Here is a 70,529-nt window from a genome sequence, read left to right as displayed (position 1 = left end):
GAGGGCGTTACACAGCAGTGGTTTTGATTGGTCTCAGCTTTGACAGCCCTGTTACAGATTAATATCAGTCTGTACGTGCTGCAGATTGCTTTCCTTCTAATTCTTTAATCCTCACTGGCTTTTGCGCATGTGCAGGACTGCAACGTAAGTGTTTTGGACGCACAACTCTTTGAAAACGCTACTGTGGACGCGGAGCGTTTTCAGATGAAAACAGCGTTTTCAAATCTATTTGGGCTGGTGTGGACGTAGCCTGAGGCACAGAGGTTTTGACGTGACGTATAGGGACAGAACGGGACGTTTGTCTCTCTGTCACCGACTGCGTTTCCATAAGTTCGACCTGAATGGCTGAGCTCCTCAGCCTCTCTCTTTGCCCCACTGCGGGGTGACCCAGGGACTTGTTTGGGCTGAGCACGCCCCCTTTCACCGGGCTCGGTCTCCTGAGCACCACACACAGGTCTGACTGGAGGGTGGAGTCCAAACCACCCAGGGTGTGAAATAACCGCTGTTCATCAGTACCTGCATCACACCTCACTCACACGGTGTCCTTGGAAGTGCTGATGATAAAGCATCCAGACGCTGCAGAGACATGGCTCATGTCTCATGCATGCTGTAACACAGGTCTATCTGTCATACACACCACAGCGCTCGTCACTGATAGACTCTGACACTAGAGCAGGCGACATGACCAAAAATATTTATCACGATATACGTTTGAAAATTTGCGATAACGATATAACTGATGATATAATTGACATGAGACAAAACACAACTCCACAACTTTATTAGTGCAAAAACCCATCAATGTATTTTCACTTAACCCTCCTGTTATGTTGGCTTGAAGGAGCACTGATTACGTTCCTGGTCAATTTAGATTTTTTTCGCTTTCTGTAGTGATGCAGATGACATGTGACATCTCTTCTGTTCTGGGTCAATCTGACCCGCAACATAACAGGAGGGTTAAACAAGCAGCTGTTTTTTTATGTGCATTAAAGTTATACAAAAATGTAACAGTGCAAATTCCTCGCTGACAGTTTAACCAAAAAGCATTTCCACTGGAAACTGGCCGACACATCCTCAGCATATCCATGTATAACATCCACAACACTTAAAAAGAGGTTAAACACACACAACACGGTAACATTATGTTGAAGCACAGCACGTATCACTCCGCGAGGCTCCGCCTACGATAGCTGTAAAGCTCCGACAATCCATCAAGCGGTGCGGCTTCGTAGCTCAGCAAAGTCGTACTGAAACATGTGACAGATTTTCCAGCGCCGTGCACATAAAATCGTTTCCAGGTCAGTAAACACAACCAGAGTTCATACATAAGGCACACGGGATTATAAGGGGCTCTGTCGACTTTCAGAAAATCAAAGGATTGATTTTAAGTGCGCCGTATTTTCCAAACAACACGGTAATAACGACGGCCCGCTAGCATGCGCTACCAAAAATAGTGCTTTGTTGTGTGTCTGACGGACGAAAGCTAAACCAGTTCCACACCAGTGAAGCTGCAGAATTTTTAGAAACCAGTTCTGGTTCATCTGTTTCATTCAGCGATCCACTCTCGCTCTTCTCATTCTGCGTCGCCGCCATGTGCGTATGTAAACAAAGGCACTGCGCATGCGCGTTTTACCCAAATTCTATCGCCATATTTCATTTTCCTATCGTTGCCCAACATTACACCGGTATTACCATGAACAGTATGATAGAGCCCAGCCCTACCTGACACAGATGTTAGCAACCTCACTGTGACAGGAAACAGCCTGAAAACCACAAGTGAGAGTTAACAGGAGACACAGATCAGGTGACAAGTGTGGAGGAGAGGAGGAGAGGAAAGAAGGAAAGGAGAGGACAGAAGGAGATGAGAGGAGAGCGTGTGGTCGAGCAGAACTTTAAAAGCCTGAGTATGATGACTCTGAGAAAACTCCACTCCCACAGGCCATAAATAACTCATCCAACAACACACACACACACACACACACACACACACACACACACACACACACACACACACACACACAAAGATGGCCGACAGTAGAGAGTGCAGGCATGCTGCTTTATTTTAAAGCACAGGAAACAGTTGCCTGTGTGAGTGTTTGTGCGCGCGTGTGTGTGTGTCTCTGTGTGCGTGTGTGTGTTTGCGTGTTTGTGTGTGTTTGTGTGTTTGTTTGTCACCACTGCGCTGAACCAAACTCGTCCCTCCAACCCAACCTGGAAACAAAGCTGACATCGTTCAAACCTGCACTTCCTCCAGCGACCAGCAGAGGCTGCAGCAGCGACTCAGCCCCCCTCCACTCCCACTAACATGAGTTTGTTACACAAACAGCTGATTTCCTGCTTCAGTGAACAAACATGATTCAGCAGATTTCTCACTTTTATTGAGTTTTGCACTTTAAAATCGTCACGTTTAGAGTTCTTTGTTTGAAAATAAAATAATTACAAACTCCTCGAACAATAAAATGTCTTTGATGTCGCTTCAGTCTGACCATCACACTGCTCATCTGGGCTGTGACCTTTGACCTATCCGCTCTCAGACACTGAGTATGGAAACAGCGCTAACAGAGCGACCTAGAAGTCTGAACTAACACGTTAAACCAACATGGCGTCCTCACATAAAGGATAAAACATGTCGGCGTCTCGGGGTGAAGCTCCAGCAGCTGCTGCAGCCACAGGTTTGAGTCCTGTGACTGTTTGTGATGACAGCGACAGTCGAGCCATCAAAGAGAGAACGAGGGTGGAGCAGGATGGGCGGAGCATCCCGGGGTTTGATATAAACGCTCCTGCAGCCGCCCGAGGCCGGTCCTGCATTATTTAATAGTGCAACTCTATTAGTCGTCATGGTCTAAATGCTGGAGGACAGAGGAACGACGAGGAGGCATGAGGTAATCTGTGAGGGCGTACCATCTGTTATTTTATTATGATGAGACAGAGGGGAAGGAAAGGAGGAGGTGGGGAAGGACAGGAGCTTTTCTTTTTATGTAAGGAAATCATGAGCTATAAAAGGATGAAGAAACAGAGATGGAGGAATCAAGAGTGCATGGAAGGAAACCACAAGGACAGATGGAAAGGAGGAGGTAAACAAAGAAGTAAACAAGGAAAGAAGGAAGCAAAAATGATGCATGAATGAAAGGAATGTGACATACATGAAGGAGGTATAGAAGGACACTGCAGGGAAAAGAAGGTTTGGAAGGATATAAGGACAAACGCAAGGAAAGGACAAAAGGAAGGAGGTATAGAACAAAATGAGGAGAAAGTGTTGAAGGAATTCAACTATTAAAAAAACTAGGAAAGGTATCGCCGAAGGAAACAAGGAAGCAATGAAAGAAGGTGGAAAAGAAGGGGGAAAAGGACACATGTCTGAAAGGACCCAAGGGAGCATAGGAGGAAATAACAACAGAATCAGGAAAGTGTGCAAGGGAAGGGAATATGGAAGCAATATGAAGGAAATGAGCACACAGGAATGTATTTAAGGGCATAAGGAAGTATGAATAATCCCAAAAAGATATTTAATGAAGTAAAGAAAACATAGAGGGAAGGAAAGAAGGACACATGAATGAAACTAGAACAAGGTCTAAAAGAAAACAAGGACAAACACAAGGAAAGGACAGGAAAGAAACATAGAAGGAAGCAACTAATTTGACCTGGAAGGAAGGGATAGAAGGACACAAGGCAATGAAGCAAGAAGACTCCAGGGAAGGAAGGAAGAAGGACAGGAAACACAGAAGTGGACAAGGAAGTATGAAAAGGAAGAAGTATATAGGGAGTGAAAGAAGGAAACATAAAAGGAAATAAGGACAAAAAGTTTTTAAGGACAGAAGGAGGTGTGAAAGGAAATAAAGGCACATGAATGAAAACAGAATCAGAGCAAGGAAACAAGGAAAGAAGGACGAAGAGAAGGAAACTAGAAAAACAAAACAAGGATGTATAAAAGTAAAGAAGGGGATGTGGAAGGAAACAAGGAGACACAAAAGAAAACAGCAACAGAAAAGAAGGAGGAGAGAGACCGAGGTCTGAGGAGAAGGAAGGATGAAACACCGAGGGGTAAAATGAGAGGAGGTCTGAAGAGGAGGTCTGAGGTGGGGAGGTCGGAGACGAGAAGGAGGTGTGAGGGGAGGAGGTGAATGATTGAAGAGCTTGTGTCCGAGTTTCCACTCGCTGTGAATTCTGGTCACAGACTCAGGCTGAGGTTCACTGAGGCGAGGACGAGAGGATGCAGAGCTGCTGCTGGTTTCCCCTCTGACCTTCACTCCTCCTCCTCCTCCTCCGACCTGCAGCGTTCATTAACCCCACAGACACAAATGATTCTCTCCTGTAAATATTTCACATTTTAGTGTCAAACACAGGCAGCTGTATGGAGGACCAACAGTGACCAATGAAACATGAGTTCTTATGTGAATGTTAATTAATGTTTAAGGAGCTTGCAAAGAAAAGCGTCTGGACTTCTTTAAGTTGCTTGAAGACGTTTCACCTTCATCCGAGAAGCTTCTTCAGTTCTAAGGTCAAATGGTGGAGAGTCCCAGATATAAACCTAGTGGGAGTTTCCCCCCACAGAGGGACAAAGGACCCCCTGATGATCCTCTACCTAATCACATGAGCCAAGGTGTGAAACTGGGTGTGGGTCACAATCAGACAGGGTTTCGGGTGAGCTCATTGTGAAACCTGGCCCCACCCTATCATGTGATGTCCTGAGGTCAGATGGCCCAGGATGTGAGTGGGCGTTAAGGCGTCTGGGGAGGATCTCAAAACTGGATTATAGATGTCAGACAGTTGGTGTCGTAAACCAGCGCCTCTGTTACGACACCAACTTGGTACCCACACCCAGTTTCACACCTTGGTTTCCATAATTCCATGATGTATTTAATAATAACAATAAACCAATAAAAATAATAATAATATAACATTTTACATTTTGGATTTTTTTTTTATTTAAACAGATATTCAAGAATTTATAAATTAATAATGTTTTTAATACATAATTATTTTAATAATACCGATTAATAGTTGAAGTTTTTATATTATTGTGGTCTAATAATTAAAAAAAATGCCTTTGCCAAGATTTGACTTTTTCAGGCATTTATTACATACATTTAATATTTTATCATGACATACATTTATAAACATTACATATAAATAAATAAAACATTTCTTAAATAATTAATTTATAAAGTATATTACATAAATAATTTGAGTAAATAATAAACTTTTTACTTACATAATAAACTTTCTAACTCATTATTAATATTTAAGTATTTCGTACATATTTAGTTGTTTTGTATGTAATTAATAATATATAAATATTATTTATAATATAATGTAATATAATGTGTTTTGGGTCACATTTGTCGTAACCAAGGTTACGCTCTTCTCTGGTCCCAGCATGTGATTTAAGGTCTGTTCAGGGTTTTGGATCCAGATCTGTGTCATTAGCTTTAACCCTTTAAGACCTACCATAGAACCAAGTCCGCCAGAGCTTATATTATATTTTTACATGCCGTGGAGCCATTTTTGGGAGCATTTCAAGTTGCTATACATCAATACAACCATTATAGCCCAGATTTTAATAATATGTCTGCATTAAGTGCATAGTAATTACATAAATTGCAAAAAAGTGCAATAACATATATTTTAACATATATTTCTAGTTAGAGAAATTTAACAGGCTTATCCCTCAAAACTATAAATACAAAAAAGTTGCACAAAATAGTTTCCCACCACAGGAAATTTATTTTGAGTGTCTTCATAGTTTTATTTTTGAACTACACCAATTTTTATACACTGCAGGAAAAACGAAAATAAATATTATACTGCAAATTTGCAAAAAAGCAGCATGTGCATCAAAATTAACTATTTCCAGCAGTGCAATATGAGTCCTCAGCATCCCAGAAAAGACACAGAAAGTCATAAAGTCAAAGATAACTTTTAAAAACACCAGTATAGGCTCATGAGGCCCTGATGGTAAAAAAAAACTACATTTCTGCGAAAAATGACGTCACTTCCGGTTTCGGGCAGGTAATGGCGGACATGCAAAACTTCGCGCTGACGTCTATTCCAACGTAGGAAGTGTTACGAACAGCTGACCGGATCGGCAAAGCGTGTTTCTGGAATATTATGTTTTTGTTCCTGCAAGTGCTTTTATGCAGTTTTTGCAAAGCTATATGTGGAAGGAAACTGTGACCGAGGACAAGCTGATGGCATAAGATGTAAGTACAACTCCTCCGGTTTCATATGCAAAAAAAATTATTGCGCTAGCTCACGTGGTTGCAGAGCTACCGGGATTTAAAAATAGTTACGCAAAACAGAGCGTGCCCGCTCCGACCGGCTCTAAAGGGTTAATGCTCCATGTGAAACTTTTACATTTCCAGTCACTGTTTCTTTAAATCTAAAATAAGTAACGAGGTGCTGTGAATATATTTGTGTATAAACTGTGAAATAGAAAATAAATAAGCAGCTTTTAAAATACTTTATTGTTATTTTTGGACTCTGGCAGAGGAGCTTTGAATGTTGTAGCCCATCAGTTTAGCCGCTCTGAAACAAGCTGCTCTGATTGGCCGATTCCAGGAAGCGTGCAGAGGGGCAGACGAGGCATGCATGCACTCACTTCAGGACCTCTGATGATGAAATGACCCATTTTTTGAACTGGATCCTATAAAGCCTGATTCCTTCAGAGTGACCACTTTTTGTTTCAGGTGATGATCGCACGCAGAGGTCAAAGACATGGAACGCGTCAGCTGAGAGTTTAACTACAAAACCACCAACAAGAAGAAGCAGAAAGAAGCAGCTGGGACATCGAATATCAGATTTTCTCATTAAAGAAGGAAAATGTTGCATCTTCATGCACTGTGTGGATGAAGGTGCATAGCTGATAACAGACATGTATTATGTGTTTGCTGTGCTGGGTGTGAGCACGCTGTCCTCTTTGGTGCCGCAGAACAAATGAAGCTGACGAGAAGACAGAAAACGCCTGCAGAGCTAAACTGTCCTTTGGATTCGTCCGAACGCAGAAAGTTGCTGATTAACTCGCCGTCGGTCGACTGGAAACACAGACGACACAGAAAAGCGTCTCACGCTCACAAAGAACGAACTCGCAGAGCCCCGACAACTTTCCCACCAACGTCCATTCAAAAAAGGTCCCATTTTAACTTCGTTAACGTTCAGCTTCCCTCGCCTGATCTAAACAACATTCACAATCCCTCCACGTGAATGTAACAATTTGACTTCACAGCTGATGATGTCAGTGTGATGTCATTCCTTGCAGCTCGAGCTGGAGATGAACTCAAAAACCCGGAGAAAGTGTGCCGGACAGAGCTGCTGAGACCATTCAGCCATTCATCAAAGGGCGAGCACTCTTACCATCCGAAGCCTCCGAACGACACGCTCCTCTTCCTCCTCAGCATGGTGCCTCGCTCGCCCTCCTCCTCTTTGTCTCTCTTTTCTTCTTATTGTGTCTGGGTTTTCCTCCCTCCCTCTCTCTCCCTCTTTGTACCTCTGCCTCCCTCTCCCTCCGCTGTCGCTCTAACTCCTCATCTCTCCTCCTATAAATACTCTCCTCTCTGTCAGACACTCCCGCCGCCTCCCTCTCCTTTTTCCTCCTCCTGTCGGTAACGCTGCTCTCTCGTCTTCCTCTCCCACTTCACTTCACAGCACAGAGCCAGCAGAGAGAGAGAGCGAGGGTAGAGAGACATAGAGGGATAGCAGGAGGAGGTTTACAGGGAGTACCCGCTCTCTGCCAGCCTGATGGAGAGGAGCTGAAAACTTATCATCCATAATAAATGGACATAAATGGATGGAAGCACGTGTCGGTTTACGGGACCTGCTATTATGCAACACGGCTGCAGCTGACGGCAGTTTTTACTCTCATCTGTGAATCCATCAGTTTTAGGAAAACATCACAAAGGAAAAAGAACGAGGAAGGATTTTTAATCAGGAGGGCTTCAGGCGTACCAAGGTTACCAAACACACACACAGCAGCGCGGAAACCTCGCACACGTTCCTAAATGACCACCTTTGAAACTTTCTCTTCCCATTGTTGATTCACTCAGTGTAGGAAAGTCTGCACTCACTGTCTACTGCACACAAATCCACACCTTCACGTCAGTCTGAAGGCGTAACACTTATGTCTTATTGGAGGTTACGACCCTCCCACTAAAGAAAGCCACGCCCCGCTGTTATTGATTGGCTGGCATGGGAGGATCATCAGCCAATGCTGCTCAGCTGTGCCGTCCACTCGACCTGATGTCACTGTGATGTTTGTGTACTGCTCAGGTCAAACCCGAAGGAGCCGGTTGGGGTGTTCTGGGCGTGTCCGCCTGGGACGAGGCCTCGGGGCAGTTCCTGTCAGTACCACATGTTTGTCTCAGAGGTTCAGCCGCACAGGTCCACGCGCACGCAGTGAAACGGACACTGGCTCATTAAAGCTACGGTTCCTCTGATGGCCCATCCTACACTGTGGCAGTTCTAGAGCTCATACGTGCAAATGAGCACTGACCCTCCAGGTGTGCGAGCATTTGTCCCATCCAACGCCCTTTGAGGGCTCTCGATAACCTCGACCTGAATGTCTGGCCTGTCAGCTGTCAGTGGGACATGCCTGCCGTGGTGACCAGGCTAACGGGGAAACAAGGCTCGATTCTTCGGGTCTGTGGGTCAGGAGGCAGAGCAGCTCATCTAATAACTGGAAGGTTGGGGGTTTGATCCCTGAACGCCCAACGCTGAACCCCAGTTTGCTCTCCGACGCAGCCATCAGAGTGAATGTTCAAAAGCACTTTGGCATTGACAGCAGGGCGTCTGTTGTATAAAGGGAATCAGTCCACGTGCCGATGTTCATATGAAGTTTGGACTCCGCCGCCGCGGACAGCCAAGTTAAAAATCTGTGAACCTTTAACTGCTCCGATCATCGCACTGGTCTAAGATGAAGGATTAAGCTTTGTGTATCTTCCTGCTCGTTTGGCCGGATTCTCCATTAACAGCTTTACTTTGTCCTCTGAGTTCGTCTGTCCAACCAAGCCTGTCTGTTTAAGGTGTCTTATTTCATTAGGGTTTTTAAAAAAAATAAGAATCTGTTATTTATTTATTTTCACAGTAAATGACTTGTTGTTCCCCCATGGTACTCCCACAGCTCTCATTGGACCAGGAAACCAGTCCCCAGGAGTGTCTTATACTCGTTTCATTACTAAAAACTCTGAACTGGACTCTTCTCAGAGTGTGTCCTGATTTAAAGCAGACTTTGACTCATCACTGAAAGGACAGACAGGTTTTAACCCTTTAAAGCCGGTCAGCGGAAAATGTAGTTTTTTACCTTCAAGGCCCTTATAAGCCTATACTGGTGTCCTTAAAAGTCATGTTTGACTTTATAACTTTCTGTGTCGTTTCAGAATCAGAATCAGAATCAGAATACTTTATTGATCCCTGGGGGAAATTATTTCAGGGATGCTTTGAACTTAAATCACACTGCTGGAAATAGTTTATTTTGATGCACATGCTGTTTGTTTGTTTTTTTTGCAAATTTGCATTATAATACTTATTTTAGTTTTTCCTGCAGTATATAATTGGTGTATCTCAACAATAAAACTATGAAGACACTCAAAATAAATTTCTCGTGGTTGGAAACTATTTTGTGCAACTTTTTTGTATTTACAGTTTTGAGGGATAAACCGCTGAAAAACCTCTAACTAGCAATATATGGAAAAAACAAAACAAAAACGATTTTCAATTTTTTTGTAGTTTATTGCACTTTTTTTTTTTGCAATTTATGTAGTTACTATGCACTTAATGCATACATATTATTATAATTTGGGCTATAACAGTTATATTGATGTATAGTAACTTGAAATGCTCCCACAAATGGCACTACAGCATGTAAAAATATAAAGATAAGCTCTAGCGGACTTGGTTCTACGGTAGGTGTTACAGGGTTAAACTGCACTTTCTGCAAACGTTACCAGCTGAGCTGCTGAAAATGTTCCAGCAGTGATGCAAAGGCACATTTTACACATTTAACTGTTTCTTTAGCTCATAACCAGCTGAGAGCCTGTCAGGCTGACATCTTTGTCAATCTTCTCCCGATTCACCTGTCGTGTCTCATCTGAACATGCTTTGACGTCAGACTCTGGCCATCTGACCTCGGTGATCCTGATGCATGCGTGCAGCCCGGCTAAACTGCATGTAAACACATGCAGAGGCTGCGAGTGTAAAGGCGGTTAATGTATTACCGTGCTGACAGTAGAGCGAACGTTTGTGTGGCAACAAGAGAAAAAGCTCAGTCACTGCTACGATGATTCAGAGGTCGCAGATCAAAATGTAAATGAAGACGCAGCAGCGCAGCGTTCAGAGGGGTTCCTCTAATTTTGGAGTCCTCAGGTTTAATTCTCCATGAAAACCCTCCAGCAGCTGAATACATTTACATCACATTACCACCAATGAAAAGCACCGTTTACACTGCAGAGCTGGAACCAGTTTGTGCACACAAAGCTATTTATAAAACCATATTTTTCATTTTGCACGATGAAGGAGGAATATGATGGAGTCATGCATGTAGCTTAGGTAATTCAATTCATTTCATGAATCTACCCAGTATAATATGACCCTTGAGAGACACAATCTCACACACAGCACAACAAATGTATTAAGAAGAAATATACAAGTACAACCAACATTTATGAGCCGCAAAAGTCATCGTGGAAGAGCCGTGCCGGTAACACGCTGAGCGTTTGGAGCCTGCAGGACATTTAACATCAGTCTGAAGTCAGTCGCCGGAGCAGGCCACACTGAGGAAACTCTGCACTCAAGTTTCAACTTACAAGTACAAATTTTGACCCAATTTTTCTTCCTTTCAGCTGATTGGTCAATGTCATGTCAATCACAAATTTAAATATCCAATCAGAGAACAGATGGGTTTGGCTGTCGAAGGGGCGCTCTTTTGAGCTGTAGGTCATGGAAGAATAAATGCCCTTTCACGTCTCTTATCGCTTAACCGTGAGAGGAGATAAAATCAGAGAGATACATGTTTTGAAACGACAAGGATCAGGTGGATCTAGTACACGTAGAGCAGCCGCTACTAAACGATATACAAGCAGAGCTCAGCAGCCAGCGCAACAAATTCTGGATCCTTTGCTCTTAGTTAGCGGCGAGCACAGCGTAGTGTGGCCTGCATAGTGTGACTCATAGCAGCTGTCCCGGGTCAACCCTGATTTTGTGTTAAAGTAACACTAAAGTAATAATGGTGTTTCTGAACACTGGTATACCACAACTGCAGAGGCGGAGCCAGACATCTGAAACACCCGGGGCTTAGCCCAAAAGGGTAGTATGCATGTGGGATTTTTTTTTTCCCCTTGGGGGGGGGGGGTTAGAAATGACTGAAAGATTAATTGGCTCTGTTTTGAGTTTTGTTCAAAAAAGAATGACTTCATAGAGGGAAAAATATATATCACATGTGCAGGACACCTTAAACTAGTTTTTTAATTAAGCAGCGAGGCAGAACAAAGTCGGGCTGTATCAAGACACGAGGACTAAACCCCGATTCAACCAGACCCAGAACTGATCCGGAATTAAAACAGGACTACAAGAGTTCAAAATCAGGACTACTCAGGACTTAACCAAGACAGAACCAGAATCAGAACTAGATGATAGCAGCACTAAAAATCATCATAGACCTGCACTACACTTATTTTTTAATTCTACCAAAGTACAATATTTAGATTGAGAAAAGTTTATATAATTATTTAACCTTGTTGTGCAAACAAGCTGCAGAACTTAATAAATATAGAATTTGAAAAATAACAAACCTAAAAAGAAACACGAGGTACGAGATACATGAGGACCTGTGATACGGTGATACTTTTGGCAAACAACCATGTGACTAACAGGTGTGTCTCACCTGCTCTTGTTCCCTCTCTGTGCTGACAATCATCAAATCTACAGTTGAAACCAGATATTTACTCTTCAGATCAAAACACTTTTTTAATTGTAACATCAAATCAGACTAAATGTTTATTTTTTAGATAAATATAAAAACATATTTGTTAACTTTAAGAGTAAAGAGAGAAACTGTCTGTATTTCTTAATTGTAAATGGCACCAAATTGTATTCAAACTGAGCCACACTTATGCAGCTCCACAGTTCTGTTCCTGCTGTTTTGGTTGACATCTCTTGATGTTCCCATGTCACAGAAACAGCCTCTGTGTTTTGGGGGTGTCTTATATGCATCCACAGCTGTGCCACCAATTTACTCACATGGACTCTACGAACCAATCAGAAGCTTCTTCAGCTCAGAATGGAATCGTCTGCAGTTTTCTTATTAATTAACAAACTTAGTGTACATGTACTCCTACATTTGATCAAAGTGATTAAAATAGAAGCTCTGTCTCTCTTTATTCTGACATTTAACTGATTCAAAATATATTTCAATATTTATCTAAAACAAAAGTTTACTCTAAATTGATGTTGTGCAGTAAAAATGTTTTATGTTTTCTCCCTAAAGTGTAAATATCTGGTTATAAATGTGAATATCCTGCTGTGTACTGAAACCCCTCTTGTTTTGCATAGAAATATACTGAACAACATACAAAGCATAATATATAAAATAACATTTACCTGAGTTTTTTCTTTGAAAGAAGCCTCTAATGTCCATTCTTATATTTCAGTACATAACTGAAACCGATTTAGTCGGAGAGGGTAAGAACTGAAAATATGAAATAAACACACGTAAGCTGAGACTCTCTAAAGAAACAGCTTTGTTGTTGTTCGGCTTTTCATTTCGCCATTTGTTGATTCACTTGAAGAGCGAGTAACGTAACATGGGTCAAGTGATCAGTTTGATATCAATCTTTCGTGATGCACCGTCATATTTACATTATTTGTACGGTACAAATGATTTGCTTTGGTACCTGGTCAAACTTAAGCTCTCCTTAGTATGGCTGGCTCAGTTTCTCCAACAGCGCACTCACGGGCAGCAGCTGCCCCGCCCCCTCGCTCAGTCTTAGTGCCTGAGCTCGGATCATACCAATATCAGGGGGGATTCACGCACAGTCATAAATTCCCACAGTGTGCACTATGTCCTTCGAATATTGTGTGTACTTTTTGTTTTATACAGTTGTCAGCCAGGCATCTAACTATGAAAAAATTACACTCCAAAAGACCCCGGGCTTCTGACAAAACAACCCGGGCTTAAGCCCAGTAAGCCACCCCCACGCTCCGCCTCTGCACAACTGTATCCTTTCAACGGCTACCAAAAGTTAAAGGACCTAGCTTGTATGAGCCTTATGAGATATTTACCTAAAGATCCTCCAGCGTCAAACTCTATTACCCTTCCATGACCTGCAGCTCAGTAAAGCATCCCTCTGACAGCCAAACCCATCTGTCCTCTGATTGGAAACCTCGAAGCACAGGCCGAGGGGGCGGTGTGGCAGCAATTTTTCACACCAGCCTATTAATCAACCAAAGACCCAGACAGACTTTTAATTCATTTGAAAGCCTTATGCTCAGCCTCGTCCACCCCAGCTGTGAAACACTTACTTGTTATCATCTATCGTCCACCTGGGCCTTACACAGAGTTTCTGTCTGATTTCTCAGACTTTATATCTAATTTAGTTCTGAGCTCAGATAAAATAATTATTGTGGGTGATTTTAACATCCATGTAGATGCTAAAAATGACAGCCTCAACATGGCATTTAATCTGTTATTAGACTCAATTGGCTTCTCTCAAACTGTAAAAGAACCCACCCACCACTTTAATCACACTCTAGATCTTGTTTTAACATATGGCATAGAAACTGAACATTTAACAGTGTTTCCTGAAAACCCTCTCCTGTCTGATCATTTCCTGATAACATTTACATTTACAATAATTGATTACACAGCAGAGGAGAGTAGACTTTATCACAGTAGATGTCTTTCTGAAAGCGCTGTAACTAAGTTTAAGAATATAATCCACCCACTGTTATCATCTTCAATGCCCTGTACCAACACAGAGCAGAGCAGCTATCTGAACGCTACCTCAACAGAGGTCGATTATCTTGTTAATAATTTCACCTCCTCACTACGTACGACTCTGGATACTGTAGCTCCAGTGAAAACTAAGGTCTCTAATCAGAAGTACCTGACTCCGTGGTATAATTCTCAAACACGTAGCCTAAAGCAGATGACTCGTAATCTGGAGAGGAAATGGCGTGTCACAAATTTAGAGGATCATCATTTAGCCTGGAGAAATAGTTTGCTGCTTTATAAGAAAGCCCTCCGCAAAGCCAGAACATCTTACTATTCATCACTGATTGAAGAAAATAAGAACAACCCCAGGTTTCTCTTCAGCTCTGTAGCCAGGCTGACAAACAGTCAGAGCTCTGTTGAGCCAACCATCCCTTTAACGTTAACTAGTAATGACTTCATGAACTTCTTCACAAATAAAATTTTTATCATTAGAGAAGAAATTACCAGTAATCATCCCACAGATGTAATATTATCTACAGCTACTCTTAGTACCATTGATGTTAAGTTAGACTCTTTTTCTCTAATTGATCTTTCTGAGTTAACTTCAATAATTACTTCCTCCAAACCATCAACGTGTCTTTTAGACCCCATTCCTACAAAACTGCTCAAAGAAGTCCTGCCATTAATTAATGCTTCGATCTTAAATATGATCAACCTATCTCTAATAATCGGCTATGTACCACAGGCCTTCAAGCTGGCTGTAGTTAAACCTTTACTCAAAAAGCATCTCTAGACCCAGCAGTCTTAGCTAATTATAGGCCAATCTCCAACCTTCCTTTATATCAAACATCCTTGAAAGAGTAGTTGTCAAACAGCTAACAGATCATCTGCAGAGGTTTATTTGAAGAGTTTCAGTCAGGTTTCAGAGCTCAGCACAGCACAGAAACAGCTTTAGTGAAGGTTACAAATGATCTTCTTATGGCCTCTGACAGTGGACTCATCTCTGTGCTTGTCCTGCTAGACCTCAGTGCAGCGTTCGATACTGTCGACCATAATATCCTATTAGAGCGATTAGAACATGCTGTAGGTATTACAGGTACTGTGCTGCAGTGGTTTGTATCATATCAATCTAATAGACTCCAGTTCGTGCATGTAAATGGAGAGTCCTCTGTAATGTATGTTTGCACTGATTGCCGATCACGCTTCAACTGAGTCATCCTCGGTCAGAAGGAATGGTACTCCACAGTGATGTAGTTCAAATAACTTTAATAAGGAGGTGGCAGATGACATCAACAGGATGTACAGCGTTGGTAGGGAGGCATTACAGTATTCACATGCAGGTAAAGGGGGTGTGAGTGTGTATATGGGTGTGTGTGGTCATCTGTAAACAGGAAGAACAAACATTTGTATTAACCACTATAGATAGCAGTGTACCCCTTCTACAGTACTGTGGGTTTCCAGCGTAATGTTATACAATCTGCCATAACCTCATGGCCACTAGATGGCACCCTAAGACCATAAATGAATTTCTGGCTCGTATACATTGGCAAACCAGACCTCTGCAGATTACAACGCTTCAGAGAATAAACATAGTAAATAGTTACATCCACCTACAACCACAATGCTTGCCAGTAAGTCGTATATGGAATGAAATATGGGCTGAACACAAGGCTGCCTGTAGTAGGCCAAAAAACGCATCTTAGCAATAGCAACGAGACTAGCTTCTTACATACCAAATTACACAGATGAAGTCAAACAAGCATCACTCTCATCTTACAATACTCACATGGTAAGCACGCACACAGTATTAACTCACACAGGAATGCAAATAAATACATTACTCCTCCGACACACCTCTCAACTGTGCAGAACTGCGCTGAACACGTTCCCAACCGGAAGTACAGATACCGAGGTGCATCATGGGTAACGTAGTATAAAACAGTTACAATGAACAAGCGGACTTTTAACATCCTCTTCACACACTGAGGTTAATTTTGGAGTTCCACAGGGTTCAGTGCTAGGACCAATTCTGTTTACATTATACATGCTTCCCTTAGGCAGCATCATTAGAAGACATAGCATACATTTACACTGCTATGCAGATGACACCCAGCTCTATCTGTCCATGAAGCCAGATAACACACACCAATGAGTTAAACTGCAGGAATGTCTTAAAGACATAAAGACCTGGATGGCCGCTAACTTTCTGCTTCTTAATTCAGATCAAACTGAGGTTATTGTACTCGGCCCTGAAAAGCTTAGAAATATGGTATCTAAGCAGATTCTTACTCTGGATGGCATTACCTTGGCCTCCAGTAACACTGTGAGGAACCTTGGAGTCATGTTTGACCAGGACATGTCCTTCAATGCACATATTAAACAAATATGTAAGACTGCTTTCTTCCATTTGTGCAACATCTCTAAAGTTAGAAATATCCTGTCTCAGAGTGACGCTGAAAAACTAGTTCATGCATTTATTACTTCCAGGCTGGACGACTGTAATTCATTATTATCAGGAAGTCCAAAAAACTCCCTGAAAGCCTTCAGCTGATCCAAAATGCTGCAGCAAGAGTCCTGACAGGGACTAGAAAGAGAGAGCAGATTTCTCCTGTTTTGGCTTCCTGTTAAATCCAGAATTTAAAATCCTGCTCCTCACATACAAGGTCTTAAATAATCAGGCCCCATCTTATCTTAATGACCTTGTAGTACCATATCACCCTATTAGAGCACTTCGCTCTCGCTCTGCAGGCCTACTTGTTGTTCCTAGAGTATTTAAAAGTAGAATGGGAGGCAGAGCCTTCAGTTTTCAGGCCCCTCTTCTGTGGAACCAGCTTCCAGTTTGGATTCAGGAGACAGACACTATCTCTACTTTCAAGATTAGGCTTCAAACTTTCCTTTTTGCTAAAGCATATACAGTGGGGCAAAAAAGTATTTAGTCAGCCACCGATTGTGCAAGTTCCCCCACCTAAAATGATGACAGAGGTCAGTAATTTGCACCAGAGGTACACTTCAACTGTGAGAGACAGAATGTGAAAAAAAAAAATCCATGAATCCACATGGTAGGATTTGTAAAGAATTTATTCGTAAATCAGGGTGGAAAATAAGTATTTGGTCAATAACAAAAATACAACTCAATACTTTGTAACATAACCTTTGTTGGCAATAACAGAGGTCAAACGTTTACTATAGGTCTTTACCAGGTTTGCACACACAGTAGCTGGTATTTTGGCCCATTCCTCCATGCAGATCTTCTCGAGAGCAGTGATGTTTTGGGGCTGTCGCCGAGCAACACGGACTTTCAACTCCCGCCACAGATTTTCTATGGGGTTGAGGTCTGGAGACTGGCTAGGCCACTCCAGGACTTTCAAATGCTTCTTACGGAGCCACTCCTTTGTTGCCCGGGCGGTGTGTTTTGGATCATTGTCATGTTGGAAGACCCAGCCTCGTTTCATCTTCAAAGTTCTCACTGATGGAAGGAGGTTTTGGCTCAAAATCTCACGATACATGGCCCCATTCATTCTGTCCTTAACACGGATCAGTCGTCCTGTCCCCTTGGCAGAAAAACAGCCCCATAGCATGATGTTTCCACCCCCATGCTTCACAGTAGGTATGGTGTTCTTGGGATGCAACTCAGTATTCTTCTTCCTCCAAACACGACGAGTTGAGTTTATACCAAAAAGTTCTACTTTGGTTTCATCTGACCACATGACATTCTCCCAATCCTCTGCTGTATCATCCATGTGCTCTCTGGCAAACTTCAGACGGGCCTGGACATGCACTGGCTTCAGCAGCGGAACACGTCTGGCACTGTGGGATTTGATTCCCTGCCGTTGTAGTGTGTTACTGATGGTGACCTTTGTTACTTTGGTCCCAGCTCTCTGCAGGTCATTCACCAGGTCCCCCCGTGTGGTTCTGGGATCTTTGCTCACCGTTCTCATGATCATTTTGACCCCACGGGATGAGATCTTGCGTGGAGCCCCAGATGGAGGGAGATTATCAGTGGTCTTGTATGTCTTCCATTTTCTGATGATTGCTCCCACAGTTGATTTTTTCACACCAAGCTGCTTGCCTATTGTAGATTCACTCTTCCCAGTCTGGTGCAGGTCTACAATACTTTTCCTGGTGTCCTTCGAAAGCTCTTTGGTCTTGGCCATGGCGGAGTTTGGAGTCTGACTGTTTGAGGCTGTGGACAGGTGTCTTTTATACAGATGATGAGTTCAAACAGGTGCCATTCATACAGGTAACGAGTGGGGGACAGAAAAGCTTCTTACAGAAGACGTTACAGGTCTGTGAGAGCCAGAGATTTTCCTTGTTTGAGGTGACCAAATACTTATTTTCCACCCTGATTTACCAATAAATTCTTTACAAATCCTACCATGTGGATTCATGGATTTTTTTTTCACATTCTGTCTCTCACAGTTGAAGTGTACCTCTGGTGCAAATTACTGACCTCTGTCATCATTTTAAGTGGGGGAACTTGCACAATCGGTGGCTGACTAAATACTTTTTTGCCCCACTGTAGTTAGGGCTGGACCAGGTGACCCTGAATCCTCCCTTAGTTATGCTGCAATAGACGTAGGCTGCCGGGGATTCCCATGATGCACTGGGTGCTTCTTCTTCACTCACTATGTATTAACAGACCTCTCTGCACTGAATCATATCTGTTATTAACCTCTGTCTCTCTTCCACAGCATGTCTTTATCCTGTCTTCCTTCTCTCACCCCAATTGGTCGCAGCAGATGGCCCCGCCCCTCCCTGAGCCTGGTTCTGCCGGAGGTTTCTTCCTGTTAAAAGGGAGTTTTTCCTTCCCACTGTCGCCAAAGTGCTGCTCATAGGGGGTCATATGATTGTTGGGTTTTTATCTCTATGCATTATTGTGGGGTCGACCTTACAATATAAAGCGCCTTGAGGAGACTGCCGTTATGATTTGCTGCTGTATAAATAAAATTGATTTGATGCAGTGAGAGTCAGTTTCAGATGATTCCAGGAGGATGGAGCTGCTACCGTGAGCTCCGTTTCTAAATGTAGTGCAAACTTCCAGGACAGGCAGAACAAAGACCGTAACTTCCCAGGCCCCGACAGCAAAGCAAGAGCAGACAAGCACACAGCTGAAAATGGTTTGTCATAAATATCAATCAAAGGGCTCTGAGAACAAGTCCTCAAAAATCTGGAGCCCTGACTGAGACACCAGAGAGTCTGTTAGTCACGTCCAGCATAAAGACAAAGGTCAGAGCAGTCCGAGAGTCACAGCCCTCCCGTACAGAGATGGATGGATTTGATGCGGTGGACAGACACGAGCTCAGAGAAGCAAAAAAGGTTTAAGTAAAAACAACTTCCTTTCTTTGCTGTTAGTGTCTAATTAAGTGTGACAGGGCTCATGTGAGCTAACAGCAGCCTCAGGTTTGCAAACACTGTGTGAGGTCCCAGGACTGGAGTGTTTCCCAGCTCAGACACACCATCCACCATCACAGCCACACATTCAGCCAGTTTAGGAGCAGTAATTAACCAGTCAGCTCACAGAAAGGCTCAGCTGACCGCTGCACCGACCTCGTCTCGGCCCTCGTCTGCATTTTCTCCTTACTGAGGAGGCAGCCACACTGACGCTTTTTAGGAAACCCTGCCCCCTGGTGGTGAAAGCGTTTGTTACAGTTACACCTGTCCGTTACTTTCAGTTTAAAATAAAGGATTTTACAGAAAAGCTGCTAATAAACATAAAAAAAACACATGTCATATCCTAACAACAATGCTTATGTCTTCATGTCGCAGCAGGGCTGGATGTATTCTCATATTTAGACTCCAGTCTAAGAGTTCAAACCCCGAAGATCCAGCACGGCGTCTTTCATTAGAGCCTCTGCCTCAAGTCTGTGACACAGGCTGCATGAAGGTTAACGCTGGAGGCGTGGACAAATCACGTGATGGGGATGCAGCAGCTTCCTGGCAGCCTGGCAGGGTCGAACTCTGAGCATACGTGTGGAGCTGTGAGATACCTGACCTCTGCCAGCAGGCCTCGTGATGCTGAGAGCAGGCTGAACATTATCTCCCAAACCTGACCTCACCTGAACCGAGGCTTCACCTTACAATTTCATGAATTTCATCACAGCTGCCTGCCATAAGGGAGGAGTTCTGTCCTTACAGCAGGAGTAGACAACATGTTCACAACACCATGAAGGCTCCTTATCCCAGAGGAAACACAGCTTCACCTCGGTTTGGTGGTATTAGGTGAAAATCATCCTGTCTGTGGTTGTCACACTTACATAAACGCACACTCAGCTTCTCTGTTGCTGTCTGGACCTCAGTTACACGTTCATGCTGTTCTTCTCCATCAGACAAGCAGCAGGAAACATAAAGAAGATCAGACTGAAGGAAAGTGACATCTGACCAATACCCAAAGGTCGAAGCTGTGAGCTGTGATGCTCGTCCTCTAAAAGTCCCCATGGAGGTTTAGGTTCTGCTTACAAGAAGTTCTTCTGTTCAATAAGTCGCTTTCCTGGCAAACCATTCATCAGAACACTCAAAGAGTCAACAGCTTAATATTAATCAAACTGAGGAACGTAGCAGATGAGAGCAGACAGGGTTGGGTTATTGCTCCACCTGGCCAAGGCTGCATCCATCCAAATAACTCAAAGAGAGAAATACCCAGTTCTAGTCACAGAGATCTGCAGCTGAAGTGTTCCTCTCCCACAATCTAACAGTTGGTAGATTGAAACCATCCTGTGCTTATAGTTCCAGTACAGAGAGATGGAAAAATACAAGGACGATGGAAGACCTGCCCCAACTGCTCTGACTGCTGGGAGAAGAAAATAAAGAAGAAAAGGTCCTTCAAAGAAAAGCTGTTGGTGTAACAGGTGTGAAATAACTCCAAACTGACGAGCCTTTGCTCTTTGCTGCTTCTGTGCTACACTAGCTCTCTTGCTAGCATGTGCTCTCTGTGGAACGTGTTCTTGCTGTAGCAGCCTCCTTCAGCTGAAGAATAAGTGGCCCTCATGTGTGGCTACAGCAAATAAGGAGTTTAAAAGAAGAAGCATCATCATCACACAGATGAGTCTGGTGTACTTTGAAATGACTTTGATGACTTTGAAACATTTAATTAATTATTAAATGGTGCATGTAATTAATTCGTTTTGTCACTCCTGGCCCTCCATATATACATAGGTGTTTATATATAAAGCACTTATGTAGCAGGTTTTGTATAGATGCTCTTCCAGTGACTGACCAAACAGGTTCACAGGTATGTATGTACGAAAACTAGAACTTCACTGGAGAAATAGTGAGTTAACCTTAACGTATCAGTTAGAGTTAACTTTAACGCGTGAGGTGATGTGCCTCTTAAGGAAAAAAAGAGAGCATACCGCTGCGAGCAGGGTTCGAACCTGCGCGGGGAGACCCCATTGGATTTCAAGTCCAACGCCTTAACCACTCGGCCATCGCAGCTCACGTCACTTGTGTCCTTCCCAATCATACTTATCCGGTATCAGCGAAAACATCACACGTGAACTGCTGGAGAATGGGTCTTCTTAATATCAGCCAGGTGACATGAACCTTTCACGCGCCTTACCGAGGATATCAGGAGGGTTTAAAGTGAATTATTAGGCCTGTTTTTCGTCATCATGTTATCAGGTTTTCCGCAACGTTTCATATTTCACTGTCGTCACATGCGTGTATTTAGAGCTCTTTGAGTGTGTTTTCACCGTTTAAACATTTAGAATAGTCATTGTAAGGAAAGCTTCAGATGTTTAACATAACCGAGGAAAATTTAAGTACACCGACCTCCGTTACCAGTAAATACTCCTGTCTGTCCTATGTAATCACACGTGTGGGGATGTAGCTCAGTGGTAGAGCGCATGCTTCGCATGTATGAGGTCCCGGGTTCAATCCCCGGCATCTCCATGTTCGTTTTAGGTTTTAATCGTTTCTTTCTCATCTCACTGTTAAAACACTTGCCACAGCGTGCGACAGATTACAGGTGAACTGGCTCTTCTGGTTTTCATGTCTTTATTCATGTCAACCTTATATTTGTTTTACGAATATTAAACAATAAATAAATAAACTATAAACAATAAAAAACATTGGTTTCGATTTTTACAAATCTGAATCCTTTCCTTTGTGCTACGTTAGAAAAATACGATTTATAGTCTTCGCTTTTATTTTGAAGGTTATCTGTCCAAACCGGATGTTATGCTTCATATCCTTTCGTTTTGTGTGATGACGTTAACCGGCATGTAGTCCGGCAGGTATTAGAATATGTAGCATTTAATCTTCTTGTCGTACAGTTGTTTTGATCAACAGTCACATTGATAACCTAAAAGCAAAAACAATAATGAAAAGTGAGTGGTTCCACTGGGGCTCGAACCCAGGACCTTCTGCGTGTAAAGCAGACGTGATAACCGCTACACTATAGAACCCCACATGCAGCCGTTGTTCATATTTATATTAATATTTGAAATGATACATGAACAAACGATAGTAAGACATATATTTAGACACTTCATTTTAAATTTAGTATATAATGTTATTTACACGTTTATGTAAATCTTGTTTATTTAAATGCGTCACTTGATTTAGGGTATTTGCTTCTTTTGTAAAGTATCAATTTTAGATAGAATAGAAGAAATGAATGCAATCGTAAAAAATGTTGTAATTATTGTTGTTAATATGTGGTAACACTTTTGTTTTTCTCAGTATTCATCCATAAGTTGATATGTTATATGCTTGTTAAAATGTTTAAATTAATCAGTTTACAAAGGAAACAACGCGGGAAAGCAGTACCTGTTATTCAGGTGTTGTTTTAACCCAATAGGATGTGCCGTTGACTTGATGGGCGGAGCACTAAACAGAGAGCTCGGGTGAGAGAGAGACCCTGGGAGAGAAGCAACTCCTGGGCAGCTCAGCCGGAGCAGAGGAGGCTCACTCTGCAGGTATGTTTACCTGTGTGTTTCTCTCAGCCAGTCAGCTTTTTATTCACATACTTTAGTTTTTCTTAACACACCTGCCTCCGGTGTTTGTCTCCATCCCTTTAACGGCCTTCAGGTGTATACTCTGTTTTGCTTGTTCCCTAATAGTTTCTTTTATGTTCCTGTTTTTCATGCAGAAATCTTCCAGAACATTACCAGAAACCAGAATCTTCTGACAGGTAAACAAACACTTTTGTTTTGTTCATTTTGTGGGAGCAAAATTCCCACTGCAGCAGAGAGACCCTCCCCAAACCACCACCACCACCACCTCTTGGGTCAAGAGGGCAAATTTTTCCTTTAATCTGGCCCACCAGCTGAAGCTGACCTGACCGTCTTTCTGTACCAAAATTTGATTCATGTGCTTCACTCATTCATACAAATCTGACATTAAAAAACAGTCGCTCCAACTTTAATTTGAATCTAAATCTGATATTTTATAAGTTTTATTTTCATTTATTTTATTTAAAAATATACATTTTATTTGATTTTGTCTAATTGTTTTACTCAATGTCAGTTGAGTTTTTGTTATTTATAATTCAGGACAGTAATATATTTCTTCCTCTCATGTAGCAGTTAAATGGCATTCAATATAATATGATCACATTTCCTTTTTAATTAAATTTGTCATTTCACGTTTTTATTTTTTGTTTTATGTTCAATTAAAATCAAAAGTCCAACGAATACGAGGATTGAGTGAAGACTAAATAAGTGCAGAGTTTATATTGAGTGGATTTTTGCGCTGACTTCTTCATTACGGATTATTTATAGGAAACGAGGCCTGCTACCCAATAAACAAATGATTTGGTTTTTTAAACGTACCCTCAGGTCAGAGCCGCTGTAGATAATGTAACTCGTAGGTTCATCTCTAACATTATAAAATAGGAGGAAACAGGAAAATCAGCAGCCGGTGTTTTTATGGCTGATTTCTGTTTGTAAGCACGGAGCAGGAAGCTTCCTCGTCAGGCTGACAACGTGACCTTTAACAAGAAAGAGAGCAGTGTTTACTGCTTGTGGATCTGTCAGGAGAAGCCAGTGTGTTAGCTGGAAGCCCACGCTAACTGCCCTTCATTTCCAAGGCAAATGTGAGCAAGGTAAACAAATAAGCTGATGTCAGCATCAGCGGGAGTCCTGCACAGCACAAAGACAGAAATGTGTTTGTAAGAGTCGTTTTTGTTTCTGAGATAAATGAAAGCTGAAAGCAACGCAGTTTCACTATGAGTTTCACAGAGACGTAGCGAAGTTTTCTCTGTGTCATGGTGCAAAACAAAGACAGCAAACATGGAGAGAAAATAAGAAACTTTCCAACAAAATAATCAAAGTGTAACGTCTTTAAGGGCCTCGCTGTAGCCTTTCTCAACCTTAACGCAGCTCTGATGGTCCTGAGATGATAGTGACACTGACAGTTATGGTGGCGATTCTCATCTTCACAAATAAAACAGGAAGCGTGAGCTTCAGGTGAAACCTCAGTAAAGACTCTTGAAGCGGCCGTTTCACCACGTGAGGCTCTGATCATCCCTCCAGCCAGAGGTGAAGTGTCTTTGTGTCTGTCAGGTGATTCGGCTTAAACAGCTTAACCTCCTCCATCAGTTTCTCCTGAACATGTCTTAAATATTAATTCGCGGGTGAAAGGCTCACAAACCTGCACTCGGGCCAACAGGTGGCGCCGTCCAACTTTGTGCCCATCGTGCCCAACATAATGGCTTCCTGTCAGGAGTTTGAAGTGACCGTTCACACCTCACCTGGCCCCACCTGTGGAACCTTTAGCCACCTGTGGCTTAGCCTGATTGGCTCTGAGGGTGAGACTCCGCCCATCCGTGTGACCGACGGCAACAGTCATCTCCTGCCAGGATCGGTGAGTTTTGAGATTCATTCATTTGTAGCGTTCGCTGGGTGTACTGAAGGGCATGGTTTATGGTCAGTACTTGGAGTTTTATTTTGACGGTGTCTTCCTGTCATGCTCACAGGTGTGTCCAGTCCGGGTTCAGGCCAGCAGTCCTCTGGGTCGCCTGATTCTGGTTCGGCTCCGGCTCGAGGTTCAGACCAGATTTCCAAACCTGGACTGGCACTGCAGCAGAGTGGAGGTCTGCAGGCTGTCTAAAAGTCAGGGGTCAGACTCAGAAACACAGGTGTTCCTGTGCGACAGATGGCTGCGGCCAGCAGATGGCGACGTGGAGCTCCGGAGTGGAAAGTGTGAGTGACGTTTAATGACCGTTAGGAGGAAACAGAGGCATGTGGACCCAAGCACAAAAACCTCTTTATTTCCTCACATCATCCTGCAGGTGTGCCCATGCAAATCATTTCCTTTGAATCTAAAAGCAGTTCTTCCTGTTGTTGGTCCACAGTGTGTTTGCTGGAGGAGGAGACAGAAGAGAAGCTGAAGCAGCAGAGGCTCAGACAGCTGCAACATCAGCAGCAGCTCATCAGGTACCTGATGTCACAGTGTTAGCATGCTGGTTTACCTTTGGTCCTCTTACAGCGCTCTGACTGGCCACATCCTGGAGTCCTGCATAGGGGCAGCACGCAGTGTTTGTGAGCTGTACTCTGTGGGCGGCCAGTGTCATCCAAACACGATAACATGTTTACAGCACACTGATATCTGACCTTTGATCTATGACCTTGAATGCTAAAATGGGGTATTATATTATCTTTACCCATATGGCTGGAGCAGAACTGGCTGAAATATCTAGAAGATCCTGCCGTTAATTAATGCTTCGATCTTAAATATGATCAACTATCTCTAATAATCTATGTACCACAGGCCTTCAAGCTGGCTGTAGTTAAACCTTTATTCAAAAAGCATCTCTAGACCCAGCAGTCTTAGCTAATTATAGGCCAATCTCCAACCTTCCTTTATATCACACATCCTTGAAAGAGTAGTTGTCAAACAGCTAACAGATCATCTGCAGAGGTTTATTTGAAGAGTTTCAGTCAGGTTTCAGAGCTCATCACAGCACAGAAACAGCTTTAGTGAAGGTTACAAATGATCTTCTTATGGCCTCTGACAGTGGACTCAGATGGCCCCGCCCCTCCCTGAGTCTGGTTCTGCCAGAGGTTTCTTCCTGTTAAAAGGAAGTTTTTCCTTCCCCCTGTCACCAAAGTCCTTGCTCACAGGGGGTCATATGATTGTCAGGGCCTTCTCTTACAATATAAAGCACTTTGAGGTGACTGTTGTTGTGATTTGCTGCTGTATAATTAAAACTAAATTGAATATGCTATTTCTGACATCATAGAGTATCATACTGAAAAAAAGAATGTTGCGCAGCGTCTCCATGCCTGTTCGTGTCATATATATATACATATATACAAGAGGCTAAGCATATGTATATATTAGGGGTGCAACGATACTCGTATCGATATTGAACCGTTCGATACAGTGCTTTCGGTTCATACGCATATGTATGAACAATACAAAATTTTTAATTTATTTCATCAACTTTCCTTCTGACGATGCTGTCTGTGTTGAACACTCAGTGGATCTGCGTTTGACTACTCCGCCTAGGCTGCACTGTCGAGCGCAGATCCACTGAGCGCAGCGCAAGCTAGCAAGACAGAAGCTAAGCTCGTTGCAACATGGCAAATTGAACCTCCCCCACCCTCATTCAGATCTGACCTTTGGAACTATTTTGGTTTTCATGTGACGTATGACCCTGAAGGTAAGCGCGTCATGGACAAAAGTAAAACAGTATGTTGGATGTGCCACGCAATGCTCAATTACATGGGTGGGAACTAGTGCGTTAACGCAGTTAGCTAATAGTATAGAAGCGTATAGTATAGCTTTTATTTTGGAAAGAGCCATTTCTCTGTAATACACTCTCTTTTCCAAAGATGAGTGATTTCTCGATCAGATAGATTAATTTTTTTTATTACTTTGTTGTTTCAGCAACATTAAATTTAAAACCTGTACTTTTGAGTTAAATACATATTTATACTTTTAATAAATGACAAATTAAAAAAGCATGAACATTTTTTTTGTATCGAAAAAATATCAAACCGAACCGTGATTTTTTGTGTATCGTTGCACCCCTAATAAATATATATATATATATATATATGTGTATGTGTGTGTGTGTGTGTTTTCTAGAATGATTCAAAAACACAGAGATGAATGACATGTGCCATTTTTGGTGTCTACCATCCTACAAAATTTGAAACTGACAGCTTGAAAACTGGTTGTCTCTCGTTCAGGTGGCGAATCTTCGTTGATGGCGCTCCGCAGTGCGTTGACGTGAACAGTCTGTTTGAACTCGGGCCAAACCTTCTTTACACGCAGAAGAGGTGAATGCTAACAGTTGGTGCACATTGTGAATGAAATGTGGTCTGAACCAGCTGGCTTGAGCTGTGTTTGTCCCTCTGTCCTCAGTCCGGCTACTAACCTGTACTATCTGAACGGCTTCACCACCCGAGTCGAGTCCTGGAAGAGTTTTTCAGAGCTGGAGATGATTTTCACCTACAGCGCACAACAGAATGGCATCGCCAGTAAGAAACAATGCAGCACATCTCATTCATCTTTGTGTTTTTGAACCTTTCTAGCTACAGGACATCGCTGCAAAGTTTTTATTTCCCCTTGTGGTTATTCTGGGTCTTTATTCTTGTATTTACTGTATCGTTCTTTCATCATTTGTATTTATGTTTTAGTAGTTTTGTGTCTTTTTGATTATTTTGTGCTTTGTTGTAGGTTTCTGTGTTTTGTGAGCATCTGTAATTGTTTTTTTTTAGCGTTGTATCTCTTGTAGTGTGTTTGTGGGTAGTTCTTTGAGCCCGATCGCCTCTTTGGCTCTTGGCGAAGGCGGTCGTACTTTTCTCCTCTCCTCCTCTCCCTTATCTTCCCTGCTTAGCCTCTATGTCCTTGTCTTGTCTCGTTTGTATTACTTTCCCTGAACACTCTCTCACAGTCTGTTTCTAAAACCTAAAGAGAATTATGGATTTGATCAACTGGTCTCTGAATGCTATTGACACCCTTTTCTCAACGAGAAGTCTGGGCTCGGGTGAGCCTGAGTGCCCTGGAGGGACTTTCCCTGCCGGATACACGATGGACGGGTGGCAGAGGATCGTGTGCCTGGCGGGACTGTGGATTGAGGACGCTGAAGATATCTACCTATGAACCATGATAACAGGGTTCTGGCTGATCGGAGCTGGCTTGGCCCTGACTTATCGGAGAATTAAGAAAGAGGAACCGGCTGTTCAAACCCCCACAAGGCTGCCCGCTGGGATTGAAATGATGGGACGAGGTGCAGCTTCTCAACATGGGCTCACTGAGTGCAGCATGGTTAAGAGCTTGGAGACGCTTACGGCTGCTGTGAACACTCAGAATAAGACCTCTGAGAGTACATTGAATCACATCTTGGAGCAGCTCACTGTGATCGTGAGTTCTCAGAATCGGCTCTTTGAGCACAAGACTGACAACATCACGGAGCGTAAGTTTGATAACATCATGGCGAAGCTCGCGGCTCTCCAACGGGAGATTGAGAGACCAGTGTTGGACTGTTAGAACAGCTTTGAAATTCTCATGAGCTGTTCGCACTAAAGTAAAAACCACCATGATCATGCGGCTATCCCTTCGGCGCCAGCTGTGGGCTCAAGGCTGGAGCCGAACAACAACACCCTGATAACGACTGTGTTGAGTCTGTTCTTCCCATTCCATGCAAGGCCACCTGGGTTGGCTGGAAGACTGTTTACTTAGCCTGGCAGGGTGAAGGACACTGTCTCAGCTGAACTCTGGACACGCACACACTGATAAGCACTCATCCCTCCTCCCTTTTCAAACGCCTTCGATGCTTGTTCCCTCCTGGAGGACACGGCGGGTCTGGGCAGGATGGCTGTGTGCGCCCCGGCTTACACCCCCTACCCGACCCTGTTGCTGGTCACGTGCTCTATATTGCTGTGCTGTGGACATTTCTGTGCAGAGGAGTTTTTTTGTTTCCTGTTCTCATGCTTTCCTCCCAGGAGCCCAGCATGAGTAGAGGTCTCTTTTTTCCCCTCCTGGACTTTCCCATTGTAGTCTATATTTCAGTGTTTTTCCGTAATACTACCGGTGTCCGACCTGTCTCCCCATGTGATGTCTGTGTTGTGTATATAATGTCGGGGGGGGGCAACTTGCATGTGACAAATAAAGTCTTCTTGCTTCCTGACTCGGCGATCGGGCTCCGTGACAAAGAATAATGAGATGGTTGATTCTGTCTCTCAGGGTTCGTTAAGGCTCATTGGATGGAGGATTGGTATTTTGGCTACCAGTGTCTGAACGGCAGCAACCCTCTCATGCTGCGTGAGACCCGCCACCTCCCTCCAAACCTGTCTGTCACCTCTGACATGCTCCGCCCCTTCCTGCCTGAAGGCTCCTCCCTCAAAAAAGAGCTACAGGTGTGTGCTGTTGTGACTTTCAGCTGTGCGTTATTTGCAGCTGCCCTTTTTAATCAGTGTGTTTGTTCGCTGTGACAGAAAGGCAACATTTACCTGTTGGACTACGAGGTTCTAGACGGTGTTCCAGCCAACGTGATCAATGAAAAGCAGACGTATCTGTCCGCCCCGCTGTGCCTTCTCCACCTGAACCAGCAGGGGCAGCTGCTCCCCATCGCCATCCAGGTTTGCTTGTTATGTAGAAACCTGACTGTGACGATTGTCTTCAGTTGGAATCCTGTTGTCTAAGTTCAGCCCATTCACCCTGGGAATGTGGTCCGGTCCTTCAGCTGCAGCAGAAACCTGGCCCTCAGAACCCGGTCTTCCTGCCCTCTGACTCTGGCTACGATTGGCTGTTGGCTAAGATGTGGGTTCACAGTGCAGACTTCCAGTGCCACCAGCTGATCTCACATTACCTGCGGACTCACATGATGGCAGAGCTGTGCTGCGTGGCCACGCTGCGGCAGCTCCCAGATGCACACCCACTGCACCAGGTAAACCCCGCTCCCCTGCAGCTCGCTCGACTTCACCCACAGGAGATCAGAGAACAGAATTGTTGTATCCAATCATTTCTGCTTTTAAATGGCTTGAGCTGTCTTTTCTCTCATTTCTTTTATGGACAGCTGCTACTGCCACACGTCAAGACATCTTTAAAGATAAACTTCGGGGCCAGAGCGTCGCTGCTGGCCTCCAAAGGACTGTTTGATCAGGTAAAATGCAGGAAGTAACAGGAACCACAAAGAGGAGAACAAACAAGCAAAGTAAGATCTGTTGTGTTCCCTGGTCTCGTCCTTCCAGGCTGTCGGTTCTGGTCTGGCGACATTACCCCTTCTCCTCTCCAGGGGATCGGCCAGGATTTCCTATCGAACCCTGTGCGTCCCCGAAGACTTGAGCGACCGCGGTTTGGACAAACTGCCGCAGAGCTTCTACGCCCAGGACGCTCTGAGGATCTGGGACACAGTGCACAGGTAAACGAGCACACCTGAGAAACACGAACACTCGTGCAAATGTTTTATCCGATGGCAACAGGAGATCCTCTGTGATCTGTGTGTGTTGCAGGTTTGTAACCAGCTGGGTGGAACTGTATTACCATGGAGACAACGCGGTGCAGCGTGACCCCGAGCTCCATGGTTGGCTCACAGACATCAACGCTCACGGCTTCAGTAATGGTGCGTTTTAGCAGTTTCTCCAAATCGCTTTGCACCGTTTCAAACGATTCTGTCAGCAAACTGTGTTTACACGTTAAGTTAGTTCACGATAATATAATAATGATAATGACTGCTAGTTGTTCTTAGAGAGAGCTGAGTCTCCTTTCATGCTGCAGTGGAACTGCAAGCGTAAAGTGGAGATGGCTGTAGGTATAGAGGTGTAGGTGGGGGGTGGAGCTCCTGATGGAGAGCTGCACGCACTGGCAGCGCTTCAGTCGGTGGATGTAAGAGTAACAGGTCAGCTCACAGCATCACGGGGCTCTGCAGGGACGAGCAGAGGGACCCGACATCAAACTGTGTCGACCTTTGGATCTGTGCGGAGGAGGATCTGAAAAGTTGCACCAATATAAAATGATACTGAGCAGATGTGTGTTTGACACTGTATGGTATTAAATATTGATAGTTTGATGTAATGATATAATATTAAAAGCAAAACTTTTGGATTTTAGTGGTTAAATAATTAGAGATAAATATGTATGTTATTATATAAAGCTGACCACAGGATAGTTTTCCATGTTCGTGTGTTTTTATGTTCATTAACATGTGTTATTTATGTGCTTGGAACACTGAGCAGCTCTTTTTGACTCCGCCCTCGCCCACAGCACACACATGTGCACGCATGCATTCACCTGAACATTGTGACTATGATGCCTCTGCACAGGTTTCCCTCAGCGCTTTCACACCAGAGCAGAAGTGGCCAAGTTTGTCACCGCGCTCATCTACTCCTGCTCTGCTCTGCACGCTGCCGTCAACTTCTCCCAGGTGAGTGGGCCACTGCGAGAGATGGGAAAAGCTCGTGGCTTCCTGCTGAGGATGTCCCGCCGCCTCATGTTTGTCTCCTCTCTCTTGCTGTCCTCCAGCTGGACTTTGCCTTCTGGGTGCCAAACTGTCCGGTCGCCATGTTGCGCCCTCCTCCGCAGGTCAAAGGCGCCGTCACAGAAGATGACATCATGTCCTTCCTGCCAGATGTGAACACGACGTGCCGCGTCCTGATGGCGCTGAATGGGCTGTCGCAGCCAGCCATCGACTTTGTGAGGCTCCGCCCACTCCTCATAAAACATTTACACTCACTTCTTCCTCAACTCCTCCTCTTCAAAATCTTTGTCATCTTCTTCTTTTTCATCATTTACATTTTTTCTTCTTCATAAGCTTTTTCTTTTGTCTTCCTCCTCCTCCTCGGACACCACAGCCAATCACTGCCTCCATCTCCTCCTATCCCACCATCCTCCTGTCACTCCGACCCTCTGCACCTCCTCTGAGGTTCTCTTTCTGATCATTTTCATTTCAAATCATTGTAATGCGTCTCGTTATTTGTCACGTTTTTGAAGATTAAATCTGTGTGTGTCCCCCTGTAGGTTCCTCTCTGTCACTACAAGGAGGCTATTTTCAGGGAGGACGCTCACCGCAGGCTGTTGGAGGAGGTGCAGGCACAGCTCCGGGACATCTCTGACGCCATCGCAGAGCGTAACAGCCAGCTGGAGCTGCCGTATCCGTACCTGAGCCCCGAGCGCATCGAGAACAGCGTGGCCATTTAGTAACTGTCATCGTCCTCACCTGCGATCATCATTTCCAACAGGAAAAAAACCTCTCCATGCACCTAATTATCGATAATCGTTCCTGTTTTTTAAATCTGATCATGTGACGGACTAATCGTTTCTGCTGGGATACTTCTCTTCAAACCGCAACATTTTTCACGTACTAACTTTTTTCTTTTCTTCGAGGTGACTGTAACGCGCCTTAAACTCAGATGTTCTCCGACTCTGGTGAAGGACTCACGATGAAATTAATGTCTTGCTTTGTGAGCTCACCAAATTACTTTGTTTGGCGTCAATGAAGTGACTTGGTGTGAGCTCACACTGTGTTACATGAGTACACGAGTTTAAATATTAGAGTAAGTCTCTATTCTAATGTCTAAGGAGCTTGGAAAGAAATCATCTTGACCTTAAGAAGACGTTTCACCTCTCATCCGAGAAGCTTCTTCAGTTCTAAGGTCAAATGGTGGAGAGTCCCAGATTTAAGCTCAGTGGGAGTTTCCCCCCACAGAGGGACAAAAGGACCCCTGATGATCCTCTAATCGCCTGAGCCAAGGTGTGAAACTGGGTGTGGGTCCCAATCAGCCAGAGTTTCAGGTGAGCTCATTGTGAAACCTGGCCCCACCTTATCACGTGATTTCCTGAGGTCAGATGGCCCAGGATGTGAGTGGGCGTTAAGGCGTCTGGGAAGGATCTCAAAACTGGATTATAGATGGCAGAGAGTTGATGTCGTAAACCCCGCCTCTGTTCAAAGATGGTCGCTCACAGTGGACATAAATGGCCTCTTTTACTCCTCTTTCAAACCATCTGTCCTCTCTGTCCACAATGTTAACATTGGTGTCCTCAAAGAGTGACCTTTGACCTTTAGATGCAGATGGACAACCAATCACTGCAGATTGCCCCGCCCCTCCCTGAGCCTGGTTCTGCTGGAGGTTTCTTCCTGTTAAAAGGGAGTTTTTCCTTCCCACTGTCGCCAAAGTGCTTGTTCATAGGGGGTCATATGATTGTTGGGTTTTTATCTCTATGCATTACTGTACGATCTACTGTACAATATAAAGCTCCTTGAGGCGACTGTTGTTGTGATTTGGCGCTGTGTAAATAAAATTGAATTGAATGGGCCCCTGAGTCTTGTCTCGTGGAGGTGGCTCTTCCATGTTGTGCCATTTGTTTATGAAGTCTCTCCAATGTAAAGGTCGGAGCATTCCTTGGTGCTCTCTGCTGCATGCACTACGTTGTTAAGTTTGTGTTTAGGACAATCTTGTCGGAGGAAACATCCAGACGCTTTTCTTTCCAAGCTCCTGAGACTACGATGACCTTCACAGGCATCTTTGTCAGCTGGAAATGAAGCTAGTCAGAAACGGAGGAGGCGCTGTCAGCTGTACTCCTTCTCATGCGCGTGGCTGAATATTCGACCAATAACGTCAGGCTTTGTGCATTGACTGCCTCGGTGCCTGTTTTTGTCACAGTTAGATTTGTGGATACTCTGAGTTTATTTCTCCTTCAAGTACCAACAGAAACTCAAAGAAAGCTTTGAGTAAAAGTCCTGCTCTCAGAATTATGTCCAGAACTACGAGCATAAGAAAGAACTGAAGGTAACAATCTTTATGTAAAATGAGCCCTTTAAGGATTTTACATGCAGCCTGTTTTATTCTCAGGGGGTTTATATGATGAAAGCCAATCCAAAATAGAAGCTAATAACACATCATATACATTAGGGCTGCCACAAACGATTATTTTGATAGTCGACTAGTCAGCGATTATTTTTGCGATTAGTCACTAATCAGATCATCATCCATACAGCTTATTGCACCAGCAGCATCTGCTCTTATATAACTATCATTAGCTTACAGCTTTAAGTGTTTCAGGTGCTAACTAAAAATAAAGACAAGATGATAGTTTATTAAATGTTAATGAAATTTGCAGATTGTTTCGGTGAAGTTTAATAAACTCCTTTCTATCTAAAATATAACAGGACACCGGAGTATATTCTGGAGCATCTCACACTTCTGATAATCAGCTGTCTGCTTGACGTTTATTCAGCTGTGTAAAAACTTTAATCTCAGCCAAACCGATTTACTCAGGAACAAATAAAATACTAAAAAAAGCCAAACAACAACATTTTTAAGTTATCTAAGTGACTCATATATCATGTTTAACCTGAGTAGCGAAAGACGGCGGTGGGTTTGAAAACGATTTGCCGGGAGTCCGGTGTTCTTACGGCTCTAGTTAGCCTAGCCCCCGGCTAGCTATCGAGCTAGTGGGTAACAGACGTCTCCGAAAACGTTGGAGCGCTTTTGAAAATATGCGGTGTCCTGATAAACTGAGCAGATATTTGAGGTTTACACAGCTACATTCTCGCCTGAAAATATGTTAAACGTTTATTTTGTGACCCAGAAAGAATAATAAGAGTAATATTAAAACTAACTAGCTGCCGCCATTGTTGGAAACTGCGCTGGGCCGCGCTATGAATTCTGGGACACAGCTGCTTCTTCTTCAGGGTTTAACGGCAGCTGGTATCCTTGTACATGCAGTGCTGCCATCTTCTGTTTCAGTTCGTTATTACACTCTGAAATCCTGCTACTTATTCCTGCGTCTTTTGGGATCTTACAAAGCTTCAAATGACGCGTCGACTATTAAATCAGTCGTCGACGATTTTGATAGTCGACGTAATCGTGACTAGTCGACTAATCGTGGCAGCCCTAGTATACATGCTGTTACAGGTCATGACGTCGGGCTTCACACTGCTCTAAAACTCAGGTTTCACTTTTTTCACTGTCAGCTCTGTATGATGTCACAAAGAGCAGCGCTCCACTGAGGCTCTGTACAAATAAGGATTACTTTGAACTATGAGTCATGAAACTCTACTCTCGTCCAATCAGAGAATAAAGGCGTGGACTTTAAGGATCCACGTCCTGTTTTTGTAATCGATCTTCTGAAAACCAAAACCATCCACAGACCTGATGTTTCACTCATGTATTAAACACACTGTTCAAACTTTGCTGATGCTTTTCCACTTTTGTCTATCTTTACCCTGTGTGTGTGGTGGCGGTCAGTACTGAGTGTCCCTGCAGGACGTCCACTGGTCTAAAGTCTTACTGCACGTAAAGGGAAGGCTTTTGTTTTAGTTAGTCTGTCGTCCATCACTGGAAGTCACAAGCTTTGCAGATTCTGGTGAATTCGATGGAAACTATCACACAGAACATGAAGCAGCAACAAGTACTAAGAAACAGCTTTTATCTCTTTTTGTTTGCATTATTTTCCTGTTTCAAACAGGCAAACGTGTGGTGTGAAGTGACATTAGTGTAACAGCCAATTATCACAATGATGTCCTAACTGAATACAAATAGATAAAATTGTCAAACTTGGAACCAGAAGGGAAACAGAAGGAACACATGTAAAGAAACATGTGGTTATCCCAACGGGGCTTTCATCAAATCAGCAAAGACGCACAGAAAACAAGATCAAACACCAACGAAGGAGGATCAGAAACAAACTGAACAATACTGTCAACCCCTAAACCAGGGGTGTCAAACTCAAACACACAGTGGGCCAAAATTCAAAACTGGAACAAAGTCGCGGGCTGACATTAATATTTATTGAAACAAAAACTTCCTCCAGATATAAGAATGAATCTTTTCTTATGGACTCAAACACGTTTTGCTGGAAAACTGAATATGGAACAAGCAAAGCTTAATACTAAACAATATATATATTAGCTGTATAATAGCAGTAGGCCAGCTCTGATAGTAATTTGGTGTGGCTTCGCGGGCCAAATGTAATTAGGCTGCGGGCCAAATTTGGCCCGTGGGCCAGAGTTTGACACCTATGCCCTAAACCATCTGCATCTAAAGGTCAAAGGTCACTCTTTGAGGATGCCAATGTCCACATGTTGGACAGAGAAGACAGAGGAGTGGAAGAAGCATCAAAGGCTGTATCCCAATTCAGGGTCTGCAGCCTTAACGTCCACAAGCACCACGTACTCAAAGACCGCTAAGGCCGGAAGTGCGAGGCTTGTGAAATGGGCGGTCTAGCCTCTGTCGCGCTGCCCAGGTTGCCTAGCAACCATGATACTAACAGCTGGAAACGTGTCATACAGCTGTGTTTGACAGAAATGAAGGAGACAATCTTTTGTTCATTTGTTTGTTTCTACATGAGCTTTGATCATTCTGTGATTAAGCTCAGCTATTGAACGGCGTATATTTTGAAGTAAAGGCTTTAAAACCAAGTTAGTACAAACGTCACTAACGTCACATAACTTTGCCGACATGTGACCAACAGTAATGTTTAATGTTCTTCGTTATTAAACATTTGCACATAAATAAGTGGCAAAATATTCAGTACTTACTTAAAGTTTACTCTTCGGGCGCCCCTCATCCGCCGTTTTTTTTCAGCAAAATTATCCACACCCACGCTATGCATTCTGGGATATGTTGGGCCACGAAGTCTACACCGCCATGTCCTTAAAATTCAGGGAAATGAAGGACGCATTTGAGGGCCGCATTTCGAGCAGCCTTTGAATTGGGACAGCCTTCGTCTGTCGCAGTTACGTAATTAAAATGCGGCCTTTCAGGCTGCAGACCCTCGGCTGCATCCTTCAGAGGACCCGGCCTTCTTAGTCTACGTGGGCCGGGTCCTGCAAAGACCAAGGAGGCCGGAAGTGCGAGGCTGTGAAATGGGACGGTCTAGCCTTCAGATTTGCGTCACCGCTGCCTCGGTGGAGTTTAATAAACTCTGCCTCTGCTCCTTGCTGTCTAACAGGACACTGGTGTAAACTCTCGACCGTCTCACACTTCTGTTTAATCAGTTTTCTGTTTCGCGTTTATTCAGCTGTGAGAAAAGCCCAGAGGAACCAACCCGATGGATTAATAGAGTTGTATTTAATCTAATAACTTTGATCTCAGCAGAACCGATTTACTCCGGAACAAATAAAACAGAAAAAAAGGCTAATAATTACATTTTTAAGTTATCCGAGTGACTTATATCATATATAACCTGAGTAGCAAAAGAGCGGGGGTCTGAAAACGATGAAGCCGGGAGTCCGCTGCTCTCGCCAGCTGGAGTGACCATTGAACCCCCCGGCTCGCTATCGAGCGGGTGGGTAACAGACGTCTCCGAAAACGTCGAAGCACTTTGGCAAATATGTGGTGTCTTGATAAACCGAGCAGATATTTGAAGTTTACACAGATACACTCTCACCTTAATATATGTTAAAAGTTTATTTTGTGACCCAGAAAGATTAATAAGAGTAATTTTAAAACTTAGTAGCGGCCGCCATTGTTGGCAGCTGAAATTTGGCTGGGCCGCGCTATGAATTCTGGGATATGGTGGGCCACGAAGGACACACCCGACCCATCCTTCGAATTCGGGGAAATGAAGGATGCATTTGAAGGAGTCTACGAATTTGGACAGCCTTTGTCGTCTGGCTGTGACGTAATCGGCCTTCAAATGCGGCCTCCGGGGGATGCAGCCGACGTTTTGGGACACAGCTACAGCCTATGTCCACTGTGAACGGCCATCTTTGAACGGAGGCGGGGCTAGTGACGCCAACTGTCTGCAGTCCAGTTTTGAGATCCTTCCTGATCTGCAAAAGCTTCTTGGATGAAATGTCTTCAAGAACGTAGAAGTACACAGAGAACAGAGCAGAGCCAATCAAATGCCTGGGTGCATCATGTGACCTCTGACGTTAAAGAAACGCTCATTTCTTCTCATGTGTTGATTTTTATCAGTGACAGCAGATACACTCTGGCTACATCTGTGTCCTCGCTGGTAGCTTATTGTTTCACTAATGATAAACCAAGAACTGCGATAAATTAACGCAATGATGGTCCCTGTTATTACCTGGAGTGGGAGGAGCTACTGCTGACACAGTAGCCCCTCCCCTAAAAACATCAAGTATAGCCAAAACCAGAAAAAAACTGTTTTCCCAGGTTGAGTGCTGGAGATTCCTGCCTGCATCCCAGCTGAATTCCCGAGTTTTCATGAGTTTGTCTTGCTAATGTGCACCAGTTAATAACCAGGATGAACCAGAACACCGTGAGCAAGGCGGCAGACTCGTGCTGCTCTTTAATAAAAGGCTGAGTGTCCTCAGAGGGACGCTGTGAGGGAGCTCCGGGTGTCTGCAGACTCACAACAACAGCCTGGACCATTACATTCATTTTATTAGCAACATTCTGCTGAAGTTACCGTTTGTGACGCGATGGAGGAAATAACACTGAAAGAAAACGTTAACTGTGACTGTCCTCAGGTTAATACGTTTTTAACCTGTAATGTCTTTTACTCTGAAAATAACACAGAAGTAAAAAGCTAACACTTTATTTTGCAGGTTTGGCACTTTCCAGCTCATTTCCTGGAAACTTTACTAAACAATGTAAAATAAATTCTCAGTTCTTCAGCTCTTTGTGGAGCTGAGCTGCGTGTTTGCAGCTTTCATCCTGTAAAACACACCTGGAGCATAAAACGATTCAGTGGCTCCATCTGGACGATGCTTTAAAGATAAATATAAGATAAAACTTTAAAGAACGCTTCCAGGAAACGAGCTGGAAAACCCAACGTGTCTTTAAATACAATAAAACATGAAATATTTCAGCTGAAGGATGAACTTCTTCCTCGTTGTTCTGATTGGTCAGCTGATCAAACACAGGGGTGTTTCCTGCAGTAACATGAAGTCAGCTTCTTTGTCATCTCTTCTCGTGAGCGTTTCTCTATCAAAATAAAAGCCTCTCCTCTCGCTGCCTAGCTGACAGGATCCACCACCAGGACTTTGCACTCCCTCTTGGCGATCTTGTCCAGCGACAGCAGCGACTTGTCCTGCGGCGGCAGGTAGAGCGGCCGACCGACCGGAGAGCCAACGGGAGGCGTGATGGCCCGTCGCTCCATGGCGCTGCCCGTCCTGTCGCACACAGATAAGATTAAACGACATACTCGATGTGATATGAAGCTGAAGTTACTAAAGTTACCTCATGATGTGGGACCGAGACGGCTGCTGGTGGGAGAAGGACTGAGAGCGCCCCAGACTGGCCTGGTGTCGGTCCAGGAGGTCTCGAACCGCCGGGCTGGACGGGCTGTTTTTACCTGGATGGTTTTCGACACGACACAGAAATCAGAACAGACGCAGGTCAAAGCCTTTTGTGTTTGTTTCCTGCTCAGAGCTTACGTGACAGGGGCCGGGCGTCGGGTGGAGGGTTGGACACCGACGCTGTGAACTGGAGCTTTAACTTCATGTGCTGACTCAGCTGCAGAGACAGGAGAAAACATGACGTCCCGTGTGAGTGGGCGAGATAAGGAAGCAGGCGCTCAAAGCTCGGCGTACCTCGTACAGTCCTGGTTTGAGGATCTGGAAGGCCACGCTGAACGACAGAGTGCTTCCTTTGCGGCAGTGACCCAGGTTACTGAGAGGGGTGTGACAGACCACGGCAGACAGCGCTGCGTCTTCCCCCTGACCTCGACCTGAGCGAGCAAGCAAACAACACATTACTCGGTCTGAACCACGACTGACAGAGAGCGGCGCGATTCTCCTGAAACTGGTCCAGAGAACCGTCTCCATCCACGAGGAGAACACAACCAGAACCAGCTGGACAAAGCACCATCAGCCTGCACTCCCCCTAACGTCCACTAGAGGCTGAGTCCCCACAGACTGCCATGCGTCCCAGAAACAAACCCGCTCACAGGTTTCCTTTCAAACAGCTGCAGGGTGGATTTTTTCAAAAAATCAAACATGAATCAAAATACTCGCTGACCCTCTGGAGTCCAGACGAGCCGCACAGCCAGGAAGTCCTGCAGGTTGTTGAGAAGAACGTATTTGACCTTGAAGTGCTCCTTCACCCTGACGGTGCTCGGACAGCTGGCCATCATGATGAAGCGCGGCCGGTCCAGACGGATACTGGGCAACCTGAGTGGAGGGGAGGGAGGACGGCGGGTCATTTAGAGAAGCAGCAGGAAAAACACTAAACGCTGTGTCGTCCTGCTGCTGGACAGGAAATACACTCAACAAAAATATAAACGCAACACCTTTGTTACTGCTCCCATTCCCCATGGGATGGACGTAGAGACCTAAAATTCATTCCAGATACACAATATAACCATCCCTCCCAAACAGTGGTCACAAATCAGTCCAAATGTGTGGTAGTGGGCACATCTGCTATATTGAGATAATCCATCCCACCTCACAGGTGTGCCACATCAGGATGCTGATCTGACATCATGAGTAGTGCACAGGTGTACCTCAGACTGCCCACAACAAAAGGCCACCCTGGAATGTGCAGTTTTTTGCGCTATTGGGGGTCTGGGGACCCAGAACCGGTCAGTATCTGGTGTGACCACCATTTGCCTCATGCAGTGCAACACATCGTCGCATGGAGTCTATCAGATTGTCAATTGTGGCCTGTGGAATGTTGGTCCACTCCACTTCAATGGCTGTGCGAGGTTGTTGGATATTCGTGGGAACTGGTACACGCTGTCGTATACGCCGGTCAAGCACATCCCGAACATGCTCAATGGGTGACATGTCCGGTGAGTATGCTGGCCATGCAAGAACTGGGACATTCTCAGCTGCCATCTGCCCTGAACAATGTGAACCATGATTCATCCGTGAAGCGCACACCTCTCCAACGTGCCAGACGCCATCGAATGTGAGCATTTGCCCACACAAGTCTGTTACGGCGACGAGCTGGAGTCAGGTCAAGACCCCGATGAGGACGACGGGCATGCAGTTGAGCGTCCCTGAGACGGTTTCTGACAGTTTGTGCAGAAATTGTTTGGTTGTGCAAACCAATTGTTCCAGCAGCTGTCTGGGTGGCTGGTCTCAGACGATCTTGGAGGTGAACCTGCTGGATGTGGAGGTCCTGGGCTGGTGTGGTTACACGAGGTCTGCGGTTGTGAGGCCGGTTGGATGTGCTGCCATATTCTCTGAAACGCCTGTGGAGACGGCTTATGGTTGAGAAATGAACATTCAATGCACGGGCGACAGATCTGGTTGACATTCCTGCTGTCAGCATGCCAATTGCACGCTCCCTCATTGCTTGTGGCATCTGTGGCATTTTGCTGTGAGACAAAACTGCACATTCCAGGGTGGCCTTTTGTTGTGGGCAGTCTGAGGTACACCTGTGCACTACTCATGATGTCAGATCAGCATCCTGATGTGGCACACCTGTGAGGTGGGATGGATTATCTCAATATAGCAGATGTGCCCACTACCACACATTTGGACTGATTTGTGACCACTGTTTGGGAGGGATGGTTATATTGTGTATCTGGAATGAATTTTAGGTCTCTACGTCCATCCCATGGGGAATGGGAGCAGTAACAAAGGTGTTGCGTTTATATTTTTGTTCAGTGTATGTCCGGATGCACGGAGATGTTTCCCGTCGCTCCTGGTGGCCACAGCAGAGGTCTGCAGCCCCGAGCCTGGATATCTCTTACCAAGACTAACACAGCACGTGTGGAGCGTTTCATCCAGCCTTACCTGTAGTGGGTGTAGATGCAGTTGGTGAAAGGCATCTTGGAAGTTGACCACTGCAGCACAGCGACCAGAGGAACCTCCAGCCCCTGAACACAAGCACACACATGCTGACAGCAGCGAAATAAGTAAAGGACGCATTAATGCAGGAACGACCGTCGCGTCACAGCTGCTCTACAGTGTGTCCGCCCTCAAAGTCCTAATAAATCCTGCGCTGACACAGCCGTTCACAGAAACACGTCGTTTACTTTTCCTTCTTCAGGAAATCGCGAGGAGAACACAAACTGTCACGTCACCAGAGCGCACTGTGCACCAAACTATAAAACACACAACGCAACACGAACGCACCTCACTGGAGTCGTCCTGCGGCATGTCGTTGAGGTGCAGCTGGAACAGGAAGTCATGCTCCTCCAAAGCGCTGAGCATGCTGGGAAGACGGCAGGCCAGGCTGTCCACCCGGCAGAAGGACGCCATGCCGACCTCACCGGACTGATGACTGCAGAGCGAAGAACAACAAATACAGACATTCAGGAGCATCGCACAAACACACAATCTGACTGCACAACAACTCGTTTTACGAACAAAGTCCCAGAAACTCAAAGTAATCGAGTATAACACAAAGTAGCATCATTACTAAAAACTATCTGCAATGATACAAATGATAAAAATCCAACACAGTGTAACAAGGTATACACAACACTGTCCTTAAATACAATGTAACAAACACAAAGTCATAACTAACACGCAGAGACAGCAGCAGCCACGGCGGCGCCTTCTGAACTCTGGGCACAAACCATCTGAACGGGTCGTATACGCACCACACGTTGTCCACCAGCAGCACGGAGCCGTCGGGCATCACGGGAAGGTAGGAGGCGTTGAGGTTCGGTAAAATGCGAACATCCCGAACACTCACCTCCTCCTGAGAAGACTCGTTCAGCACTGACAGCGGGACAGGAAACAGAATCACAGTTGGAATCAAACCACTGCAACCAAGCAACTGAATCGATTTTATTTTATTTACGGATTCGTTTCGGCCTTTAATTAACGAGGATTTAAAAAACAGCGCCCTCTGCTGGTGCTTTTAGATTAAATACCAAAATATTCCTACATCGTCCTGCTGATCAGAGTCACAACCACGGAGCAGAGACTCGACCGTTTCACGGGGCTCAGCGACGCCTCGGCGTGCCGGCGGTGCGCTGGCATGCTGGACGTCAGGTTAAAGGAGGTGATGCATCTATTGCTGATCGCCGCCCTGTTCAGCTTCATGTCGCAGCACACAGCTGGGTTTATGTCGCTTAGCTTGGAGGCTTCCCTGACATGCAAGCATCGGTCACCACAGTGACATCACAGTGATGATGAAGAGCGTTCTGTACCTTTTAAGACCGCGAGGTGTTTTCCAGAAACAGTCATCTGCTTGCAGCGGACGGTTGGAGGCGGCAGGACGGTCAGGGTGGTGCTCACTGTGGATCAGAAGCTGTGTTAAACCTCCCAGAGGACAACGTGACATCTTATAAAATCATTAAAATTCTGTTTATCAGGATAAAACAGTCCCGCCCTCAGTGTGGGAACCTCAGCGAGGCTCTCAGAGGCGAGGACGGAGCAGGAAATGGGTCCCACCCCATCTCAGGCGACTCAGGAGCCGAGGAGGCCGGAAGTGAAGGAGCTGATTTAACTCCTGACTGATCAATGAAACTGATCATATGTCCATAACTGACCTCCGTCATTGATTGTTTTTTACTGTTACAGCATTTATCTTGATTTACTGAAATCTAGACGGATGCTCTGCTAACGACTCAGGTGGTGTCACCTCGAGCAGCTGTCAGGCAGAGCCTACAATAACACCCCCCCACACTCACGTGACCCCCTGCTGTGGAAGAGAGCCAGACATCAAAAATAAATAATGATTAAATGTCTCGTCATCCCGTTACTTTGATTCATAATTGTTCAGTACTTCCTGTTTTATTTTGAAGGTTACTTTCCTGTTGCATCTTGTTTGTTCTCATCGTCACCTGTGTGAGTCACTGTCAGGTGCGCGCTGTTCCCACCTGCTTCCTCTCAGCCCCGGCTGTGGCTCATGTTTAACCCTTTAAGACCGACCATAGAACCAAGTCCACCAAAGCTTATATTATATTTTTACCTGCTGTGGAGCCATTTTTGGGAGCATTTCAAGTTGCTATACATCAATACAACCATTATAGCCCAGATTTTAATAATATGTCTGCATTAAGTGCATAGTAATTACATAAATTGCAAAAAAGTGCAATAACATATATTTTAACATATATTTGTAGTTAGAGAAATTTAAGAGGCTTATCCCTCAAAACTATAAATACAAAAAAGGTGCACAAAATAGTTTCCCACCACAGGAAATTTATTTTGAGTGTCTTCATAGTTTTCTTTTTGAAATACACCAATTTTTATACACTGCAGGAAAAAAAAATATTATAAAGAAAATTTGCAAAAAAGCAGCATATGCATCAAAATAAACTATTTCCAGCAGTGCAATATGAGTCCTCAGCATCCCAGAAACCACACAGAAAGTTATAAAGTCAAAGATAACTTTTAAAAAGAGCAGTATAGGCCCTGAAGCCCTGATGGTAAAAAAACAACAACTACATTTCCGCAAAAATGACGTCACTTCCGGTTTCTGGCAGGTAATGGCGGACATGCAAAAGTTCGCGCTGACGTCTATTCCAACGTAGGAAGTGTTACGAACAGCTGATCGGATCGGCAAAGCGTGTTTCTGGAATATTATGTTTTTGTTGCTGCAAGAGCTTTTTATGCAGTTTTTGCAAAGCTTTATGTGGAAGGAAACTGTGACCTAGGACAAGCTGATGGCATCAGATGTAAGTACAACTCCTCCGGTTTCATATGCAAAAAAAATTATTGCGCTAGCTCACGTGGTTGCAGAGATACCGGGATTTAAAAATAGTTACGCAAAACAGAGCGTGCCCACTCCGACCGGCTCTAAAGGGTTAATGGAGCGGTCTGTCTACCCGCGGCGTTCCCATGAAGCATTCAGTGCCTACCCTGAGCCTTGAAGGTGTTCAGGTCGTGTCTGAAGGTGTGCGTCGGCTCTCTCTGCTGCAGCACGCTCAGGTAGCCGAGTTCCTGCACCTCCACTTTCTCCGCCTCCTTCTTCCACACCGTGACCATCACCTGAATGCACATGGAGCAAAATTACTGCGCGAAGCAGCTACGACTCAAAGTCTTCACACAACACCAGATATCTGCGTCCAGAAGAAGGCGGACCTTGACTTTAAGGGTGCTGACGGGCAGTTTGTCCAGAGAGACGGTGAGCGGGAAGATGACCTCATCCGTCAGGACCACCGGCTCATCTAGAGGAGACTGACAGGGAGGAGCAAACACATCATGGCGCCTGAGAGGAAAGCATCGCCTCTGAGGATCTTAATCTAACAGCTGGAGAGAGGAGCGCCGTATCAAAGACAGGTAAAGGTGCGCGTCTACCTGGACGGGCGCCCTGCGGAACTCCCTCGACGCCGTCCCAGAGGAGTTGTGGATGAGCAGAGGTTTGCAGTCCCTGAAGCTCCGGCACCGGGAGTCCACCCTGCTGCCCAGCGCAGCGATGGCGGCCTCGGCCGCCGCGATGTAGTCCTCTTCGCCGTCCTCGTTGGCCTCGTCCCCGCTGCTCTGGTAGTCGTGGTGATGCTGATGGTGGTTGCCTCGGTGACGACTGCTCTCACCCGGACTCACGCTCGCCACGGCGCACAGAGATCCGGCCAGCTCCCTCCACGCCCGGCTGCTGGCCGATTCCGTCCCAAAACCTGCCGCGGTGCCATCAGCGCCCCCTGCTGGAAGAGACAGCTCTGCTCCAGACTTAAGGAAGCTTTTTTTACACCCAAAGAAACATTTTTAAGTACAAAAGTCTGAAGAGTTTGACTCTGTAACTCAGACTTCTGAGAAAATGACTAACAAAGTTAAGCGAAAACAAATTCCCCAAACGGTTCTTTGTTTCAGTGGCAGCGCTCACTCTTTGAACCTTCACATCTTTTCCTGTTTCAGTGCTGCAGCCGTGTTGGAGCTGTGGGATTTCATCCCTGCAGGTGGAGCTGCGGTCCTACAGTAGCTCGTGTTTGCGGCCCCATCTGTGCAGGTGTTTAAGGCAGGTATGGTCCTGTTTCATACGATATTTCATTCTATTTAAATGTGTTTTACTGCATCTTTTTGCTGCTTCGTTTCCCAGTAACTGAACTTGCTTTTTGCACAGTAGCATTTCAGCCCTGCGTTGATCCATCATGGCTGCTGGGATTTTACCGTCTCAGCTCCAGTTTGCTGGGTACTGAGCGATGTTCTGGTCCTGGATCAGTACGGGTCCCCCGGCCGGATCATCTCAGGAGTTTAACTCTGGTTCATTGTATGTGAGTCCCGCTCTGCACCTACATGGTTTCGTTTGAAGCTCGTATCTACTGCTGGCCAAGCGCAGGTTTAATGAATGCATTTGTCTGGATGTGTTAGTTTCTCGTGCTCTGTTACCGCAGACGTTGAGCCTGCTTTGACCTAAACTGCGCGGCCATAACAGTCAGGTGGAGGTTTCTGGGTGGTGCAGGTATGACCTCCATAAATGCAGACAAAGGGTTAACCGTGAGTGTGCGGCCGTTACTGCTGAGGCTTTGTTGTTTGTTCCTGACTAACGTGACTCATGCATATAAATACACGTGACGTATGTAAGACGGCATAACGAGGATATCCTGTGCACACCTGCGGGACACGAAAATGTAACATCCTAACGTTACAGGAGGAGCCTCAGCAGGTTTCTGTGACAGCTGCTCCCACACCAGACTCTGTCTCCGTGTTTTCATGTTCACGTCTGTCTGACTATCACAGGCTCGTACACTCATCTCTCCTCGGCCCTCCCTCACGTACCCGGGCCGTGCTCGGTCGGCGTCGCTCCGGCTTCCCTGCAGCGCAGCACCAGCAGGAAGCGGACGGTCTCGCCCAGGTACAGGTGGCTCCTGCGGGGCAGCGTGCGGTACCGGGCCGGGTCGGACAGGTCCGTGATCGGCACCGCCGGGAAATACATGAAATACTCGCACTGCGACTCCATCATCTGCACCATGGCGACGACGGGAGGAGGCTGAGCGGCAGCAGGACCACAGTCAACACGCTCTAACAATGAAACGCGCACTTCCTGTTGCGACTTTCAAAGTAAAAGCACGGACACCTGCCGAATGGGGGAAAATGAGACCGTTAGCGCCCCATAGTGGACGTCCATGGTACTACGACACCAAGTTTCTCGCCGTTGCCAAACTCACATGAAATTGAAAATAATAAGCACCGAGAGGAGCGTCTGGGTTTTATTTAGCTGTTATTTAAGTGCAGCTATCTGGAACTTTTACATGATTTATTGCACTTAAGTGTGGCTCTGATTAGAAACGAGATAAATTCACATCCATGTACCGATGCAGACATGTTTGCTTTGCTTTTTGACGTTTTGAGTTCACACACACGTGTTTACTTATGTGTGTGCATGTGTGTGGGTGTGTGTGTGTGTCTCTGTGTGCATGTGTGTGTCTCTCTGTGTGTGTGTGAGGGTGTGTGTGCATTGAATAGTCCATTTTCTCGGTCCTCCATGAGTGAAGCTGCAGTCGCACCTTCCTTAAATCAAACAAAATTGATGTCAAACATTTTTGTTTGTGCTGATTTTGTTTTAGAGATTTCAATAAAAGTTTTCTATAGCAGTGATAACAAGTAGTCCCCTGCAACAATTTTGATGTATTAATATCTGATTCAAACTTTGTGCACATACCACTGATCGACATCTCCGACCGTTATTGTTCATAAAGCCTGGAGAGAAGAAGAGGGACTCGCCTTGGAGACAAAGGAATGATTAGTATTTAAGTACAGTGGTGTGAACTGGTGATTGTAGAATTGTCAGTCACTTAACGCTTACTGCAGATTTTTCTCTTTTCCCCAGCTGTGGCAGTTGTTTAGGGAAGTGAGCGCTAGCTCAGTAGGTAAAGTGGTCGCCCCATGATCGGAAGGTCGGCGGTTCGAATCCACTTAACGGCTACCCTGAGGTACCCCTGAGCAAGGTACCGTCCCTACACACTGCTCCCCGGGCGCCTGCTTAGTGGGCTGCCCACTGCTTCACTGAGTGAATGGGTCAAATGCAGAGAAAAACAAGTAATTTCCCCATGGGGATCAATAAAGTATCCATTATTATTATTATTATTATTCCCCCTGGAGGCTCGTCCACGCGGCTCTCGACTCACCCGTGCTTGATTGCTCTGCCAGCTGCTTCTAATCAGCCTTCATCCTACGCCAAACTGGTAGCGTTAGCAAACTGAGAGTGTGGGAGATTGTTGGTTAAGAAGTCAGCTAACCGTGTATTTGGTCTCAGGTTCCCCTAGGTTATTTGGACGGAAAGGAGAATCGGGACACACTAGTCGCTCACGGGATTGCACGGATGAAGCAGCACTTGGGAGTTTGAAAGGGAGCACCTTTGGACACTGTAAATAAACACACTGTTCACCAGAGCTCTGCATTTAGCTTCTTTTTTCCCTGCATCCCAGACACTTGGATTATGCATCTTTTTAGAAATGATGAAAAATTCCTGACTTCTATTTAAAATCACTTTCTCAGATGTGTGCTGAGTTTCACTGTTACTGTTATGGAAATAAAAAACAAAAGCAAGCTGCAAACCCTTGGTGAGAGTCTTTGAAGTGGTTTAATCAAACGTTGCAACATTGAGAAATTGGTCCCTGACCATGTCTGCCGCCCTCTCATCTTAGACAAAGATATTCCACAACTCTTACATGTTGGCCCATGTCACAGGGTGTAAAGCATAAATATACATTTGTGATGCTATTCTACATGCATATAACTATTACTGAAGTGATATTGTTAAAATATGCCATCAATATGTAATAGAGTAATATCCCATCACAGAACTCACTGGCCTGATGAAAGCAGCTAACGTAAGGGGGGGAGACAGTATTGGTCAGTAACATTTTTGACCATTATTGTGTCATTTGGAATCTTTGTTTCAGAAACCCCACAACAAATATAGTTTTAAATGTTTTAAAGTAAAAAAATGCTCTGAGGACACACCAAAGAAAAAAAGAGATGCCAGACTTAAATAACCTTGAGCTGTAAGCATGCTAACTTTAAATATCTCTGAAATATTTGTTTCAGTTTTTAAGATATCACCTTAGCCATTAAATCTCCACGTTCTGTTAATAAACATAGCCAGCTGCATAAAGTATCGTGTTTTATTAATCTATGATTTTGCATGTTTTGGACAAAGCAGTCAGAGACACATCAGAGTGGTTCCTGCTACAATTCTTTGAAGTTTGCTTAACGTCCGGCTGGAGGCTACATCGTTCCCACCGTCTGACAAATTTTATGTCATGTAAACCCAAGCATGCCCCACTAAATTCATAGACACAAACCAACACGCCTAGTATGAACTCATACATCACATTTAATGTTTGTTTTTTTCTAAATTACCCCTCCCCTTGATTCTCAAGTTGAATAAATGGGTGTTTGTCAAGAAATCACACTGATTAAGTGATGAGAATGACTTCAATTGAGACTCTTCAGAGGAAAGGTTGACATTTCCACTGACATCTGAGATTGAGCATGAGGACAGGTCTGATGGTGCGGTCTCTGAGACCATAGATGAAAGAACTCAGGCATCTGGGAAGGATGATAATACAAAGATAAATAACAACCCGGATGCGCACAACTATGACACTGTCCACAGTTTTGTAAATAAAGACAAATATTGGGTTATGTATAGTTGAGGAGACACTAAGACCAAGCTGCACCAAATGCAACACCAGTGTCTTACGAGCCTTTTCAGCTGAAGCTTTGTCTGTAGAGGCCGACTGGGCTACTACAGTCACACCAATATAAGAAAAAATGAATGCCCCTGCAGCTAAAACAAACAGAAAATAACTGAAGGCTTTGGCATAGAGATCAGATATCGGATCAAGAGTCAGTTTCTCCTTGTTACAGGAATATTCCATCTGAAGGTGCAGCAGATCCTGGAATCGGACACGTAACATCAGAACAACTTCTATTAAAACATTTAGCAAACTTAGTGTCCAAACCACACAAACAGCCAGCGCTGTGTTTCTGACGGTGATGATCGTAGCATGTCTCAGTGGGTAGCACACAGCTACATATCTCTCCAGAGACATCGCCACCAGTGTGAGAGGAGAGATTAAAGTCAATAGAGTGGCAAGTGACACTAGCACACCACATATCGGATACAGCAACGTTATTCTACAAGCAGACAGTAAAAACATGAGCTGACTCTGTGCCATCTGTAGAGTATCTGCAAACAGAAGGTTGTAGAGAAGAATGTAACGAGAGGTTTGACCAAACACGGGTTTACTTCTTAGAGTAAACAACATGGTTGCATTAATAAAAAGAAATACACAGCATGTTAGTGTTGTGACAATGCAAGAAAACACTATCTCGAGAAATAGCTGATTCTGCTGCCCGACAGTGATATTTGTCAGAGTTTCATTTGTGAAGAACATGTTAAACAAACATTAAAAACATGTTAAATTAGCACACAGCAAAATTAATGTTTTAGCTTTGAGGGATTTTGATCTTTGGAGCAGAGAAAGAAGCCAAAATACTTCCTTGCAGAACTTTAACAGATAATCTTTCCACATGACCACAGTTGATCTGCAGTTTTTGCCATCTGGTCACGTACTGTTTATGACACCTCATTGACGTCATCTCATGTGATGTCACATCATGTGATACTCATACTGACAGATTTCTACCCCTTTCTTTTTTTGTTCTCTTTTCTTCCACAAGTCACCTGTGGGATTGTTACACTACACATATATAAAAATATTGGCTAACAAGAGCAGCCGATGTTCAGTTTCTAGGGCCCCTTTTGGCAAAGCAAATGTGTTTTTTGCAACACCAGAGCTGCCAGATGGGACCGATTTGAAGCAATCAAACAAGTGAACAATCTTACTGTTAGAACACCCAGAGATTGTGCTGTGAGACTGTTGTAGAAGTTTTGGTTAGTCTGAATCCTTTCGTACTATATCCACTCTGTTCTACTTGGTCTACTACAAGTCATTGTTTTGGTAATAGAGCCCAGATGACTCCTGTATATGAGATTCTGGACTGTCTCTTCTCTGGACTTTGTCTTCATTTGAAGGACTCACCAGACACTAGTGCAAGGCTCTGGTAGGAGGATACCTGTGTCATGGTCCGGGTGAGTGCTGGGTTTTCCTGCATGCCAGTAAATCCATCACTGGGCAGAGTCACCACACCCCTCGTTTGTGGCACCTGTGTGTAATTTGCTGGGAGGCTCTTAAGACCAGCGTTCTCAAACATTGCTCGCTGTGATACAAATTGTAAACTCAATGTCTGTCCCATACTCTGGAACAGTAGGAGGCAGTAATGCTCCTTTACGTTGGTTGCTAACCGCCGTTAAACGAAGAAGAAGACATTCCTCGCTGGAATGTCAGCTAACCCACGTTAGTGAGAGTCCTAGCTCAGTAAACCCTGTCTACTTGCCTCTGCAGCTTCACAGTGGATTGGATCTTGCTGCCTGTAACCACTCAACTCCCCGTCGCTGGCCTGCTACTATTCTCGACCCTATTCACCTGCCTGCCTCCCTGCCCTGCACTTCACAGTGAGTGTACACGAACTGGTTTAGCCTCACTCGGACCACTAATCCCCTCCTAGCCTCGCCGTCAACCCAGACAAGTAAGACTATGTATTTTGTTGCCACCACTTCTTGGAGTGCTGTGTGGGGCATGCATTGACTCTACACTCCTTTCATTACAGTGACTCAGAGAAACCCTGTGACCCTGCACCTTGTATGCCTGCTCCGGAAAATCCCAAATAACGTGCCCAGCCCGATAAAGAGACTATTTCCTTCTGGCTTCGCTGCTGCACACGCGGTGCGAATCTTGTTTATTGGTTTAAAAATTATTTTGGAGATGGTCTAGCCAAGACTTGTTTATTTTCTCAGCATTCCTGGTAACAGCTTATCTGCTAGCCCTTGCTAATCAGTGTGTTTGTAGCTACAGATTCTTAGTACCATAATCAGAAACTTTATGTTAGTAGGCAGCCAATGTTCAGAGGTCTATGTTTTCCCTCTCGTCATTAGTTCCCGTATAGCATTTTTGTTTCTTTTACCTCTGTTACGTTTCGGTGTTGTCAGTGTTTTGTTTTTGCGTGACTGTCATGTGTTTCCTGTTTTACTTTGAAGGTCTGTTGTTATCTTAGTGTGTTCAGTTTACGTTTCCTTGTCTCGTCAGGTCTAATTTGCCCCAGCTGTGTTTCCCTCCTGTGGTCCATTCCCTGATTGCTCCTTCTATGTATTTAAGCCCTGTGTGTCAGTTGGTCATGGTTGCGATCTCCCCCGTGTTGTAAATAGATTTGTCGATACTTTAGTTTTGGGATTTTGGTGGAGAGCTGTAGTTTTTTTCTCGTGTGTTTTTTCCTTTATTTTAATTTTTTTCGTGTTGCACTCCGGTTGCCTAGGCCGGGGTGTAACATATGGGGGCTCGTCTGGGATTGCCTTCTGCGGGAGGGTCCGAGGGACCGCTCCAGCCTTCGTTTGTCTTTGCTGGAGGGTCCGAGGGACCGCTCCGGCCTTCGTCTGCTGGAGGGTCAGTGGGACCGCTCTAGCCTTCGTCAGCCTTCGTTTGTCTTCGCTGGAGGGTCCGAGGGACCGCTCCAGCCTTCGTCGTCTGCTGGAGGGTCAGTGGGACCGCTCCAGCCTTCATCAGCCTTCGTCCGTCTTCGCTGGAGGGTCCGTTGGAGGGACCGCTTCAGCCTTCGTCCGCCTTCGCTGGAGGGTCCGAGGCACCGCTTCAGTCTTCGTTTGTCTTCGCTGGAGGGTCCGAGGCACCGCTCCAGACTTCATCCGTCTTCGCTGGAGGGTCCGGGGGACCGCTCCAGCCTTCGTCGTCTGCTGGAGGGTCCGTGGGACCGCTCCAGCCTCCACCAGCCTTCATCCGCTTTTGATCAAACATTTCACTTGGGGTTACATGTTTGATTTTTGGGTGGGGGGAAATGTTACGTTTCGGTGTTGTCAGTGTTTTGTTTTTGCGTGACTGTCATGTGTTTCCTGTTTTACTTTGAAGGTCTGTTGTTATCTTAGTGTGTTCAGTTTACGTTTCCTTGTCTCGTCAGGTTTAATTTGCCCCAGCTGTGTTTCCCTCCTGTGGTCCATTCCCTGATTGCTCCTTCTATGTATTTAAGCCCTGTGTGTCAGTTGGTCATGGTTGCGATCTCCCCCGTGTTGTAAATAGATTTGTCGATACTTTAGTTTTGGGATTTTGGTGGAGAGCTGTAGTTTTTTTTCTCGTGTGTTTTTTCCTTTATTTTAATTTTTTTCGTGTTGCACTCCGGTTGGCTAGGCCGGGGTGTAACAACTTCCATGGTGTGCCATTTTTTGAGTGCCAAATAAATTGTTCGTTTGCACTACACCTCCGAGCCTCCATGTGGTGTCTGCATTTGAGTCCACTTACCTGTGTCTGGCCACCTGGTCGTGACAGCCTGTTGTTGCGGCTCCCTATGTTTGTCAGGTTCTTTAGATATTTTAGTGTCTCTGTCTTTCTTTTTAAACTCCATCCATCCATTCGCTTCCGCTTCTCCTTTTCAGGGTCGCGGGGGGCGCTGGAGCCTATCCCAGCTGTCATAGGGCGAGAGGCGGGGTACACCCTGGACAGGTCGCCAGTCTGTCGCAGGGCTAACACACAGGGACAGACAACCATTCGCACTCACATTCACACCTAGTGACAATTTGGATTGTCCAATTAACCTATCCCCACAAGCTGCATGTCTTTGGACGGTGGGAGGAAGCCGGAGTACCCGGAGAGAACCCACGCAAACACGGGGAGAACATGCAAACTCCACGGGGAGAACATGCAAACTCCACGGGGAGAACATGCAAACTCCACGGGGAGAACATGCAAACTCCACACAGAGAGACCTGATGGTGGAATTGAACTCAGGACCTTCTTGCTGTGCGGCAACAGTGCTAACCACCGTGCTGCCCCCCTTTTTAAACTCTTAATATTTTAATCTTATTGTTTAGTTTTAATTATCAAACACGACTGACTGAGCTGGCTGGGCTGGACACATGCACGGTGTAGACAACATCAATGACACGACGGTGAACGAGTGGAAACTGAAGACTTAAATACACAGACTGATGAGGATGATAATGAGAGACCGGTGAGTACACAGCTGAGCATAATCTGGCTAATGACACATGAAACTAGCAGGCACAGGAAAAACAGGAAATGAGAGCAAGTGATAAATACACTGAACATGAATGAACTGAAAATACTGGGTAAACAACCCAGGAACCCTGTCAGAAGAGGTTTAAACAAATCCTGACCCCCCCCGTCTGCATTGGTGGGACTGATGTTGAAATAGTCACATCCTATAAGAATGTGGGAGTCGAACTGGATCACAAGCTGGAGTGGTCTGCCAACATGAACGCTAATTGCGCTACTGACCTCCTTCTAGAAGTACCTCCTCCAAGTTCCTGTTTGTGACTAAGTGTCAGTGTGGAATGCAAGTTGGGATGTGTGAGTGACTGGCTTTGTAAAGAGAGGAGCGTGGATGTGTTTTTCTTCCCCAGATTCCCTGGAGCCCCTTTCCCTTCAACATTGTAGATAGCACCTGGTGCCTCACTGTAAATAATTGCACTATTCTGAGTCTTGCGTTTGAGTCCTGCTGTTCACCTTGACACAAGGGTCTCTTCCAGGTCTCCTGCTTCAATATCAATAACACTACTCCCTCAGTTACCACACGAAAGCCTGCGGCTCAATATATTGGCAGGAACACCAGAGGGGGAAATTTCTATATACAAATATGTCTATTTAAAAAACAACCCACAATTCTTCTCATTTTGTCCTAGACCCCATTTGCCTGTGTTAATGTAAAACCTGTGGTAAACATGCAGTTGTAAAAAGTAAACATGACACTGTGTTATTGTAAACATTGTGCATTAAGGTTATATTGGATCTGATCGTCTGTTAAGTTGCAGCATGGTGTAAAGGTGTTCTTTAATCTGTTAGGTTTTGTTTTCATGGCTCTGAAACATCTGCCTGAAGGTGACATTCAAACACTACATGACCAGGCTAAGATGGCTCTTGAAGGATTTTATTCACGTTCTCAGCCGACTATCCCATGGGCAACCTATATAACCCTGTGGTGCTCGTTATTCTGTGCTGCTGTACAGCAGGAGAGCCATGCACAGAGACAATAGGCCAGGATACACTGTATTGTGCAGCGATAGGACACCAACAATTTCTCAGGGGTGTTTTTCTTTCTGAGAACCCTCAGAAAGTAATTGGTAAGTGGCCTGTATTTATATAGCGCTTTACTAGTCCCTAAGGACCCCAAAGCGCTTTACATATCCAGTCATCCACCCATTCACACACTGGTGATGGCAGCTACATTGTAGCCACAGCCGCCCTGGGGCGCACTGACAGAGGCGAGGCTGCCGGACACTGGCCCCACCGGGCCCTCTGACCACCACCAGTAGGCAACGGGTGAAGTGTCTTGCCCAAGGACACAACGACCGAGACTGTCGGAGCCGGGGCTCGAACCGGCAACTGTCCGATTACAAGGCGAACTCCCAACTCTTGAGCCACGATCGCCCCCAAGGTGATGCAGGGCCAGCAAGTGCGGAGACCTCTGGCTGAGGTGAAGTTAGCTGGAGCTGCATAGGACACACAGCTAGCACTGGATGCCTCTTGGGCTGCAGCAAAACAAAATCCTTTACAGGATGAGCTCACCTGATCTCTCAGTGGAAGCTGCCAGATGGCAGCGTGGAAACCGCGGATGGCTGATCAGATGTCTGAGCTAGTGACTGTGCTAGTGACAGTAGAGGTTTAATTGGTGGTTGAGCAGGTGGCTGGTACTACAAGGTCATTAAGATAAGATGGGGCCTGATTATTTAAGACCTTGTATGTGAGGAGCAGAATTTTGAATTCTGGATTTAACAGGAAGCCAAAACAGGAGAAATCTGCTCTCTCTTTCTAGTCCCTGTCAGGACTCTTGCTGCAGCATTTTGGATCAGCTGAAGGTTTTTCAGGGAGCTTTTAGGACTTCCTGATAGTAATAACAATACATTTAGTGTCCTTATTTTCCCCTGACTTATGGGTCCTTTCACTAGTGAGCCAATGTTCTGTGCTGGCAGAAGGTGGGACTAAACATGTTCTAAATAATACTTCTAAATATTAAATCCAGCTTCACAGAGAGTGTTTCAACTGAGACAGTTTTTGAGAGTTACAAAATTGACCAATTTATAATTCTTTCCTTTAGTCCAAAATATTATCCTTTTAAGAATAAATTAAAATGCATGATGGTCATGCTTTAATTTATCTATGTAGTACATACAATGACACAAGCTGTCATTATTATCATAAATTTTGGATACCACAGGTTCCAAAAGGTATTTTATGCAGTGTTGTTAAATTATGTCAGGTTAGTGGTTTAGGTTTCATTCTAAAGTTTTTTAAACAGCAGCATTAACAAAGGAAACGAACAATTATTTGAAGTAAGAGCTGTGAGTAAACTTTCCAAATAATTATGTTTTTTCTCTTGTAAACTTTGTTTTTAGTTTGATGAAATACTCAGAGGTTTAACAGTCCCTTGATTATTTATTTCAGCACATTAATTATTCAAATGATAAATACTGAATTATCCTGTTGGCATCATTAATCTTAATGGAGTGTTATGTGTATCCCTGTAGGGACAAAATTTAACAAGCACAAACAAGTTCAATATGATTGGAGAAAACTTTAATCTCCACTGCCTTTCCTAAAAACTTCCTTAACTTGCATCTTAAAGGTTGAAACTTGTTAACAATAATAAATAAATTAGCAATGAAGCAGTGTAAATATATGCTATGCCTTCTAATAATACTGCCTAAGGGAGTAATAATAATAAAAATAATAATAATAATAAACTTTATTTACAAAGCACACTTAAAAACCAAGGTGCTTAACAGGTAACATAGAGAATAAAAGGAAGATAACAGAAATAGGACCAAAGCAAGTACTAGGTATGCAAGCAGGTAGCTGTCACTGACACATAGGAAAGCAACAGATGCAGAACAAACAAGGAATTAAATGAGCATAAAAGTGCATCATATAAAATCATAAAAGAAATATTAACTAGAGGGAAACGCAAGATTGAATAAGTGGGTTTTTAGTCGTGATTTAAACAGTGCTACAGAATGAGATGCGCGGAGGTCGAGAGGAAGGGTGTTCCACAGTCCCGGGCAGCCGGAGCAAATGCATGGTGACCTCAGGACTTCAGCCGAGATCTGGGCTGGGTCAGAAGTAGTTGAGTGGCAGATCTGAGTGTTCTAGCAGGAGTATGTGGCTTGAGAAGTTCACTAAGATAACTTGGCGCTAATTTATTAATAGTTTTGAATGTAAGGAGTAATATTTTAAATTGAATACGGTACTTTATGGGCAGCCAATGCAGGCTAGCTAGAACAGGACTAATAGGGCAAAATTTCCTGGTACCAGTCAAGAGGCGGGCTGCTGCATTTTGGACTGTTTGCAGTGTAAGAAGAAGAGAAGAGGGAAGACCGTCGTGCAAGGAGTTACAATAATCCAGCCTGGAGGTCATAAAAGCGTGAATAAGCTTCTCCAGGTCCTCATGTGGACCATAATGCCTAGCCTTAGAGATAAGGCGCAGTTGGTGGAAGCTAGATCTCACTACAGCAGACACTTGCTTATCGAGTTTGAGCGAGCTATCCAGCAGTGCACCCAAGTTACTGACATAGTCACAGGAAGAGCTAGCAAAGGAACCCAGGGCAGCACAGAGTTGTGCACGAGGGATTTTACTGTTAAACACCACAGTCTCAGTCTTATCAGGAAAAAACATCTGGCAGAGCCTGACTCAGGGAGGGGCAGTCATCTGCCGAGACTGGTTCATAGTCAGATAAAGTTGGGTGTTATTCGCATAGCAGTGAAACTGTATAAGACATAAAAGATACCTCTTTACTGTCATTGCTCAGTCATACCTAGTACAATAGTACAATGAAATTGGAAACTGTCCCACATCGGCACTACGCACTACACAATGGTTGTAGCACAGGTGAGCCTGTCCAGCATCCTTCCACATCTGCTGAAGTCTCAGGAGAGCCCATCCAGTATCCTACTTTGGCAGCTGGGTGTTCAGCCTGCCCATTCTCCTTCAGCCTCCCCACCACCTGCCATTGCCTCCATGCTGCCACCTGCTATAGTTACCAAGCCAGTGGGTCCAACTCCACCTGAGCCCAAGTGGCACCAAGGACTGGAGCCAGTTGTGAACCCTTGGCAGCCCCAGCCAGAGCAACCAGAGCCTGTTGCGATCTCATCAACAGGTCAGTGCGCCATCTGGCCCACCCATGTCTCAACCAGAGGTTGTTGTACTGTGTGGCCCAGGAACACTTAGTCCTGCCACACCTGAGCCAGAGGTCTGCACGCTGTCTGGACCTGCTCTGCCCAAGCCGGAGGGTCTACACACCATCAGGGCCTGTACATCCACGTCCTGCCAATCCATGTTCTGCACTACCTGCACGTACACATGCTGCCAAGCCACCGTCTGCATGACATGCACTACCTGCATGTCATGCACCTACCAAGCCATGATTGAAGGAAAGTTTTAATTACTTTCCGGCAGGATCCCCTTCAGTTTGTTTACCAGCCCTGCCTTGGAGCTGAGGATGCCATCATCGGCGAGCACTGTGAGGGTCATGTTTTTTACCTTTTCAAGTGCATTCAACATCATCAGGCCGACCCTCCTGGGTGATAAGATAACAGCGATGCAGGTCGATGCTTCTTTGGTGTCCTGGATTGGATGACAGGAAGACCATAATATGTGTGTCTTCCACATTGTGTGTCTGACAAGGTGATCAGCACCACAGGGGACTGTCCTCTCCCCCTTCCTCTTCACCCTCTACACCACAGACTTCAGCCACTGCACAGAGACATGCCATCTTCAGAAGTTTTCTGATGACTCTGCGGTGGTTGGATGCATCAGCAGGGATGATGAGACAGAGTACCGGGCTGTGGTCGACTCCTTTGTCACGTGGTGTGAGCAGAATCATCTGCAGCTCAACGTGGCAAAGACCAAGGAACTGATCGTGGACTTCAGGAAGACCAGGAAACACTTGACCCCTGTTTCAATCCAGGGGGTCAGTGTTGACATTGTGGATGACTGTACATACACTTTGCAGTTATTTATTTGTAAAAAATGTTTGGAATCAAGTCTGACTTTTGTTCCACTTCTCACGTGTGCACCACTTTGTGTTGGTCTTTCACCTGGAATTCCAATAACATTGATTCATGTTTGTGGCTGTAATGAGACAAAATGTGGGAAAGTTCAAGGAGGCCGAATACTTTTGCAAACCGCTGTACCTCAGAGTACACATAGATAATAAACTGGACTGGGTTAAAAACACCACAGCACTTTACAGGAAGGGCCAGAGTCGTCTCTATTTTCTGAGGCGACTGAGGTCCTTCAACATCTGCCAGAAAATGCTGAGGATTTTCTATGAGTCTGTTGTGGTCAGTGCTATTCTCTATGCTGTTGCATGCTGGGGAAGCAGGTTGAGGATTGCCAACAGACTCAATAAACTGATCTGCAAGGCCAGTAATGTTGTGAGGATGGAGCTGGTCTCTCTTAAGGCGATGTCGGAGAGGCGGATGTTGTCCAAGATAAAGACAATGTTGGATAATTCCTCCTGGCTAGTCACAGGAGCTCGTTCAGTGAGAGATTGAGATTACCAAGAAGCACCACCGAATGACACAGGAAATCTTTCCTGCCTGTGGCCATCCCTCTGTACAACTCCTCCATCTAACACACTGTATACATTGCAATAATTACACCCTTTTGCACGCACTCTTTTCTACTTTGTAATATTCCTGTCAACATTCTTGATATTTATTTATAATCACCTATATTAATCCTTGATATTTATTATTGAGCGATTTGTATATATTAGTGCTATTTCTTAAATCTGGAACATATTATGATTTAGAAAGTATGCTGATTCTGATTGACTGCACTGTAAATACAACACATTCTCACTCCTGAGACGTAATATTTTGCGCTAGGTGACAAATCGTCAACATGTTATGCTTCCAGGCACCCAACATGTTCCTAAATGATGAGATCGGAAAAATGAGGAAACATGAGAACCGTTTGGAATCAACCCACACATGTTGTTCATTTTCCTTAAATTGCTTTGGAAAACACTATGTAATGTAATATAATAAGGTCAGGGATATGGTTAGGGCTGGAATACATGGCTTGAACGTGTTTACTGTGGCACCGTCATTTTACTGTATTTCACACATAACCCAGCGCCTACCATAAGAATGCCGAAGGTCACCTTTTGCGTTCCTCGTTAATGCCGCAGGACATGACAAATCGTAAGGGTGTTATACCTCAGGAGTGAGAACGGACTGTCTCCAGGTGGAAAACAGGAGAAGTGATACACCTCCTGTTGTGTAGACCTGCAGGGTTCAGGCCTGTGATGTCTTCCTCTGTCTTATAGGGAACAGAAACTCTTTTTTTTTTTTTTTTGGAGTGGCACAAATAATTTGTGTGCCTTCTTATCTGATGCAGAACACGCAATTGTTCTGTAAATAATAAAGATGGCGCCGGTGAGGTCAGCTGCCGTCACGACTGCTCCGACCACTTTTTCTTTGTCTTTGTTTTTTAAGTTAGTTTTCAGCGTTTCTAAATCGGCAAAATCATCACCATTGGGTACATTAGGTATGACAGTGACACTCTTGTTTCTATTGGTATACCATGTACTCACAATTCGAAGTTTTTAACTCTGGATCCGAGCTGGCCGAGTGAGATCTCGAGGGAGAACAAAGGGAAGCGGCGGCGGCCTAGAGGGAAGCGTGCCGGCGTCAGGAACAGGCTGAGAGCTCGTGCACACCGCACACCTCTGCCTAGCATCCTGCTCGCCAACGTCCAGTCACTGGAGAACAAGCTTGACGACCTCAGGGCCAGGATAAAGTTCCAGAGAGACATTCGGGACTGCAATCTCCTCTGCTTCACCGAGACATGGCTGAACCCAGCGGTGCCGGACCACGCCATCCAGCCGGCCGAGTTCTTCTCGGTTCACCGCATGGACAGGACACGGGACTCGGGGAAGTCAAGGGGAGGCGGCGTGTGTTTAATGGTGAACAACAACTGGTGCAACAGTGCGAACGTTGTTCCTCTCACACGCTCCTGCACACCAAATCTGGAACTACTGTCCATCATGTGTCGTCCTTTTTATCTACCTCGGGAATTTACATCGGTCATTGTAAGTGCCGTTTATATTCCACCACAACGGACACGGTCACCGCCTTATGCGAGCTGCATGAGGCACTCACACAGCACCAGACACAACACCGGGACGCTGCGCTTATTGTGACGGGGGACTTTAATAGCGCCAACCTCAAACGCGCAGCGCCGAACTTTTATCAACACATCACCTGCCCCACCAGGGGTGAAAGGACACTGGACCACTGCTACACTACGGTCAAGGACGGCTACAAGGCACAATCCCGCCCTCCGTTTGGCAAATCTGATCACGCCGCCATCTTCCTCATGCCAAAATACAAACAAAGGCTGAAACAGGAAGTTCCGGTTCAGAGGAAGGTCGCGCGCTGGACGGATCAATCGGTGGCTGCGTTACAGGACGCACTCGATGACGCAGACTGGGGCATGTTCAGAAACAGCTCCGACGATGACGTCAACGTGTTTACGGAAGCGGTTGTGGGATTCATCGGGAAACTAGCGGATGATACCGTGGAGACAATTTTTTTTTTTTTCCAAGCATTTCACTACATATCGTACTGTGTATGACTGTGTACGTGACAAATAAAATTTGAATTTGAAATAGTTTGAAATGGTTGTATAAAAAACCTCCTTGGCTGCATTTTTAGGTAAACAGTTTATAACTTTGTTGTTTGCAAAACTGGTGCATTTTTTTAACTTACAAATTCCATTTACGTTTCAAGTTATGTTCGTGGTTTTTACAGTAAAAAATTTAACTTTTTTCTACTCTGATTTTATGTTTTTTGTCTGAATTTAGATCAATTGTGCTAATATGGTGAGGTTGTGAAGAAGAGAATGATACCAAACAAGGCAAGGTAAATAGTTTTTAAATGTGAGCTACATAGGTAAAATTAAAAGTAGTCAAAAATGGCCAATTATACCTTGAACCCCAGAGGGGAACATAAAAGTTGTATATTAATTTTCACACATCTGAAAATTAAATGCTGTACAAACATCAAACAGAAAACTCACTGGATGCTTGCTGATTAACCTGGTTGTGTTAGATGGTAGTAAACAAAGTTTAGGGAGCAAGATGAATGAATACCGTTTCACTGGTGCAAAAACCTCAGCCACTGTTGCTTATAGCAGAGGTGTGGACTCGAGTCACATGACTTGGACTCGAGTCAGACTCGAGTCATTAATTTTATGACTTTAGACTTGACTTGAAAAAATGTTCTAAGACTTGTGACTTGACTTGGACTTTTACACCAATGACTTGGGACTTGAATTGGACTTGAACCGGTTTACTTGAAAAGACTTGATATTTTACCCCAAATATAAAATTTAACATGCATATTATATAGAGATTGAAAATGTGACGTCATTCACGGGTAGAACCGCAAAGGATTCTGGGAACTCGTGGCAAGCGGTACTAGCGCACGCAGGCTTTCAATTAAAATCAGTCACACAGCGATAAAAAGAAACACAAAAATGTCAAGAAGCTGTTGTATTATTAACTGCAATAGCCGGTCGCATGACAGCCACGGGAAGCCGACGGGTAAAGAGATCGGTTGTTATCGGATTACGTCGTTGAAGAGAAATTGTTCGAGCCATGTTTCCGAAGTAACAAAGACGTGACGGATGGTCTGGATTGCAGCCATTCAAAGACCAAATATAACGTCCCAGAACTCTCACAGGTTAGTCTGCTCCAAGCATTTACACGAAGGTCAGTCTGCTGTTGTAGTTAATGCGTCATTTTCATAACATAATTGGTGATATAGGTTACAAGCAAGTCTGGCGCTGAACAGAAATTGTGGCGCTATGCTCCTTTGTTTATTGTGCATAAATAGTGAATTGTCCTGACACAATATTGCGTTTCGCTTCTGTTATTATGGTACATTGACAAAAACATATACTTTTATTCACAGGATAAAACAGGTTTTTTGTATCACTAATTGCCCAGTACGATTATGTATTTATGACGACGATTTGTGAGACTGGTAAACTTATGATACGTACGATGGTCTTTACTTTCTACACGGTGCATTTCAAGGTCCTGCACTCATCCGTCGGTAAACTGTACCTGGGCTTGTTGCAGTGACCTGAAGTTACTAAACTTCATGAGTGTATGCACTCACTCCAAGAACCGTATAATTATAAATATGCATATAAATATGCTACAATGAGATAGCTGACTTCATCTAACTAGCAAATGTTGTCCAGGCTACGTTGGTGATACAGTTTTTTTTAATGTGTATGATATTTTTGTCATGCGATTTTAAAGCCGGTCCTACAACCGCATCCAAGAATAACATGCAGCTTATCTCAGAACTGTCGGTGAAAATTATTCTTGGAGCTAGGTTTAATTGAGCTGCATTTTAAAGAGGTGCAATTTCACAATTTGTGTATATTTTCTAAGTTAACTATTTTGTCATGTGTTGAGAAAAACACAGATTTTAAAATTACATGGTCTAACATTTACATTTAGCATAACTGCAACATTATTTTTTCGTTTGTTTTTTTTAAAGACTCGAAAGGACTTGAAATTCAAAGTTTCAGACTTGTGACTTGACTCGGACTTTTACACCAGTGACTTGAGACTCGACTCTGACTTGCCTGACATTACTCGAGACTTGACTTGAGACTTGAGGATAAAGACTTGAGACTTACTTGAGACTTGCAAAACAATGACTTGGTCCCACCTCTGCTTTTGGAAATATTGGGTATTAAAGCTGTTTTAGGTTATTAGCTCCCTAGAGAACCACAATGAGACCTTAGTTTGCATTGCTGGCAATAAGTCAGATTCATTCCTGGTGGGTATCTGCCAGTGCTGTCCCATTGTGATTGTCATTCTGTTAATTATTTCCTTGTCTAGAATCCGGCCCAGGGGTAAATGGTGTTTAGCTTTGCGACCTCAGGATTTTGTCTCTGCTTTTTGCAGGGGTTGTTGACTTTCTTAAGCATGACCTCCAGTTTTATCTAGGGCAATTTTAAGCCAATGTAAAGCAGCTGGAATAGGAATTGGCACCTCTGGGTCTGAGGCCATGGTTCTCATTTGAAAAAGAGTAGAGTGTGTACTTTGTGATGGGAATGAGTTTCTATAGGACAGGGTTGTCCAATCCCAGTCCTCAAGAGCTACCTTCCTGCAGCTTTTAGATGTATCCTTGTTCCAACTCACCTGAATCAAATGAATGGCTTGTTATCAGGCCTTTGCCAAACTTGATGGCATGCTGAAGAGATAATTTGATTCAGCTGTGTTGGAGTAGGGATGCATCTTAAAGCTGCAGAATTATAGCTCTCGAGGCCTGGGATTGGACACCCCCACTCAGTTTTATTTAGGCAGTACCAAATGACAACAACAGTTGGCTCAAGGCAATTCATATTGTAAGGTAAAGGCCTGACAATGATACAGTGAAAACGTAAAAAGACGGGACTCTCCTCAGCTCTTTCCGGGACAGTGGCGCAGCTGCCCCTCTGTTGGTCTTCCTTGGTCTCTTGTGTTCTGGGGGCCTCTGGATGTCTGGAGTCTTGATCTCCTCCATACCTGCTTCATGCCCTGGAGGACGGGGCTGTGGCCCCCCCACACCCTCTAGCAGATCATTACATGAAGGAACCTTTTAAAAACAAGCGCGTCCATGCTCACAGGTGTGCACATGGGTGATCACACCCACAAACTACACCCTTTTTGGCTCCTACCTCAAAGCACACTGTGTTCTGTTGATCTTATGTGCTGCACAATAATGTTTAACATTTAGTATTTACTGTCATATTCCCATATATCATTGTGATGTTGTTTATTCTATTACTCTTGTTCTCTTCTGCTTGTTTTCTTTTTTCTTTCTCAGCAGGTGATCCAGGTGATTGATATATGCATTTTTTTCTCTGCTTATTCTGTTGGTTTTTGTTTTTTGCCCTTCTCCCCCGTCCCTCTCCTCAGCTGTTTTTCTTTCCCTCTTTCTTTCTCCCCTTCTTTCCCCCAGTCAAGTCTGTCCCATGTTCAGCAAATAAAAATAAAATAAACAATAAAAGGTGAATCAAATAGACCATTACGGCAAGGCTGGGATGGTCAGTTTGGTAAAGTGGGCATCTTTCTTTGCCTTTAGACAACAATTCTGATGGCAAAAGAGCCAAACGGGACAGGCAAAAAAAAAAGAAAAGAAAAAAAAAGAAAACGTAAAGAGACCAACAGCTGTATGACCCCCTTTGAGCAAGTTCTTTGGTAACAGGGAGAACTTAAAAAGAAATAAGAATGACAAATGATTGTTTTAAAACTCATGTAATGAGTATCATAATTTCTATTTTCTGTCCTATTCATCACATATTTCATAATATAAGCTTATATAAGCAGAGAGAGAAGATATGGAAACTGTAGAAAACTTTAGAAAAGGACTGTGCTGTAACTCAGATGGTGGATACATTATTGAAATCTAATAGGTAACATTATTGTAATGTTGTAAATGTAATAAAGTTAGGGCTGGGCGATATATCAAAAATTTATCGTTACCGAAATTTATGACTCTCATCGACGTCATTTTGCCCATGTCGGTAAATTCGATATTTTAAAAAAAGAAAAGGCATGTGCAGGTTGGCGATGTTCATGTCCCTTTAAGACGCTGTGCTACGTTACAGACTTGACGGGGTGGAGTCACATGACTCTACTACCTGTTAAGCTGGGCAGACACTGTGCGATTTTTTCAGTCGCGCGATTCAGCTCCTGCTCAAACTGCATGGTTGACTCGCAGGGGTTAGAAGTTCATAGGTCACGATGCAGGGTCGCACACTATACGGCCCGATGCTCTGATGCGACCTGAGTCACACTGTGCGTCCATAAAATGAAGGTTATAACAGAAATTCTGTCGCTCGCTCTCTCTCTGTCTTTCACTCACACAGACACACCACCACCATCAACTTTGCTAAATTGCTAATGAAAAACATGATCAGCTGTGATTGAGCAGCAGTGTAGATCCAACTATTTTCACGGTTGTTGTGGTCGTGATCATTTTGTGAGGCCACATCGAAAAGGCTCGGATGAGCTTTCCAAAGTTCTACAAGTTGTGCCTCCGTCGCTTGTGTCCAGATCACACGCTGCACTGTCGTGCTGCTCCGTCTTTTTCGCTGACATTTGTGTTTGTGCGTGCGCAGTGTGACAAACTGCGGTGACACCCTCACGACGGTCGTGAATCCTCGCGACCAAGCGATTGATGATCGGGAGCTCGTCGTGAGGTGTCAATCGCTTCTCGTTACCCCACGTATACTATACGATGCATGACGCAGATGAAGGCCAAAATCGGGCCGATCGCCAAAACGGTCGCACGACTCAAAAATCGGCTCAAAATGGGCCAAAAATCGCACAGTGTGAGCCCAGCATAACAAGACGAGACACGGGTGAACAAATGGAGGACGATTTAAATGTTGAAGCAGCAGCGATGGAGGTAGAGATGGTGGAGGAGGAAGAGGAGACGCTTGTTAACAAAAAAATGCATCATCAATCGTTTGGCAACATTTTGGATTCAACAAGGATGATATTGATCAAAAAATTGTTAAATGTAAACTCTGCAAAAAGACTGTTGCGTCAAGTCAAGGTAACACAACCAACCTCTTCCACCACCTGCAGCACAAGTTTTTGTTTAAGAGTTTATAGTTTTCACTAGTCACATGGCAGTGCTTAGTATTTATTATAGTTTTTTCTGTGTTCAATTGACATTTGTGTTTGTGACATTATTTGTTTACAAGTTCTAGTACCTCAAGGCCTTAGCAGAGATAGGCCTTTGTCCATGATGGCATTACATTTGCACAATCATTGTTTACTTTCTGAATAGCCAATGTGAAACATATTTATTATTAAACTATTTTGTTTACAAGGGATATACATTTTTTAGAGAGCATGGTTACATATTGTATCCTACACTTTTTATTTTGTTCAGTTAATAAATCTTAACCACTAAAAGTACTTACTACTATTGTCTTCATTTATTTTCAGTGACATTTTACAGCCCTTTAAAGTGGTAATAATATAATTGCAATGAATAGGTCTAGGGGGAATAATATTATCAAAATAACTGGAGGAACTATGCTGCCTGCCACAGCCCCATCAAATGAAAAAAAAAAAAAAAAGTTTGTTTTTTTTGGCACTTGGGGGGGTTATCGTCCATTTATCGTTATCGAGGTTAACTGCTCTATTTATCGTGATATTGATTTTAGGCCATATCGCCCAGCCCTAAATAAAGTTTTTTTTATATAGCACCAAACCACAGCAACAGTCATCTCATGCATTGACGAAGCATCATTATTTAATGTGAACATATGTTAAGCAAAGTTAGCACATTATAACTTAATTTCCCACCTCATCCAATGGCAGCAACCTTTCTCTCATTGTTTTTTTGTTTTTGTTTTGTTTTTCAATTTTGAATCCATAGTTTTCAGTCACATGACTGACTCACACATGGACTGTCCAGTAGAATAAAAATCTCACCTGTCCCAAATCAAGACCACTCAGATCATCTGTTCATGGAAAAAAAGCTACGATACAAGGAGAAACTACACATTTTGGGGACTCGTGATCCATATTCTCCCCCAGCAACTGTCCCACAGCCCCTGTTTGGTGACATCTACATGTATCTTGCAGAGAATCCTTCACCTCACACTGCTGCCTGAATAAAAGCTTTCAACTGCAGACCTCTAAGGCTGGGTTATTTAAGGTATGCTCTCATGTTGACGCTATAATCTATGCCATTTTGGCAGCTGTAAATAAGCAAAGTACAGCTATATATATATCACAAAGTCACAAAAGTCACCTCAAGGCGATTTATGTAATGGGGTGAATACCATACTATATACAAAAAGTCTGTGATCAAACTATTTAAGACGTTTTGTTGATTGAAAATTCACCAAATTATTCAAGACTGATAGCAGAGAACAACTTTACCAACACAAAGCACCTTTAGTTTTCCAAAGTGCTGAATTTATTTGCAGAACTTGGAACTGAAAGAAAACCCTCTAGGACACCTGCAGTAATTCCAAGGCTAAACTGCAGGTTTAGAAGTAGGACAGATGTAGGCCAATTACATCTAATTAAAAATTGCTGCAATTTCTTTGCCTGAGCAGTGCTTGAGATAGAGTGGCTGTACACAGATTACGGGGTTACACAAATGTGACGCTCTTTCCTGTTTTACCAAAGCATGTAATCATTTGAGAGAATTATAAAGAATTATGTTCCTTTAGTAAACTGCAGCAAACAATTCCTCACGTGTGTCATTTGACAACGGTATGGTTTTAAATAAAAATTCAAAAGTCAAGTCAGAAACAGGAGTTATCCAGAATTGCAGTACGGTACTTTGAGGTTTGTATGCTTGTAAGCGTGGTGTATACTCTGACTAACACTCTACTTTGATCGCAGCCTTCAGTCTTGGCTGTATGACTGAGTATTTCAGTCGACAGCAAAGATAATATATGAACACAGGTCTGATGCTTTGATCTCTGATACCATAAATCAGTGAACTCAGACATCTGGGGAAAAGGAAAATACAAACATAAAAAACAATCTGGATGCGCACAAACACTATCCTTGTTAAAACTCTTGCAAGTGCTGTGAGTAGTGGGTTACAAATGGTTGAAGAAAGACTGAGACCCAGCTGCACCAGATGTAGCAGCAGTGTGTTACAAGCCTTACGGGCTGAAGCTTTATCTGTGGAGGCCGACCTGGCTGCTACTATAACACCGATATAAGAGCATGTGATTGCCACACTTGCTGAAATAAACAGAGCACATGTGAAGGCTTTGTCGTAATCATCAGACATAGACCCACCAGACATTGCTATTTCAGAGCAAAAGTCTTTCATCTGCAGACTATCAAGGGCTCCAAAAGGAAACTCTAACAGCAGAAGAACTCGAGTCAAGATATTTAGTGAACCGATGGCCCAGATCACAATGATGGCCACACCTGTGTTGGTGATAGTGATGATGCTAGCATGCCTCAGTGGGTAGCACACAGCAACATATCTCTCCAGAGACATCACCACCAGCGTGACAGGAGAGACCACAGTTGTAAGATTGGCAAGCATGGTGAGAAAACCACATACAGGATATGTTAGTGTTATCCTACAAGCGGCAATAATATACAATAACTGACTCAGTGCCATCTGTACTGTGTCTGCAAACAGAAGGTTATACAGGAGAATGTATCGCGACGTCTCACAGAACAAAGCTTTGCTCCTTAAAGTAAAAAGCATGATTCCATTAATGCAGAGAAATAAACAACATGGCAGTGTAGTCAGAGTGGAAAATAAAACTCTTTCCAAAACCCCTTGATACTGCTGGTTAGCAGTAACATTGGTCAGAGACAGATTTGCAAGTAACATTTCAATAAAGAAATTCAGTTTTTAACATCTTCAGTGGAAATAAAACACAAAAAAGTATTCCAACATTTAAAACAGAAAGATCCACAGAGCTCTTTTCAGGTCATCCTCCTCCTGCAGGAAATTAATAGGTTAGAGGGCTGTGGATGCTTTCAGCTAAACGGCACTGGACAGCAAGATTTTCTTACCCACACATTGTGTATATACGCTCTGTAGTCACACCTTTTCATGTGACTATCACATGTCTGCATTATTTTTTTCCAGTTTCCTTACAACCCCCCTCCTCGCGCCAGGGACATGATGACGTGAAGATTATAGTATAGTAGTAATATATTAATAGCCTGTTAAGTTGATTCCATATTGTTTAAAGCATTTTCTTCACCCCCACCCGAGATTGGGTACATAGCCAAGTGCGATAGGAGAAGGATCGTTGAGTGCGAGAGGAACTGACCTGAAAAATAGGATCATGGCCAAGCTTGAAACCTGGATCCCCCGTAGCCGGTTACCAAGATTACGTGAAGTACCCTCAGAAGGTCTGCTAGATGATGTTAATGCAGCACTACGGACGATACCTACAACCACGATTACCGACACTAACAAGCTGATATACAATACGGCAGCAGTGATCAGTGAGATGCTTGGCTACAAGTTGAACAGCCACAAGGGGCAGTACCCTCCATGGAGAAGGAGGCTAGAGGGCAAGATCAAAGTAGCACGGAGGGAGGTTAGCCAACTAACGGAGTTGCAGAAAGGTGCGACAAAGAAGGTGCATAAGAAATACAGCAAGCTGTCCATACCTGAGGCCTTGGAAACTGCCAAGCAAAGGCTCACAGCCTTGGCCAGCCGCTTGAGGAGGTACACCAGAGAGATAGAAGGCAGGAGAATAAACCAGCTGTTCTCCACAGAACCAGCAAAGGTGTACTCTCAGTGGCAAGGGAACAATAAGAGAACAGCACCACCCAGGCTGGAGACGGAGCAATACTGGAAGAGCATATGGGAGAAGGACGTAACCCTGAACAGGGTCCCGTAACCATCACAGTGGCAGATATCCAAGAAAGGGTCTCCAGTATGAAGAGTTGGTGTCACAGGCTGGGTCTCCGACCCAGCACTCTGAGTTTTCTTTGTATTTTTTGATATGTTATTAGTTTGTGTTATTTCCTATTTTGCCTTTAGTTTAGGCAGTTATTGGTTATTGTTCCTGGGTTTTCTATGTTTTGGGGTTTGGTATTTATTCATCACGTGTTGGGTCTGTTGTGTTGTCATGTTTAGTTGTTAGTATTTCCTGTTTTATTTTGACAATGTCATGTGTTCTTTGTTCATTGTATTTAGCTTTCTCTCCTGGTCCTGTCATTAGGTTTATGTCTGTCAGCTGTTCCCCCATGTGTCCCCACTTCCTCTGATCACCTCATGTCTGTATTTAAGCTTTTTGTTTTCTTCATGCCATTGTCGGTTCGTCTGTTTATCTCACCAG

General features: G+C 44.3%; 5 protein-coding genes and 3 non-coding genes across 17 annotated transcripts in view; 2 read left to right on the top strand and 6 right to left on the bottom strand.

The window, feature by feature from the left end:
- The window catches only part of LOC101476739 (rap1 GTPase-activating protein 2), a 39,515-nt gene extending 31,884 nt beyond the window's left edge, over positions 1–7,631 (bottom strand). For 3 of the 5 annotated variants that reach the window (XM_076889481.1, XM_076889482.1, XM_076889483.1), the window contains exon 1: positions 7,351–7,625. In XM_076889481.1, the coding sequence (XP_076745596.1) occupies positions 7,351–7,394 (44 nt within the window). In that variant the 5' untranslated portion in view covers positions 7,395–7,625. Of the gene's footprint in view, positions 1–7,350 lie in introns of all 5 variants that reach the window. The other 2 variants (XR_013100653.1, XM_076889486.1) reach the window with 1 other exon arrangement.
- Positions 7,632–21,267: 13,636 nt separating this feature from the next.
- Positions 21,268–21,349, bottom strand: trnas-uga (transfer RNA serine (anticodon UGA)). The gene has a single exon. It is a non-coding gene; the product is annotated as a tRNA-Ser (tRNA).
- Positions 21,350–21,733: 384 nt separating this feature from the next.
- Positions 21,734–21,805, top strand: trnaa-cgc (transfer RNA alanine (anticodon CGC)). The gene has a single exon. It is a non-coding gene; the product is annotated as a tRNA-Ala (tRNA).
- Positions 21,806–22,247: 442 nt separating this feature from the next.
- On the bottom strand, positions 22,248–22,320 carry trnav-uac (transfer RNA valine (anticodon UAC)). Its single transcript has one exon. It is a non-coding gene; the product is annotated as a tRNA-Val (tRNA).
- Positions 22,321–22,722: 402 nt separating this feature from the next.
- On the top strand, positions 22,723–32,071 carry zgc:152891 (hydroperoxide isomerase ALOXE3). The gene is made up of 16 exons (XM_024799989.2): positions 22,723–22,833; positions 23,007–23,048; positions 24,527–24,721; positions 24,834–25,059; positions 25,212–25,293; positions 27,055–27,144; positions 27,230–27,345; positions 29,054–29,226; positions 29,305–29,448; positions 29,553–29,756; positions 29,886–29,972; positions 30,061–30,230; positions 30,322–30,431; positions 31,132–31,232; positions 31,331–31,501; positions 31,826–32,071. Exons 3-16 carry the CDS (start codon positions 24,566–24,568, stop codon positions 32,003–32,005), a joined length of 2,010 nt encoding a protein of 669 aa, XP_024655757.2. The 5' UTR covers positions 22,723–22,833; positions 23,007–23,048; positions 24,527–24,565; the 3' UTR covers positions 32,006–32,071.
- A 5,968-nt stretch (positions 32,072–38,039) lies between these two features.
- LOC101476254 (trafficking protein particle complex subunit 14) lies at positions 38,040–47,382 on the bottom strand. Of its 6 annotated transcripts, XM_076889478.1 has the most exons (14): positions 47,368–47,382; positions 47,224–47,285; positions 44,925–45,268; positions 44,709–44,804; positions 44,486–44,615; positions 42,830–42,916; positions 42,275–42,395; positions 41,805–41,952; positions 41,463–41,545; positions 39,739–39,890; positions 39,312–39,448; positions 39,156–39,234; positions 38,959–39,073; positions 38,040–38,891 (listed from the first exon to the last, which is right to left on the bottom strand). In XM_076889478.1, the coding sequence occupies exons 2-14, from the start codon at positions 47,234–47,236 to the stop codon at positions 38,735–38,737; spliced, it is 1,662 nt and encodes a 553-aa protein (XP_076745593.1). In that variant the 5' UTR covers positions 47,237–47,285; positions 47,368–47,382; the 3' UTR covers positions 38,040–38,734. The 6 variants fall into 6 exon arrangements, with proteins under 6 accessions (XP_076745593.1, XP_076745592.1, XP_076745594.1 ...); XM_076889477.1 differs by lacking the exon at positions 47,368–47,382 and having other exon boundaries at positions 47,224–47,306; XM_076889479.1 differs by lacking the exon at positions 47,368–47,382 and having other exon boundaries at positions 44,925–45,265; positions 47,224–47,251.
- A 1,633-nt stretch (positions 47,383–49,015) lies between these two features.
- Positions 49,016–49,900, bottom strand: LOC101475957 (odorant receptor 131-2-like). Its single transcript, XM_004556972.2, has one exon. The coding sequence runs from the start codon at positions 49,835–49,837 to the stop codon at positions 49,016–49,018; it is 822 nt and encodes a 273-aa protein (XP_004557029.2). The 5' UTR covers positions 49,838–49,900.
- Positions 49,901–68,077: 18,177 nt separating this feature from the next.
- LOC101475362 (odorant receptor 131-2-like) lies at positions 68,078–69,061 on the bottom strand. The gene has a single exon (XM_004556970.2). It carries the CDS (start codon positions 69,059–69,061, stop codon positions 68,078–68,080), a length of 984 nt encoding a protein of 327 aa, XP_004557027.2.
- Positions 69,062–70,529: the final 1,468 nt, after the last annotated feature.

This window comes from Maylandia zebra, linkage group LG10 (assembly GCF_041146795.1).
Source record: "Maylandia zebra isolate NMK-2024a linkage group LG10, Mzebra_GT3a, whole genome shotgun sequence".
NCBI lineage: Eukaryota > Metazoa > Chordata > Actinopteri > Cichliformes > Cichlidae > Maylandia > Maylandia zebra.
The sequence above is the reverse complement of the archived record's forward strand: the minus strand, read 5'-3'. Positions and strand labels throughout refer to the sequence as shown.

Bases quoted from the DNA above. Each gene is read 5' to 3' on its own strand.
- zgc:152891 (XM_024799989.2), top strand. From the start codon at position 24,566: ATGGCTTCCTGTCAGGAGTTTGAAGTGACCGTTCACACCTCACCTGGC. The intron at 25,060-25,211 runs GTGAGTGACGTT...GTTGGTCCACAG, and splicing joins GGAGCTCCGGAGTGGAAAGT to TGTGTTTGCTGGAGGAGGAG. The intron at 31,502-31,825 runs GTGAGGCTCCGC...GTCCCCCTGTAG, and splicing joins CGCAGCCAGCCATCGACTTT to GTTCCTCTCTGTCACTACAA.
- LOC101476254 (XM_004556889.5), bottom strand. From the start codon at position 46,533: ATGGTGCAGATGATGGAGTCGCAGTGCGAGTATTTCATGTATTTCCCG. The intron at 44,616-44,708 runs GTCCGCCTTCTT...ATGTGCATTCAG, and splicing joins TCAGCACCCTTAAAGTCAAG to GTGATGGTCACGGTGTGGAA. The intron at 39,449-39,738 runs GTCAGCGAGTAT...TTGCTCGCTCAG, and splicing joins GCTCGTCTGGACTCCAGAGG to GTCGAGGTCAGGGGGAAGAC.
- LOC101475957 (XM_004556972.2), bottom strand. From the start codon at position 49,837: ATGTTGTTTACTCTAAGAAGTAAACCCGTGTTTGGTCAAACCTCTCGT.
- LOC101475362 (XM_004556970.2), bottom strand. From the start codon at position 69,061: ATGTTACTTGCAAATCTGTCTCTGACCAATGTTACTGCTAACCAGCAG.